At 34.9% G+C, this 70134-nt stretch overlaps 7 protein-coding genes and 1 long non-coding RNA gene across 13 annotated transcripts; 4 read left to right on the top strand and 4 right to left on the bottom strand.

Annotated features, from left to right (window-relative positions):
- Positions 1-6527: 6527 nt before the first annotated feature.
- On the bottom strand, positions 6528-8079 carry LOC129284475 (non-specific lipid transfer protein GPI-anchored 7-like). Its single transcript, XM_054919969.1, has 3 exons — positions 7555-8079; positions 7350-7388; positions 6528-6774 (listed from the first exon to the last, which is right to left on the bottom strand). Exons 1-3 carry the CDS (start codon positions 7877-7879, stop codon positions 6674-6676), a joined length of 465 nt encoding a protein of 154 aa, XP_054775944.1. The 5' UTR covers positions 7880-8079; the 3' UTR covers positions 6528-6673.
- A 7756-nt stretch (positions 8080-15835) lies between these two features.
- On the top strand, positions 15836-18649 carry LOC129284453 (uncharacterized). The gene is made up of 8 exons (XM_054919941.1): positions 15836-16044; positions 16142-16288; positions 16375-16472; positions 16910-16982; positions 17063-17123; positions 17230-17315; positions 17412-17501; positions 18343-18649. Exons 1-8 carry the CDS (start codon positions 15940-15942, stop codon positions 18403-18405), a joined length of 723 nt encoding a protein of 240 aa, XP_054775916.1. The 5' UTR covers positions 15836-15939; the 3' UTR covers positions 18406-18649.
- A 1999-nt stretch (positions 18650-20648) lies between these two features.
- LOC129284452 (legumain-like) lies at positions 20649-23964 on the top strand. Of its 2 annotated transcripts, none has more exons than XM_054919939.1 (9): positions 20649-20953; positions 21075-21239; positions 21958-22114; positions 22227-22312; positions 22446-22645; positions 22742-22790; positions 22873-23082; positions 23165-23371; positions 23463-23963. In XM_054919939.1, exons 1-9 carry the CDS (start codon positions 20741-20743, stop codon positions 23640-23642), a joined length of 1467 nt encoding a protein of 488 aa, XP_054775914.1. In that variant the 5' UTR covers positions 20649-20740; the 3' UTR covers positions 23643-23963. The 2 variants fall into 2 exon arrangements, with proteins under 2 accessions (XP_054775914.1, XP_054775915.1); XM_054919940.1 differs by having other exon boundaries at positions 20815-20953; positions 21027-21239; positions 23463-23964.
- Positions 23965-32482: 8518 nt separating this feature from the next.
- Positions 32483-36029, top strand: LOC129321789 (NAC domain-containing protein 7-like). 2 transcript variants are annotated; one of them, XM_054967680.1, is made up of 4 exons: positions 32483-32922; positions 34468-34656; positions 34772-35043; positions 35137-36029. In XM_054967680.1, exons 2-4 carry the CDS (start codon positions 34497-34499, stop codon positions 35761-35763), a joined length of 1059 nt encoding a protein of 352 aa, XP_054823655.1. In that variant the 5' UTR covers positions 32483-32922; positions 34468-34496; the 3' UTR covers positions 35764-36029. The 2 variants fall into 2 exon arrangements, with proteins under 2 accessions (XP_054823655.1, XP_054823654.1); XM_054967679.1 differs by having other exon boundaries at positions 34477-34656; positions 35137-36028.
- LOC129321790 (uncharacterized) lies at positions 35290-37436 on the bottom strand. The gene is made up of 4 exons (XR_008596101.1): positions 37300-37436; positions 36105-37112; positions 35522-35759; positions 35290-35429 (listed from the first exon to the last, which is right to left on the bottom strand). It is a non-coding gene; the product is annotated as an uncharacterized LOC129321790 (long non-coding RNA).
- A 7244-nt stretch (positions 37437-44680) lies between these two features.
- LOC129323203 (axial regulator YABBY 1-like) lies at positions 44681-47277 on the top strand. Its single transcript, XM_054969807.1, has 7 exons — positions 44681-44968; positions 45204-45365; positions 45503-45623; positions 46397-46445; positions 46596-46671; positions 46837-46911; positions 47057-47277. Exons 1-7 carry the CDS (start codon positions 44870-44872, stop codon positions 47123-47125), a joined length of 651 nt encoding a protein of 216 aa, XP_054825782.1. The 5' UTR covers positions 44681-44869; the 3' UTR covers positions 47126-47277.
- A 4861-nt stretch (positions 47278-52138) lies between these two features.
- On the bottom strand, positions 52139-57293 carry LOC129322966 (monocopper oxidase-like protein SKU5). 3 transcript variants are annotated; one of them, XM_054969446.1, is made up of 10 exons: positions 56831-57293; positions 56482-56591; positions 56132-56402; positions 55906-56044; positions 54492-54858; positions 53808-54173; positions 53629-53707; positions 52981-53180; positions 52745-52892; positions 52139-52292 (listed from the first exon to the last, which is right to left on the bottom strand). In XM_054969446.1, the coding sequence occupies exons 1-9, from the start codon at positions 56969-56971 to the stop codon at positions 52793-52795; spliced, it is 1773 nt and encodes a 590-aa protein (XP_054825421.1). In that variant the 5' UTR covers positions 56972-57293; the 3' UTR covers positions 52139-52292; positions 52745-52792. The 3 variants fall into 3 exon arrangements, with proteins under 3 accessions (XP_054825421.1, XP_054825420.1, XP_054825422.1); XM_054969445.1 differs by lacking the exon at positions 52139-52292 and having other exon boundaries at positions 52520-52892; positions 56831-57291; XM_054969447.1 differs by lacking the exon at positions 52139-52292 and having other exon boundaries at positions 52520-52892; positions 56482-56643; positions 56831-56969.
- Positions 57294-61143: 3850 nt separating this feature from the next.
- Positions 61144-65300, bottom strand: LOC129321245 (acid beta-fructofuranosidase-like). 2 transcript variants are annotated; one of them, XM_054966957.1, is made up of 6 exons: positions 64518-65300; positions 62683-63542; positions 62380-62541; positions 62037-62272; positions 61858-61945; positions 61144-61738 (listed from the first exon to the last, which is right to left on the bottom strand). In XM_054966957.1, exons 1-6 carry the CDS (start codon positions 64927-64929, stop codon positions 61535-61537), a joined length of 1962 nt encoding a protein of 653 aa, XP_054822932.1. In that variant the 5' UTR covers positions 64930-65300; the 3' UTR covers positions 61144-61534. The 2 variants fall into 2 exon arrangements, with proteins under 2 accessions (XP_054822932.1, XP_054822933.1); XM_054966958.1 differs by lacking the exon at positions 64518-65300 and adding an exon at positions 63902-64049.
- Positions 65301-70134: the final 4834 nt, after the last annotated feature.

The raw sequence follows: 70134 nt of genomic DNA, 5'->3' as shown, positions 1-70134 counted from the left end.
TAAACAGGCGCCTAATGCTTTCTAACCTTCAAAGAAGAACTCCTTCAGCTCTAAGCCGTACTGGAGCAATTAAGGAAGAAGAAGCCAGCTATGGCCCTGCACTTTCTTGTGAAGGAGATCATATCCAAGTCAAATCTTTTATAACCTCATGATTTGTTGATTTTTTTTGTGATGGATGGACCTCATGGTTCGCTGATTAAATATAATATTTTATTATACATGACTATTACAGTTGAGTCCGGTTTCAGTGCTTAGTGGCTTACTGAGCACCACAGTGCTCATCATAAAAAAGCATTTGGGCCATCCAAATTTTTCATATTTTTTAAATTTTAATTTTAATTTAATTTTATAAAAATAGATAAATATATTTATCATCAATCTAGATATATTTATCATCAATTTAAACAGTATTGATTAAATTTAAATGGTTCAATTTAATGTTGTAATTTTCATAAATTAATTATCTAGATATACTCTAAACAATCCAGATTTAAGATTAAATTTTTATCTACAAGGCCTAGATTTAAATTTTTTACTTATATTTTATATTTATTAAAATAAAAACTTATTAAAAAATTTAATATTAAATTTGTCTTGTTTAGAGTACATCTAAATAATTAGTTTATGAAAATTATAATATTAAATTAAACCACATAGATTCTCAAATTGAATTAGTACTGTCCAAATTGATAATGAATATATTTATCAAAAAATTATTAATTTTATTTTTATAAAATTAAAATTAAAAAATCTAAAAATATTTTTATAAAATTAAAATTAAAATTGAAATTAAAAAAATTTGGACCATCCAAATTAAAATCTAGATGGCCCTGATATTTTTTGTTGATGAGTACTATGGTGCTGAACACCGAAACCGGACGCCCTACAACTTAGGTTTTGAGCAGTTACCAAACCCAAAATTTTTGTCTAACTTGTACCTCTTGGTTTTTGTGGGTGTGGACCCTCGTTCCAATTACCCATTTCTATTTAAGCCTCATATTTCATTGCCTTGGTGTTATTATTATCGAAGAGGGCAAGCAAAGACTAAAAAGAATATTTCTTGTTATAACACATACTTAACTTACCTTAATTCACAAACATACGAGCACTACGTGTCCAAAATCATGTTGGAGTACTGAATTGGCTTGCAAGGCATCACATATCACAAATTTTCATACGTATCAATTCATCGGAAGTATAGAGGATTAGATTTAGGAACCACACAAACATACTTTGACCGTAGTCAGCCAACTTGGATATTTTATGTGATGAAGGCAACAAAAACCTCGTATTACAAGCTTCTGTATCGATACAATACGCACGATCGAGGCAGCAACCCAAGAGACAATATTGAGCTACACTAAAAGTGAGTTAGAGTTAGGTGAAAAGACGTAGAGTAACATGCAGCAATGATGTATAAGCTAATTCAAAGGGTGGCATTGCTTGCAAGGTTGGGGCTGTCGGCTTTAGAATCTGTATCCATTACTGTAGCAGTTGAGACTTCACTATCACCTCCGCGACCTTCGCCCAAACAGTAAATATCATTGAGTAGGGAGGCAAAATAAGCTACCTCTCTTTGATGATGATGATAATAATGATACCAAGATATCATATCCAAAAAGTCTGCTTCGATTACTTGATCAACATGATGTGTAAGGAGACAGAAGAAAAAGGATTAATTGTTCATTAGGGCAGGAACAAGAAAAATCATGAGCATACTTGATCACTCTCATAAGTGTACGAAATCACAGTAATAAATTATTCAAAATATTTCAGAAACTTGTGCTTTTGTTAATTTAAATAATTAATAGTTTGAGAAAAATAGATAAAATGAATAATTTGATGAAAATATAAATAATAAAAATAAATTAAGAAAATAATGATAAAAACACAATGATTTGAAACGTTAGGGTTTAAGATTCACTCTATAAGTTGTTAATTTTTAGCATTTGAGTTGACTCTAATTAATTATAATGATAACTATTTCTAAAGTGTTTTAATATTCTCCCAAATTATTGTTCCTTTTTAATTAGCTTTGAATTCATTCTCACAATGTCCAAACAACTAATTCAACCATGAAACTATAATTTAAATCGTCACAAATTTTTAGAATTATATCTAACCTAATTATTTATGTCTATTTCTTTATATCTAAGTTCGTCTAGTCATAAAATCAATATGAAAAATAAGAAAAATAATTATAATTGAAAAAAAATATTTATAAATATAAATACAAAGAGTCAAAATAAAGAAAATAGAAAACTAGCTTTTCAATTGAGATACATCCCTACCCCAACTGAATAATTTAAAAACACATAATAAAATTAAATAACATTAATTTAAAATTTTCAATCACAAAAAAAGATCACAAAAAAAATTAAAAAATAAAAAAAATAATTATAATTTGCAAAACTTCTCAAAGATCTCACTTTTAATCTTCAATATATTTCTACAAGTTTTAAATATTCCAAAAAAAATTCTTGAAATATTAAGATAAGTGACTGAATGTCTTTTTATTTTATTTTATGGAGGAGAGCATTTATAGTTAATATAGAGGCTCATCTTTTAATTCCTAATCAATGTAGGACTTTTATATATATATATATATATATATTTCTCTTTTCATTATTTCCTTTAATTTGATTTATTTTTTTATGCAAAATATAAAAAAAGATATGGGTAAGTTTTGTATTAAAATTTCTTTTTATTTTATAATTAAATAGATATAAAACTTTAATAAATATAATCAAATTTAAAATAAAATATATATCTATTTAATTATAAAATATACACTTGTCACACATCATTCTGCCACTCGTGATTGGATTATACTCATTATACATTATTAGTGTGGTATGAAACCGACGGATTACCAAGTAGAGAACAAACAAAGGCTTGTCGCTGTCTCCTTTGGTGGTGGAGGTTCAACGCTTAAGTAGTCGGTCCACACGTGCTAAGTTTCAAAGGGGAGGTCAGAATTCAGCCAGTGAGAAAAATGGGAAACAATAATCACAGCCAAAAACCAGTTTACAAGGGTAGTCAAAGACTATACACCATATAGAATAGGTGTCTTGTCGTCGGCAGCCGTGGCAATTCAAGGGAAGCCACGCCATTCTGAACGAAGATTTTCAAAGATGTAATACAGAACGAACCATTCTGCAGCAAGCAACAGTGACATTATGCTAATTAATTAATTTATATATTTGATGTCACATGCACTCAATAGCCATCAATTTGCTACATGTTAGAGTTGTGAAAATTTGACTGTTTAATCATAAGAATCGTTTAGTCCCCTCAATGATGAGTACAAGGAGGAACAAGGGTGCTTTCACAGTGGGTCATAATATATATTAATTAAAAGCACAGTCGGGGGTGGATTCAAGCTAACATTTTGATAATCAAAGAACAATGATTATTGATGCTAAGATATTGTGAAGCATGATTAAAATATAATAAACCAATTAACTCATTAAATAGAGAATGCATTAGCGCAATTAATGAGTAATGCAGTCGTCACTTGGACAAACATTACGCAATAACCACATGGAGTGATTGTAATGGAGGAATGAGAAGACTAATAAAACCAAAAGTTGAACTTTAAGTGCTCTTGGCTTTTAGAATGTTAGTGCAACCTTGTGTTGTCCTGTGCACGTTTGAAGATGGTCGTTCATCAACAAATAGAAAGAGCAGAGCATTCGATTAGAGTCGGGACTGCAAAGTCCAAAATTTCAACAGCGTAATCAGTGGTGTGGCGACACAGATCAGATATTGATGACACAACAAACATGTACATAAGTATAATCTAGTTGGGAAAATAATGAACTGGTAAGGAAATGAGATCGCAAACTGTATTCACGGTTCGTATCCGGTTATACTTAAGTTGACTGAGTCCCGTGGCAAACCAGATACGTAGAATTTGTTTTGTTTGTATTGTACACAAATTCAATCCCTTAGGTTGACGAGAAGTGCCTTGCATTTAATTTGGCAAACTTAAGTTGAAACCAATGGAGTTCCTTCTCGATCGCAGAATTTTCAACATCGCAATTTCTCGGTCTAGAGAAGATGTGAATGAAAAGTGACGACATTATCGGACTCGAGGAAAAAAAAGAGAGGGACGGCTTACCTAGAGATTCCAGTAGACTACGAGACAGAGATAAACTGGTGGTTCTTGTAAAATTCCATCCTACGCAAGCATCGGATGCCATTAATATGCAACGCCCAATAGTTGATGAATCATTTTCCCCGTAGAAGGGAAGCTTTTGAGTTTATACTTGAAAATGGGTACGGAGACGTACAGCTCCCACCTCTCTAAAGACTAGAGCAGAAAAATATTATACATTCCTTCCCCACTTAAAAAAATATAAATCATTTTTAATTAAATTATATATTTTAATAAATTATAATTAATTGTATTTAAATTGATCTCATTTATTATTTTTATTTTTATTTAATAAAGTATCTTATTTAAAGATAAAAAGTTGGGAAAATAACAATAAAATTCTTTTAAATCATATAAATGATAATATGATATTTCAAAATGCTATAAATCCATTGAAGAGACTTTTATATCAATAAATTTAAATGAAAAAATTATTTTTTATTGAAAAGTTATATTTTTTTGTTCAATTCTTACAATTCTCTAAGTGAAAGTCATCATTTCTTAAATAAAAGTTGTCATTGAGATTTATTATTTTAAGAATTTATTTTTTAATGATAAAAATTACACTTGATGAGTTATAATTTTTTATTAAATTTTTTTTATTCACATAATAAAAGTTATTATTTCTTAAGTAAAAATTATAATTGAGGCTTTTTTTAAAACAAAAATTACACTTGATAAGTTTTGATTTCTTGTTCAATTCTTGTAAATAAAATTTGCTATTTTTTATACAAATATTGTGATTGGGACTTGTTATTTTCAATAAGAGCAAAATAATTTTTTTACTTTAAAATTTATTAACATAGAAATCCCTTGGAACTTCAATGGAATTATGACATTTCAAATAATTAAATTATCATTTATATAATTCAAAAAGATTTTATTATTATTTTTTCTAAAAAGTTAAAATAATTTATTTAAGAATATTTTTTTAAAAAATTATTAATTATACAGTGAAAAATTAAAACATTTCTATGTTTTTTAACATCTAATATAAAAAAAATGTCTTATATTTTTTTAAACGAAGGGAGTATTCTAAATCAAAAAATTAATTACTCGTAAATCTGAATCACTTGTCAATACTAAATTTTGATTTGTAAATATTGATATTTGATCTATAAATACTAAATTTTAATTCTCCCTCTAGAATAAATCACTTGCAATTTTTTTAAAAAAATTATTGACTGATAATTTTTCTTCTAAATAAATATTTAATAGTTATTTTGCAACAGATGCTCTCCAAATCTGGGATGAGAAGACCTTCACGGCAAGGGAACCGAAACGAACCTTGTAAATATTAAATTTTGACATGTAAATAATTAAAAAATTAATTAATTTCTTTATTTATAACCTAGAAGTAATTCTTTCTTTTTGTAAAGGAACCAATATGTAACGTCAAAGGGGTGAAACCCTTGAAGTTGAGGGTGGAAGGCCTTGGATATGATTGCCCACGGAAAGTTTGAAAGAACACCCGATGGCCTTTTGACCAAATTGAAACCTGAGGCCCAGACCAATAATGAAGGGTCCATGGTTGTGGGCCCCAATTGTTAGTTTTCATGGGCTTGAAGCCTAATTATTTAGTTCCAATTCTCGGTTCTTTACCACGTCCAGCCTAAACTTATCTCTGTGTAACATTGGGCCGTGGGGGGTTTGATTCCTCACTCATGTGAATGTAAAACACTCTATGGCCAGCCGTTTGCCTCCTTGTAGGAGACCCCGCGGCGAAAGGATTAGTTACTGCTACCGGCGGTGGATATCTTGGGTAATAAAAAGAAAAAAACATTGGGCCGTGGGGGAACCGAGGGAAATCTCAAATTAAGCGCATGGCCATTCCATTCTAATGCCGTTCGAGCAAGGCCACCAAATTGATTCATTGTTTTTGCAATTGCAGGAGTCAAATTAAACCGAGGATTTGCAGAATGCTTCGCCAAGTCTCAGAAATGAGAGATTCTTCACGATTTACACCAAAGAGCGCACCAAGAGGGATGAAAGGAATTAAAGGTGCTTTACTTTCTTCAATTGCATTGTAAAATAAGAGTTTTGGATGTTGGTGAAAAATAAATTACCAGCAGAGCACTGGTAATGGGGCAGCCCTTTACATGTTCGAATATTTAATTCTTATATACAGCCAATCCCATCGTAACAGTACACCGGTTATCAATTTTGCGATGAGCTTACTCTGTTAGATGTGAATATTTATTTTGGCACATTGCAAGCCCGTGTTGAGTTGACCAAGCAGCGCATTGGCATTTAAGTTTCAAGCTTAGAATGATTGGGTTTTTTGTCATTGAAGTTCAGTTTCCATTCAAGAACAAAAAACAGAGAAACTGAGAGTATGACAAGGCAGAACACAAGGCGAGAAGGGGTGTAAACAAAAAGTCCCGCTGAGAGAGGCGTCTCAACAACTACAAGTAAAACGGAACAACAGAGTAGTAGCCAATATATGAAAATAGAGCAGTGATTATTAAACAAGCAGTTTCCAAAAATGGAAAATGTTTCTTTACTAAATCGTAATTAAAAATGAAACAGCATGGCGGCACCTAATAGGAGTAAGAAAGCGAGCCCAGTAGTGCATGACACCCTGCCTGCATCTCCACCGTCAGCCCCGGGCGTTGCTGAAAGGCCAAAATGAAAATGGGTAGTTAAAAAATTGCCACTGCTCATAGATATCGGTGCATGGTAAGAGTTTGTGATATGGATATTTATCTGCAGTTTGATTTCTCAACCAATTGCTGTTTTTTTCTTAATTTGCTTCCACTGCTCCTAAGAGTCATCTTTACGAGAAAATCTTTGTCCAGTGCACCACATTTTTCTAATAAAAAAATTCGGGATTTCATTGACTTGGTAAAACTCGGGCTACCGAAGGGACAACTGAACAGCTAGCCTCTTGAGTTTCAAATAAAGTTGCCAAAACTCTCAATGTCTCCAGCTGGAACGGAGTGATCGTTCTCACTTTTTTGACTTGGATTTCTAGCAAGATGCATGCATTCAAACTCGCCAAGCATTTTTCAATTTGTTGAAGCCAAACCCACATGATCAAGCAGGATAGCTATACCCTCCACTTTTTCTCTCCTTGTTGGCTGAAGGACTAAAATCAACCTTATAACGTACAAACTAAACCACTCCATTTTAACTGCTCAGAAAGAAGGTTTTGGAAACGTAGGAATAACGGGGTAAGAGTTGTCCGTACCTTGGGGTAATGTCGCTTCAGTTGGAGGCGGAACCGAAGCTGGAAGTTGGGTTCCAAAAATGTTCAAGACACGAAAAGATATAAGCTGTTAGTAGTTAATTCACACACAAAACCAGATGCGATGATATAGATGAGCATCATGGGTTGGTGTTGGTTTGAGTGAAAAGTAGATGATGAGGAGAAAACGAGGGAGGAATAAGAGTACCTTCACAGGAAGCGAAAGAGACGGTGAGACCGCAGCGGCGAATGAGGCGGAGAGCGATGGTGCGGTTGAGGCCTAAGCTCTGAAGAAAATCGGTGTCGGAATAAACGGAGCAGAGGCAAGAGAGATCGTTAATGACCATGTTTTGGATGGGGTTGCAGCAAACGAGGGAAGGATTTGCAGAGTCGACGAAGTCCAAGCATGGAGCTAGCTGCTGAGCGCAATTTGTGTCTACCTGTGCCTCTCCCGCCGCTGCCATCACCGCCGCCGCCGCCGCCACAACCAAGCTGGCCATCACCATCCCCTTGTTCCATCCTCCTCCGTTCATCTTCTTCTTCTCAGTTACTTTTTCTCAACTACTTTCTCCCGAAGTACGCTTCTTCAATTTCTTCCTTAATTTGATTTCAATGCCTTCCCCTCTCTATTCCCTTATATATGTGCGTGGATATGCCTCTCTCGTTGCCTTCCACCAACCAAACATGCGCGCCTCTCTATGGACAGTGCCTTCTCTCAATAATTGGCAACTTGGTTTCAGACAGCCCATCCAGTTGCTAATACCTTTGTCCACGTTTTCTTGCATAATAATTTATTGACACCAACTCGTTGCAAAAATTGTTTTTTCATCATAAAAAAAAATTTCAAATTATTATTCTCATAGGCTAAAGAAGTACGAAATTATTTGGTTGGGTGGAAATTTGGAGTTTGAGAAATAAAAGTGGACAGCTTGGTGTTTTGGTAAAAACACATGATTGATCATTTGACTTGTGCATTAATTAGCGTCGCTTGACTTTCCACGCAAACTTTTTCCTTGACTGTACTATATTCTTTATTATCTTGATTCGTGAATAAAATAAATTCTGCGAAACATTTGATGATATTTGCAAATAATTTTGCGAAATGACATGAAGAGTTCCTAAATCTAGCCTGGACTAGTTTTCTATATGAGGATGACGATTAATTATCTTGTGTTTCAATTAACTAGATGCACATATGGCTATAATTTACTAGTATGCTTGAAATTATATGGGAGGAAATCGTATGGAAAATAATAAAATGAGATTAAATCTAATAACTAACAGTTATATCTTATTTTACTACTTGAGAATTTAACCCAAACAGAGTCATGATATAATGGTAAAATTAAATAAATTATAAATTATTTTTTAAATATCTAGGGGCAAGTAGGGGCGCTTGGCTCCGCCCCACACATGGAGATATTCTTTGAGAAAACATTTTTAGAATATGTTTCTACCCACAAAATTTTAGCCCCCGCATAGTGTATTTTCTGGATCCGCCAGTACCCTTAGAAAATGAAACTGTATATGGGAATATATGATGTGGAAGCATATTAATATTTGAAACAATTATATATAGATCCCGTGGAGATAATTTATTTTTAAATAAATCTCACAAAATTTAAAAACAATAACTAAGTGCTTTAAAACTTGAGTGTGATTTAAAATTAAGATAAAAAGGTAATAATACTCCTATTAAACATATACTATACATTACATCAATCAAATAACTTACAACTACTTTATCAGTAATTTATAACTATAACTTTAACTTTTTATAATTGTAACTTCATACATTCAATAATTAAACTGATCAGTTTAATTATTGAATAAATAAAGTTATAGTTATAAAAAATTAAAGTTATAGTTGTAAATTACTGATGAAATAGTTGTAAATAATTAATATTAAACTTTGTTAATAATACATGATTGTTTAACTATTGAATATGTGAAATTATAGTTGTAAAAAGTTAAAATTATTGTTGTAAATTGATGATGAAGTAGTTGTAAATTAATTATTTAATTGATGTAATATATGTTTGATAGAAAAATTATTATCTTTGCAATCTAATTTTAAATTACACTCACGTTTCAAGAAACCTAGTTGTGGTTTTTGAATTTCATGAAATTTCTTGATAAATAAGTCTGCTTCACGAAACCTATTCATAATTTTTCCTTATTATTTTCAATAAAATTGTAATTGATTTCATTATAAATATCTTATTAATTTGGAAACATAATTTAAAAATTTTTGGGGAGTTAAGGTGCAGGGGGCAGACTATTTTAATTAAAAGGGTAAAGAACTTTAATTTAAACACATTTGCCTTCAAATATCCTCTTTTTTCCTTGTCATTATTCACCCAACATAACAGAAGAGAAATTATGCATACATTAAACCCATAAAAGGTTAAACCCACAGATACTCAAAGAAGATGTTTCTGAGTTATACATATAATTGGATTCATGTTATGGTTTGGGGAATATGTAAAAGTGGCATTTTCTTGTTCAATAGCAAAACGACAATCTCCTTGTGACGGGAATATAGCTCATTTAGCGGGATAATGAAACGCGGAATATTCCAAGCACTATAGCCTTTAATAAGTAATATTTCAAACGCGGCATTGTCATAGCATATACATTTTCTATTGCCTTTACACGCGCGCACATCTGCTTCGTAATAAAACATCGCACCAAAAAAATTAAGAAAAAATAACTTGCAGCACAATAATCGTCTTGTTTCCGTTGATTTGACTTTCCGAGCAATCCCGGATCCCCTGTACGAGCGGTTTTTCTCTTTTTTAAATAACTGGAAAATTGTCACCTTATTGAAAATGAGTTCTTACAAATAAATTTCAAACTATACTCAGTGTACTTTATAAATATATAAAATAGATTTAAAATTTTCTTGAGTTGTTTATATGTTTGGTTTGATTCGGTTTAGGATAAAACCTAAATCAAACCAATTGGTTCAAAAGCTAATTAATGTGGGAAAAAATTTAATTAATTCTTGTTCATTACAATAAAATTTTCAGACATGTCAGAGGTGCAGAATCTTAGTATAAACAAGAATTATTGGGCTTTTTTACCTCATTTTGTCCAGATGCCAAGATGTAATAGGTAATGAGAAGAAAGTAATTTTGATTAATGGCGTAAAGCTACAAAGTTACAGAATTACAAGAAAATTAAAAAGAGGAACTAAATCCTAACTATAAGGTAATACAAAAGATAATTAAGTAACAAGATGTCTAGATTGTGTTGTTGTTTGTTGCTTTTTCATTGTTGCCCCTCCTTTACTTATTGAAACTCAATTTATAATACTCATATGAGGTCATTGTGTTTTATTAAACTAGGAGTTTGGATGTTTTGTGTTGAAATATTTGCTCCCACTAGGCATGGGCTTATAAACTTCAAGGCATGTCTAAGTAATAACCCCACGCTCAAATAATGGTTCTCTTGGTATAGTCATTTCAAGTTTTGAAGGTCACATTTTCTCTATAACTTAGCACTTACTTAGTCAAAGAGGTTTTCTTTAGATGAAGAAAGCTCTGCTTATTGCATAATGATTGGCAAACCATTGGTAGAGCGATCCTTACTTACTGCATAATGACTAGCAAACTGGTTGACCTAGCACCATTGATTTTTGAATCTTTGAAAGCTTTGTATCCTGGGAAAGGAGAATACTTTAGTTTTCTCTTATTTGATTACGGGTATTCTCTTAGCTACTGAGGTATCTATTGAAGAATTTGAGCCTCAAATTTTACCCAAGGCTCCCATCAAGTATGACTCTTTTTTGCAATCCTAATACTCTTAAGGAGCATAATGAAGAGGCAAAGCCTAAACATGAGGAGGGTGAGCAATTCAATACTTGGGTTCGCTAGCAATTTGTACTTCTGCGTGAGCAAAACCAAACTACATGGGAGTAGTTGACATAGGTATATTGGCTTAGTAGCAATAAATTTTAGAGGCTCTCAAATACCTCCCTTTACAAGTCTTAGTTGATTCGACTTCTTCTCCTAGTTCAGACACTTAGTGGCTACTTGTGACTACTACACTCGACACCAAACATGACTATGTTTAGTTTATTTTTTTGCTCTCATTGTTTTTGTTTTTAAGATTTTTATATTTTTTGTTGAAACTATCCATGGTACTATATTTTAATTCCTATAACTACTTTCACATCTACAATTGTGTCTATAAATTCATATTGACTATCTTACCTTACTAACTTGAAATATTATGTGCAGTTAACTTTGAAAATTAACAACTTTTTTTATTGTTGTCCTATCACAGGTGCAATGTCTTCTCTTACCTAAGCTATGTTTGTCGTCTACTATCTCTCAATTTAAGTATCTATCAGCTTGAGTTGTCAAGGGAGTACTAGTATCCCTTCCTCTCATTATATTTCTATGTTTTACAAATTGGAGACAATATGTAATTTAAGTGTAGGGGAGGGAGTGATTGTGTTTACTTTTGTTGCATTGCTTGTCTTTGAATTTTATTTTGTTTTTATATTATGAGTTATAGTACATATTTGTGAATAGACTAAAAAAAAGAATTTATTTGGTCTTTTTGTTTGTCTTTGGTAAATATTGCTAAAGTTGAATTGATTTAGACTTAAAAGAATTAAGTTTGATTATGATTTGATCTTTCCTTCTAAGAAATTTAGTAAATAGGCAAGGAATTAAACTCAATACATTTATTATAATTCCATCTCTATAACTTGTTTTTAATCTTTACTGAGATTTATAATAACTATTGGCATATATAAAGATGATTTAAGCATTCATTTTCTTAGCTTGTTTGGCTAAATATCCATCCCATTTAATAAAATTATTTGTTTCATCTATTTGAACATTGGCCTTATTTTAAAATGAAAACAAAAGTCATAAGCCCTTTTGCTAAGCTTAATCCATTTGTCATCCATTTTTATTTTCACTTACTACTTTAATAAGTGTTAATTGTTGCTAAGCTTAAACCTTTCATTCCTTCTAAACATATAAGTTTCTAATAAAAGTCCTTTTTATTCGTGTATGCATTGGCATAATTAAGTGGAGATTGAGATGAGAAACAAGTCTATGGTATACAGTCTACAATAGATGGAATTAAGTGAAACACACCTATAAACACTTTGAGCGTAAAGTGTAAATATTTGACTAATGAGGAACAACTTGTTAAAAATTATCTTTACTTAACGAATTATCTTGAAACTTATATGTTTAGAAGGAATGAAAGGTTTCTAGTGAGACTAAGTTATTGAAAGTTTGGATTGTATTTGACTTTGCAATATTCACGAGTTCTTCACCCATTTTGTATAGTGATTATTTTTTTCACTTGGGGATAAGCTAATGTCCAAGTGTGGAGATTTAATAACTTTCAATATTTTAATGAAATTATTAAAGTTTTTAATGCAATTGAAAGTTATCTTGCGCAATTAATTAGTAAACATATGATTGAATAGATAATTATTTGTGAGAATGAAAGTGAATAAATTTTAAGATAATTGTATAAGTTATTAGATTAATTATGCCATTAAATATGGGTTTTATTCACATAGGATGGCCTAATTTATGAGCCCACAGCTGTAAATTTAAAATCCACATCAAATTTAAGTTCTGTCAAGTGATGTTACAACATCAAAGTGAATGTCGCAGCATCAAACTAAATTTTTGCAAAAATGCACAGCTTCACTTAATTTTGATTTTAAGAATTTATGAGGGTCATTTTTTATTTCAGTTCATCTTTTGATAGCAATTACACATGTCAGGAGCATTTTAAGCTAGATAAAGAGTTGGAGAAGTTTAGGGAATATTTAGGCCTTGTAATTTGTGATAGAAATCATTCTTCCCAGGCTTTCTTCTTCCTTTTCTCTATATTTTGATGCATCTTCTATTGAGTATTGCTTATTTGTGTTGGTTTAATGGTTGACTATACCTGATCTAGAGTAGTTATGAACTTGTTGGTAGATTAAAGCTTATTTTTACCTATTGAATATGCTTAATATTGATTTTGGTAGCTCAATCTTCCACTTCATTATCTATTTAATATTTGGCCATCATTAAATATGAATATAGGTGTAGGGGTTTTTTCTTAACCAAGGAGAATCTCATTTAGACATTTAGATTGAATAATATGAGATTATATTATTATCTAATTTGCAATTAGGATAGAAATATACCTAAGTGCCCTATATAATCAAATTAGAGTGAGTTAAAATTAAATTTGCTTTTTGGATAATTTTGTTAAAAATAACATAATTAATTTGAGAGAGAGCTATTTTAGGTTGAAAGGCCCTTGTATTAGAACATAAATAAAGTTTCATATCTAAAGATTAAAAAATAGATTATAAATATATAAACTTGAGAAATATCTAACCAAATGGCTTAAGCTATTTTGGTGGATTATATTATCCTTAAACATACCTAATATAAGAAATCTAATATGATATTATGAGCTATTTAATTGAGGACCCAAATAAAAAAATAAAAAAAGGAAAAAAAGAAAAAGAAAATGAAAGAATGTAAGATAAAAAAACAAGAGATTAAAAAAGGAGAAGGAGAAGAAGAAATTGAATAGATTTAGAGTTGAAAAACGGCTCGACCTATATGAGCTCAACCCTTAAGTTCGATTTTTTTAAAATACCTCATTTTTTTTAAAACCTGACTCTTATATAAAGGGTTCAGGGCCAGGCCCGTAAGCCCTTATTATTATTTTTTTATTTTTTAAAATTTTCAAAAATTAAATTTTTTAATAATAATATTTCACATATTTAAAAAAATAAATTATAATGTTTAAAAATTTAAAATAAATAATAAAAATTTTAATTTTAAAGTATAAACATATATTTTAAATTTTAAATTTAATTTAAAAATTTAAAATATTTTATTTTTTTAAAAAAATAAAAAAAGGTCTAAAAGGGCCGCTTGAGCCTCTTTTTTCAGGACCTATCAGGGCCGGACTTGAAAGCTCAATTTATTTAAAAAATGTCATTTAAGTGTGAGTTGCATAAATTAAAAAAGGGGATGAAATGAAGGGACAAAAGTGTAGAAATAATCCTAAGAGTTTCCAAAGACAAGAACTAAACCTAAGACATTTAAACGCCAAGTCCGAAGACAAATTAAGATACAACTCAACTAAAATAGTTAAATTAATTAAATATAGGACGATGTAAAGTGTGAATAATTTTCAACCTAAGACAAAATGAACTCGAACTAAATTCGAAATACAAACTAGAACTTCAGCTTTTAACCAAGAGGTTTGAAAGTTTTTGGACATTTCTACGGTATTAAAATTGAATCACAAAACTTCTATTTTTGCACCTTTACCGCAACTATCCCAAAATCACAAGTCCAAAGAATCCGAGTAATACTTAATAAAAATAACTTAAATAGGTAATCCTCCAAGCCCAACCTTTATTCTTGATTTTAAAAATATTTGAGACTTTTGAAATTAAAAAAAGTACATGCCCAAGCAAGAAGAAGAAGACAATAAAAAAATGAAGAAAAAATAGTAGAAAAAATATGAGAACATAAATAAAGTCTCACATCTAAAGATTATAAGATAGGTTATAGATATATAAGTTTAGAAAATACTTAACTAAATGACTTAAGCTATTTTGGTGGATTATATTATTCTTAAACATACTTAATATAAGAAATCTAACACTTTGTAGCTACCAATACTTTATATTAACAAAATTAGTATTAAAATTAATTAATTAGGTAAAAGTAAGATCTTTGAATCTAAAAAGGAATTAATGACTCTAGATTGCCTTGGACATACGTGATTGTTGGATTAAAATTCTTATTGCATTTTATTCATTTTCATTTTGATTGATCAATTTATTCTAATTAGTTTTACTTAATGTAAATAAAAGTGCAAATTCTATTGTCAAATTTGCTTTTTTGCTTGATTCTTTATGAAATCAACTTTGATGAACTAATATTTTATCTATTGACCAGTGCATTTATGAAGAAATATTTTGTGTGTGCATAAAGTAGTTAAGATATCCTATAATTATACTTTTTTGGTAAAAACTAAAAAGATACCTTTTATTAGTTATTACATTTTAAAGGTTAATTTTTATCCAATCATGCCTTAAATATGATTTGTCTCAGGAGATGCTCATGTTACTGATGTAATAACTTTATTAATGTATTAAATGATCTACATATATTTTTGCAAGCACTGTTCGCGTCACAGCATGAGTTTCAAGACCCGACTTGCTTCAAGCTTTTTTATTAAAAAAAGTTGATTTCCGTGGCCCCACAAAAGCTCACAGGTCAAAAGCCTTGACCCTGAGTAAGGAAACCACTTTCAGTTCTAAGTCTAACTCGGAGGTGTTTTAGGGTAATACTCGTCGGTTTTTTGTCTGAATGCAAATTGGATCAAGAGGCCAGCCCAATATGGCTCAATAACAGCATCAAAAGGGGCGGAAACCTGGATATGGAAAGCCCCATCCAGGCCATCGTCACTTGGCGCAATCCTCAAGTTGCAATTCTAAAGGATAAAGCCCCATGACTTTCCAATGCGAAATCTCTTTCCATAGCAAAATCTGCAAGGCTGGGACTCGCGGAGAGTAGAGGCAGTGGCGTCGATGGCTGCCTTTAGCATAGGCATCGCTCCAACGATTGTTGCTGCTGTTTCTGCTACGAGGCTGAACTACACTCGTTCCAGAACCAGAATTTCTTGCATTGGATGGGTACGCGCACCTCTTCGCTTTTCTCTCCCCTTGTCTGCCTCCTCCCTCCTAAAATACCTCTGGATCCATACTTGATTATTTCCTTTTGCGAAGAAAGGATCCCGAAGGCGTGCTTGGACCACCCCAAACCGGCCATCTTGCTAGACTTGAGTTTAAGAGACGGCTCGAGAGAGATGCTGAAGCACGCGAAGCCTTCGAGCTTCAAGTCCGCCAAGAGAAGGAGCGCCGTCAAGCTCTTCGTCAAGTAATTCTATCCCTGCTTACTCGCATTCTGCTACTTTATTCCTTCTTTTATGCCTTACTTGTACGGTTCCAGCTTTGGTTTTGCAGTCTCGGGTCGTCCCGGATACTCTCGAGGAGCTCGTTGAATACTTCCTTGACACTGAAGCCCAGGACATCGAATTCGAGATTGCAAGAATGAGGCCTAGGTAGACCCCTTTTATATTGCCTCCAAACACCATCCAATCCCTTTTTTTTTTCCTAGCTTGAAGATTGCAATTGCATATCTTTTGTCTAGTGTTTTGTTTTTATCCCAGCGAGGCAATGGTTTTGTTTGTTATATATCCTGTGCGCCAGTATTCCCAGATACATTTCCTCCATAATTTTTACCATGTTCCTCTGAGCAAGCTTCTATAGATCATCATTTTAATTCGGAATTCTCCCGTCTCTTAGCCCAACAAGAATCATCTTATCGAAGAAGTCAATTCCCTATCCGAGGGACCGGAGAATTTCGAGATTTCTTTGTTTTTCTTTGGTGATGAATCGAGAATTCAGTTTTCAATTTCACCAGAGTCGGCATGATTGATTCTACTTGTTATGCTACCTAAATGTTCGCCTTTGAGGCTCTAATAACTTGCTTTTGCAGCCTAAATGAGGAATTCTTTGAGCATCTGCAACTCGAGTTAGGAAAACTTCGCTTTGCTGTTTCGAAAACCCAGGTTCCTTTACATAAACTTTTTAGTTTTGGGTCATATATATTAGGCGGAATTTCATTGCACGAAAGGGATGGTTTCTATAGGACATGGAGGATAGATTGATTGAGCTGGAAGCTCTGCAGAAAGCCTTACAGGAAGGAACAGGTTTGTCAGACTCCACAAAAAAATGAATGAATGAATAAAACCACGTTTCAGGACTTGAGTCCCTGTTCAACTACTATTAGCTCATTCCTTCATTCTTCTACTGCAGAAGCCTATGATAAGATGCAGAATGAACTTATCACAGCCAGGGCTAGCCTAAGCAGGATATTGTCATCAAAAGATGTGAAAGCAACTGTACGGCCTGATCACTCATTCTTTGAAGGGCTCATTTCTATTATTTTTCGCAGCTTCACGTGTAATTTAATGGAGTCAAACTTATGATGAATGCAGTTACTAGAGATGGTCGAGCGCAATGAAATCAATAGATCCTTGTTGGCTCTTCTTGATGAAAACATAGCAAATGCACACGAGGGTAATCAGGTAATAGCAATTGGAAGTGTTTTATTCGTCTAATAGTGTAATTAATGACCGTGGCATTCAATTTTGGGCAGAATTATCCCATAATCACTCATTAATTACACAGTATCATTCTTTGCACCTTTTTTATGCCATATTATGACACTTAACTTCTCTGCACCTCTTCATGCATATGCTTAATGTCAAAGTAAGTATTGATGACTTGACTGCCAGATCTTGAGCCGATGCCTGCATGTTCTTCTATTTCTTTTATTTTCTGCTACAGCCAATTCTGTAACTAGTTCCATGCATGTCTGATTGACTGATTGTCTTTTACAATTCAAACTTTTCACCTTTCGGTTGTTGACGTATACACTATACAAGGGCGCACTGTACAAATCTTTTGAATTAGTGGAAATCATTTACTGAAATATGGTATTATTGTCACTTGTTATGAGAATAAGATGTCTAACAGGTCATTATCGAGTAGAAGTCTGTCCATCACAAAGTCCAGTAGGAACATATTATTGGAAAATTGCATTTGGGTCTCTCACAATACAGCTAAATACCAAAGTTCCATTGACAACTATTTGTTGTTGTTTTGCTATACTTAATTATCAATGAACCTTATAGTATTTAATCATGTTGCGGGAGACTTGGGTGTAATTCTCCTAAATGTTAGTAATTAGCTTAGGATCATTGCAAGTGACTAGCAGGAGATGATTGCATTAAAGCAAAGGAGAACTAGTTGAACCAAACACACAAACTTATAGCTCATTGACAATGTAGTAAATAGTAATTGTGAGGACCGTTGCTTATATTTTGCATTATGAAATGACATGTTTTCATATTACCTGAGCTGCAGAAACAAGCGGCAGAATTCATGGAGAAGCTCCGTGGGGCTGTTGTCAAGTACGTTACAATGTAGTGTAGTATGGTATCATTTACGTTTTCTTCTTCACCATAAAGATTTCTTTTTAACTTTCGAGGCAAACTATGCTGTTAAGAAGATAATAATTGTAAAATTTGTAGCCGCGAGCCTTTGGTGTAAATTTTACCATAGCATGGTATAACACGCGACCACAGAGGTTGGAATTGGAAATCAAACTATTTTGTAATGGGATACGGTATACACTTGACAGCTCGATGGAGATTGATTTTACTTTTACCAATATACTTTGTTAAATAATCATTTTGCTTGCTTTTACGCAAATAATCATGTTCAAGAAGCGAAAGTTGATGGATACTTAAATATATGATTAGTGGAAAAGAAAAATTAATCAAATTACTGGGGCCCAAGCCACGATCTAATTGTTGAAATCTGGAATGATGTCTCTGATTGCCTCCCTGTCTTTTAACGAAGGTCGCAAATATTTTGTCATTTCCAAATCAAAGCAGAAATGAGTTAGGTCAATGTTTATCCTTTTCTTTCTTTTTTCTTTTATTTTTTTGGCTTTATCTCGTGTTGTGCGTGGAGCGTGGAGGAGTGGGGGAGAGGGGAGTGGAGTTGAATTTTATCCTAATGAAACTGTAGTTGACTTTTGAAGTGTTCAATGGAAGTTTGTTCGACAATCGTCCGGAATCTCCCATCAATGAGTAGTAAATCGAGGCGATGAACTCGATCCCGGAGGAATGTTCATAACCTCTGACTCAAAGACTCAGATACACGAATTCATGGATGCACGGTCTTTTTATCAGCGCTTCATTAAAAAATTGGGGTAAAAAAAAAAAAAAAACTGTATTCGGAATGAGGTCAACTCTCGTTTCTCTCAAAAAGGCAATTCTTTCCTTCCTTTGCTTTATTTCAAATAATACTTCTCTTTCTTCTATGTATAATTTTTTTTGTTTTATTAAAATTAAGGAAGAGAATTTCAATAAAAACTCCTTATCACATTTATTTATATTTAAAACTTTTAAATTTTTAAAATTTTACTAAAGTTTAAAAATACTAATTTAATATTTAATTGCTATAATAAAATTATTTTTCATTTAAGTTAATATCATAATTGCCTTATCTCACTTGTTGATTTACTTATGAAATATTATTAATTATTCTATTTCACTAGTTTATTTTTTTGAAATAAAATTAAGTAAAAGTTTGACAATAAACAAGTTAAATAGAGCAATGAATAACAATTCATAAGTAAATGAATAATATATAGCATAAAAATTAATAAGTTGACTTAAGATAATTTAAACACCTAACATGAAAACAGGTTAAGTTGGGTGATTAACAACATTTTAAAAGTAAAGTAACAAGTGAAGTAGAACAATTAATAAGTAAAGTAAAAAAATTTAGATATTAATTTAAATGAGGAATAATTTTATCATTTCACTCAAAAATTTAATATCAAATCAGTACTCCTAAACTGCAGTGTATTTTTATAAATTTAGGGGTTTTGAATTTAAAAACGTGTGGTTAAAGGGTTTTTTATTAAAATTCTCCCAAATTAAGAAATATTTTAAAATTTGTTAACTTTAGTTTAAAATTTAATAAGTTTTTTAATTATGCTTCTATTAAATATATGTATTTTAATAATATACTTTCTATCTCCAATATTCATATATTAAAAATTTAATGAAATAATTTATAAAAAAAATAAAAAAAACTCTTTCCCCCTTATAAATAGAAGAGAGAATGATGAAGGGGTTTTAAAAGGATCAATTAATTTAACTTAGATTTCAAGTGTTAACTTACAAGAATTTATAAGTTTGACTCTTAATCTTATAATTTTGTTGTAATAAATTTATAACTTGTGTTTCAAATTTTAACAAGAAAAATAAATTTATTTATTTTTAAAACTATGCTAAAATTTAAAAAATAAATTATAAATTTATTTCAATGAAGTTGTAAAATTAAAAATTAAACTTATAAATTTTTTAAAATTAACACTTAAAATTTAAATTAAATTAATTAATCCTTTTAAAACTCATTTTTTCTATGTAGAAAGGGCACTTGAGATGTTTCACACAAGTGAGATTCCGTAAAGAAGAAACAGGAAAACCGAATACAAACAGAGAAAGGTCTGGTAGTAGCGAATTTAAACGAGACACGCACGCCCACCTGTTGATTGCTAAAGAGTGAAGGACCCCACAATTTCACTCGTGTCAATCTCTTGTTCTGCATGGCTTCTCCTACCATTTCTTCTTAAACCTCCCTCTCGCCACCTCTCCCCCATTGTCCACAGCCCAGCTCTCTCTTTTTGCTGCTCCTCTGTTACTATACCTCAACTTCTCATTCCTCGTCGCCCGGTTCAGCTGCCATGGCGGTTCATGGCTTCACTTTCAGCATCTCATGGACGCTGTTGATGTTGATTTTACTAGGAGCGCATGAAGCCACGAGGTTAGACAGTTGGCAGTCGGTGGTTCAATTGCCGACTGGGTCGGATGAACCGGTGGATGTTGACAGAGAAGTTGGCACTCGGTGGGCGGTTCTGGTGGCGGGTTCATCTGGCTATGGAAATTACAGGCATCAAGTGAGTTTGGTTTTCATTTCTAACTGAAGTAATCATTTCCTTTCCTTTATCCGTATGAAATAATCGACTTCAGGGGGAAAGAAGGGTTTAATGATTTGAAGACACGCCTGTGAAAGTGCAGGCAGATGTGTGCCACGCGTACCAGTTGCTTAGAAAGGGAGGGCTGAAGGAAGAGAACATAGTGGTGTTCATGTATGATGACATAGCTATGAACGCGTTGAATCCCAGGCCTGGAGTCATCATCAACAATCCTCAGGGGCCAGATGTATATGCTGGCGTCCCCAAGGTATTGTTTGCTTACATTCATTCCTACTTTATGTTGGCTCTAGCCTCTAAGTCCGCAGCTTACTAATATCACCGTCCCGGGACCAAGTTCTTTTATCACATTCCGTATGGTCTGCAGTATGCAGTATGCAAAAAAGAAGTCAACCTTTTTCCCCTGTTTTTTATGATCAGAAATTTACAACACACTTTGAGCCAAAATGGAGAGAAAATTCTACTTTGGAAACTGCAAAATTTCTATATATAGCTATATTTTGTTTAAAAAATGTACAGTAGGAAACTACTTGAAAGTTGACACTTGAAGTTTGAGGGAAGTTATCGACTTATCGTTCCAGCAAGTCTCTTGGTAAATATGACTTTTATGAGGAAACTTAATTAAATTGATGTTATTGATCTATAACAGAGGACATTATACTCCTCCTCTCCTCTCTTTCGTTTAATGATTTTGATGACCCTTTTAATAAGTCAGTGGACCATAGCAGTTTTTAATAATTCAGTGGAGCATAGCAGTAGGACTAAAGAGTACGAGTCCATGAATGGCTAGTTCAAAAGCATACCTCTGTGGTTCAGACAAGCTCGCTCGAAAGCTGAATAGACTAATAATCAAGGGGAAAATATTATAAAATATATATATATATATATAGACTAGCAGAAACTCGTTATGCTGCTTATTCATTGAATGGAACTGATGACATTGATATATTATATACACATGGTTGTAGGATTACACAGGAGAGAATGTGACAGCAGAGAACCTGTATGCAGTAATTCTTGGCGATAAGAGTAAAGTGAAGGGTGGAAATGGTAAGGTGATCAACAGTCAGCCCAATGACAGGATTTTCATCTATTACTCTGATCATGGAGGTCCCGGTGTTCTGGGTGAGCCCAACATATGATTTTTCTCCATTCATGTCCAAGCTGCAAGCATTAATTTTCATGCAGAAGCTACTAGAGTTATAGCTCATCAGTAATTATTGCTCTTCGATTACAGGGATGCCAAACCCGCCGTATATTTATGCTAAGGATTTCATTGATGTTTTGAAGAAGAAACATGCATCTGGTGGTTACAAGGAGATGGTGAGAATTGAGATGATGTGTGATTTGCCCACTATTTTTTTTTTGGGACAAGTGTGATTTGCCTATCAGAAAGGATGAAGCTGCTTCTTGGTAAATACTAATCAAAGATGCATGTCATGATTGGGTTTTGTAGGTTATATATGTGGAAGCTTGTGAAAGTGGGAGCTTATTTGAGGGTGTAATGCCCACAGATCTGAATGTGTATGTAACAACCGCATCGAACGCAGAAGAAAGTAGCTTCGGAACATACTGTCCTGGGATGGAACCTCATCCGCCTCCAGAATACATCACTTGCCTTGGGGATTTGTATAGCGTTGCTTGGATGGAGGACAGGTATTGATCATCTCACTCATTTTTGCCCTTCTCAAAGCTTCAGAGTCTTTAACGTTGACATTCATCTTCTAATTGCGGAAACTAACTTCGCTGCAGTGAGACTCACAATCTGAAGAGAGAAACTATAGAGCAACAATATGAGACGGTAAGATATTTGCAGTGTGACCTTACTGGAATTTTTGAGGAGAACGAAAATAATTAATGAACATGGTAATTTGGTTGTGCAGGTTAAGAGGCGGACTTCCAATTCTAACAACTTTGCGCTTGGTTCCCACGTGATGGAGTATGGGGACAGCAGGATCAAGCCTGAAAAGCTTTATATGTATCAAGGTTTTGATCCTGCGACCGTCAACTTCCCTCCCGGCAACGTCAGGTTAAGAGCGCAAATGGAAGTCGTTAACCAGAGAGACGCGGATATTTTCTTCATGTGGCAGATGGTCATCATCTCTCTCTTATAAAATTGAAACATGCATCACTCCGTGACCAATCACATTAATCAAAATTAGTTTGATCTTTCAGTATAAGAGAACCGGAAATGAAGCAGGAAAGAAGGCGATGATTCTGAAGCAGATTACAGAGACGGTGAAGCACAGAAAGCATTTAGATGGTAGTGTGGAATTGATCGGAACGTTTCTATTTGGACCGGCAAAAGGTTCCTCTGTTTTAAACTCAGTCAGACCATCCGGGTTGCCCCTGGTGGATGATTGGAAGTGCCTAAAATCAATGGTAAACAGAACTTCCCTAGCTTTCCAGGTATCGTGGAATTTAAAAGAACGCGTTGAATTGATGATGAAGCCGAACATGGGGTTGCATGCAGGTGCGGGTGTTCGAAACTCACTGTGGGTCGCTGGCTCAGTATGGCATGAAACACATGCGTGCGTTCGCCAATATTTGCAACAAAGGCGTTTCTGAGGCCTCCCTGGAGGAAGCTTGCATGGCGGCCTGCACTGGCCACGATAGGCTCTGGCCTCCATCCAATAGGGGTTACAGTGCTTGATCTTTTTGGCTCTTCTCAATTGCTGCCATCATCCTTGTTTTGTGGATTGTAGTCTTTATGAACAATTGTGTTTTGTTTCTCTGCAATTTCTAATTTGAGGTAGCTAAATAAATATCCTTCATAGTTTTATAGATAACACCAGGCAAACCAGTAGCCCTCAAATGTCAGATTTAGGGCATACAGTATTGTCGTTGACCTTAATGTGCATATATAGATGTGCTGCTATATATTTCACACTTGGAGGGAAATAATTTGTACCACGACAATTGATTTTAAATGACAAGAAGTAATGTCGAATGATAGCGAACTGGTGCAGTTCTACATTGTAATTTGTAACACTGATTTTGGTGATTAAAAGACTCAATCTCATCGCAAGCCAAAACCAAGGGTCCGGGACATGATAATAGAAGCAGGTTAACAGTGACCCTTTGTAGATTATGTAGTCAGCTTGTTTTTAGGTCTTTCTGCTGGAAAACTTGCTTTGTATAAACAAAATTTTTGCTAGTTGTAAACGGATAAAATGCTTACCCAATTTCAAGATGCCGGAAGACATGTTGTACGTAGTTGTCGATTGAGGCGCATTGTCGGAATTATGAAAGAGAATTTTCAACCGTGGCATGTTTTTATTGTAGAAAGAGTAATATAAACCAATAGTTTTGGAATGGCGGGTATTGATTGTTCTTTATGATCGTAGGAAAGGAAGGAATGACGGGAGATTATGTTGCATTATAAAAGGCCATTTAGTTTTATGGTGTTCTATGTCCGTTCATCATTAAGAGCTCCTTGCTCCTCTATAACATGCTTTCCCTATAATAATTCTCATTGAGTCCTGTCATGGGGAGAAGGTGTGGAGAGGGGAGGACAGGTATTTCTGTTTTTCATGTGAACAAAGAATTTATTTATTTTAAAAATATTTTCAATTTGGAAATACAAAAGTAACCAAATAAAGAACTTCTTGAGAATTCAATTTTTTTTTATAAAATATTTTACCCAAAAGAAATTATAAATTTACTTTTTGAGAAGTCTACTTCTGAGTAACTAAACTGAACCGCTCCTAAATTTCTCGTTCTTCTAGTTTTTTTTTTTAAGGGAAAAAGAAAAAGCGTTCTTTGGGTCGGAACATGGTGTGGTATTGGACTATTTGTTAGACTTTTGTAGCTCATTCGAGCCCGCCTGAGTATTCTTGGCCCTTTATTCTCACGCCTATAAGATCTCCCAGCTTGTAACAGAACCTGGAGCCTTCCCAGGTTTTTTTGACCAATCCTTGTTTGCAAGTGGCATTCTAGCAGTGAAAAAAAAAAAACAAAGAACGGAAATTTGTTTATATTAAGTCAAGATTAACGCCTCCCTATGGTGCACCTTTTTTTCAACCAAAAAAAAAAAATCTCCTTGCCAGGGAATCTCATCAGTCATCACAAAAGAAGAGAATCACACCCCGAATGCAAATTGAAAAAAAGAAAAAAAAAATGGGTGCGTCATTCCTATAAGTTAGTTTGAAGGCCAGTCAAGGTGTAAGTTTATCTTCAATAATCTTAAGAAAGCACCCTATGCAAATCAACTTTGTGCGTTTGAAATTAATCCTAATGTTTAGAAGCACGCCATGAATTAGTCAAAGTAGACAAAACCACATGCGCCTCCTTAACTAACATGAGTAGGCAGAGCCCAGGAAAAAAGAAATAAAAGTTCAAGTATAGGAGATTGTGGTTGTCACATGTTTAGTAAAATTTATCAACATGGCAAGGGATAAAATGGAGGAGGAGGGTGATGATTCCAACATCCACTGTCTCTAACCGTGTTTGTCTCTCATTACTTAATTCTCGTATTATTAATGCTATAATTGGCAACATGTATTATTGTTTTGAAGGGGACAAATAAACCAAAATGTTATGCCGTGCGTTGGCCAGATAGTTGCAAACTGAATGAGGCACGACGCATAATGAGAAGAGAAAGGCACTGAGACGGTCATGATATCACTCATCACGCATACAGACAACGGATCATGCATGATGCCAGTGCTGCATGTGTTTCCGTGCTGCAACAGTTGACCTACGAATAGTCATCCATTACTCACATATATTTACCCATTTTTAATTTACCATATACAGTCGTTTCGCATTATTATTATGTACGTTGGCTGTTATGATTGACCAGTGGTAGTGGATTGGGAGTAATTAAATCCAACGTATTCTTAAGAATTGCGAGCACTTATTACCTCCCATGAGTATAATATTCCCTTCGTCTTTTACCCGGCGGCATTTTCTGCTCTAATTCTGGTTAACTTCTGATACTTAATTCACCTAAACTTTTATAAACCAAACTTTTTAGTTAAAGAATGTGTCTTGATTCTAAATTATAGGACCTCAATCTTCTCTATTTCCCTTATTTAATATTTTTCACATTACCCTTATTAATTTCACTATTTTTCTCAATCTTTTTCTCTGGCATTTAATACCTTCATTTTAAAGAGGGGGTATTTTAGAAAAAGTGACACGCATTGTTTATACAGTACACAGAAAATAATCAACTTAACGATTTTTTTTTAATCTTCATGAATTAATTAATGGAGTCTTCTATATTCAAGACAGGAGGGAATATTTGTTGTTGTTAAACAACTTTTTTTCATCAGCATGGGAGGTTCGCCAGCTGACATGTTAGTAGCCAATTAATTAAGCCAGGTAATTTGTTTTTCCCCCTTGAGAAAAGCTCTTGATCGTATGGAATCATTGTGTGATACAGTCTTACTAGTCAGCGAACTCATCATCAGCGAAGAAGTTGGTGGGCGTTTATTTGCATTCGGGATAACTATAATGGCTATAATAAATAATAATCCAGGCATTTGGAATATCAAAGGCTTTAGAATCATTGCTTTATTCAGTACATTGTTATCCTTTATTAATTAATTGAGCGGTGCATTCATTAAAACCACGTACTGTTGTCTAAGGATTAACCGTGAATATTAAATTACTGGGATCCAAAAGAGCGGCGAGCGCAGCAACATGCCAGCCCTGTCCATAAGGTTTCAGCTAATTCCATTAATTCCAACTTTATTAGTAGCAAAGGAAGGGGTAAGAATCATCATTAGTGCAAATGGTGTCAGAAATGGGAGTCAACCAGAAAACACATAAGGGTCTCACGTTCAGCCTCAGGCCCATACCCAGTGGGAGTGAAAGTGAGAAAAGACAGGAAAATGCAGGTCTGCGCAGGTGAAGACAACAAAATGGAATGTGGAATATTAGATTTTCATCACGTGCGCCCATATACTTTCATATCCAGTGCCATCCCTCCATATATACGCTCGAAAAGCCTGAAATCTCTTTTGTTTCCGCCACCTTTAATTTCTATTATAATTGTCTGAATTTTACGAAAATGAACAGATTGGCGTGATAGGTATCCGGGCATGAGTAATTAATTAAGAAGAATTAGACAGTTAAAATTGAAGCAAATATAGTAAGCCATGAGCAACCTGAGGATGGCTTGGAGCTGGGGAAAAAGTCACTGCCTGCACTCCTCCTCTGGATTGTGTTTCTTGCTTTTCACACATAAATTTGCATACTTTTTAGGTCTACGTATGGCCTACTTGTTACTCATTTTGCCGAGTCTTTACTTCATACCCTCGACATTCAACGTCCCCAACAAGTTCGCACTATACGTGCCCAAAAAGAGTGTGATAGTCTTCCCGGCCCCATCTAAACACCAATTATTATTATAGTTATTGTTAATATATCTAAGAAATTAAGAAATAGTAGCAGTTTTCCTAAAAGTGAAAAAGTGATGAAGGGAAAACGGGAAGAGTGAAGCGCACAATATATCGCTTCACATTAAAATGTTTGTGGAGAGTGTGGAACCCAGACGAAGAATATGTGAGTGTCGATATCAGAAATCATTGCTAATTGATCCCACTTTCTCCCTCCCCTTCCATCTGCTTCCACTCACTATATCTCATCGTGCTCATTCATGTATGTTCAATCAACCTATCATACTATACTCTGATAGATGCCAAGTAATAATAGCAAAGTAATTTCACCAAAAATAATAAAGTAATTATACAAGTAATACTGAGAAGCTGATATGATGGACAAGATAATGTATGGATGTGGCTCTGCAGGACCAGATAAAAGTGTTGGCGTTACAACATTAGATTTGGCTTAACTTCGTCATTGAACAATGTAAAAAATGGAAGATGAAAGAGAGTAGAAGTGAGGAAGGAGAGATGAGAGATGGATAAGGCGTGAGACTTTAGCTTCACTACTCGCCCAAGGCCCAAAGGTTTAGTTACGAACGGAAAAGCGCAACAAAGGGGAGCCTTGGTGAGAGTGATAGGATACCCTTCTTGTGTGATTTTAAAATCAGCAAAAACAGCCAGACCTGCAGGCGGATCCGCGGACGAAGCGATCCGGAGGTGTGGCTTGACGTGCCGGCACCCACAATCACCAACCGCCTTCTACCACGTGTCGCTCTCCTTGTGGCTGGTCGGGTCCTCCTCCTCGTGACGTGACATGACTTAACCTCCAAACGAAACAAAAGGTCGGGGCCCACTTCCAAAATGGCGAGGCTAATGATGGTGGGGCAGCCACGCCCGCCTGACCAGTGGGTCCCGCGTCACTCCGGTTCAGGGCTTGCCCTTTGGCGCTTCGTCGCAGCGGCTGGCTGCTGGGGCGGGGTGTTATCACAAGTTTAAATTATAGTACAGTGTAATTTTAACGGGAGAGATTTTGCAGACCAACCAACCAGAGGCCGCGTGAGGAAGAATGACTGCATAATTTGTTGGATATATTTATACTCCCTTCGATCGGAAATGTATGTCATTTTCAACTGTATTTGACTCATAGTAAAATAATTATTTATTTTTAAGTTAATTTTATTTTTTATATTTACTTTTATTAAATACTTTATAATAAATATAAAATTATTTATTAATAAAGGTGTTTTTAAAAAAATAATAATTATACTTAAAAAAATTAAAAATATTTTATAATTTTAAACATATAATTTTTTAAAATATATTTTATTTTTTTAAATGAAAGGAGTATATTACTTCTTCCATTCAAAAATATATAATATTTTTAATTAAATTTTATTTTTAAATAAAATAGTTAATAGTTAATTATTTTTAAATTAACATTATTTTTTATTTATTTTTATTTAATAATAAAATATTTTATTTTAAAATAAATATAAAGTAATTTATTTTTTAAATTTTTTTAAAAAATATATTAATTACACCTTAAAAATTTAAAATATAATATATTTATATTTTTTAATATTTAATTTTTTAAAAAAATATGTTATATTTTTAAATAAAATGTGCATTTAATTTATCCAAAACCTTAAAATGAGAGAGCTTATTGATTAATATATTCAGAGGTCACACAGCCTTGCCGTTTTCCTTTTCGGCTTTTTTCATTTTTTGGATACTCGCGTGGGCTCCCATACATTCTCTGCGTCCACTTCCCCAGAGCAGCTCCGGCCTCTTGTCTGGCGTTGACCTACAATGCCGAGACCACCAGTAACAGCGGTGCCTCCAAGTTACTTTTTAACAGAGCTTTTTTTTTTTTTATTTTCTCCATCTTAAATTATAAAATATTTTTAAATAAAATTTTATATATTAATAAATTTTATTAAATATATTTAATAATTTATTTATACTCAAATTTTAAATTTAAAAGTTCAGATTCAACTCAATTTAATTAGCTTTAAAATAATTAAAAAAATATTTATGAAACCTTAATTATTAAGTCAAAATCATTCACACTCCACTCATAATGAGTGGCCATGATAAAGAAAGTGCTTTCTAAATTTAAAAAAATTGGAGATCATGAGGCTTGGACACTAAATCAAGATCATTTATAAATAGAGAAGCTTTCTATCAACAATCGAGATCAGAATCAACAACTTATCAATCTCAGATTTTGCATCTACTACTTTATTTTATTTTTTTCTTTTAGCATGTAAATTTAGTTTTTATTTTTCGTTGTATGACCGGCATAGCCCGCCACCTCTTTTTTTAATTAATGTATTTCTGCTTTCATGTATCTACATTAATTTTCTTTACTTTACATTCTCACATCTAAGTGAACTGTGGTAAGAGAGCTCAAGTTTCTCACATTTGATTAAAAGTTCAGTCTTTTCATCTTTTGAGACCCCGCATTTCAGGCACACCTCGTGACACCACACACACAATCTTATTTTTTCAAAACAAAAATGTAAAATTTTAAAAATATATATCATTTAATATATTGAAAAGAGAAGAGATGAAAATTAATTATAAAGATAAAGGGTACTATTAAAATCGATGCATTTAACAAAATCTTAATCTATCCAAAATATCTTATATTTTGAGACAAAAAACTCTTTCAAAAATATCATATAATTTGAAATGGAAAGAGTACCTTGTTTCAAAAATTTTGAACATCCCATGTTAACAAGTAAGGCATTATTTCCCTTAACATTTTTTTTTCTTGACCAACTCCTTAACATTTTTTTTTGAAGGAGTAAAAATTCCCTTTAGTTAACATATTATTAATAGAGGAAGATTTTTGTTACATCAGTTATTAGCATCGAATATCCAACACTTATTGATAGAAAATATAGAGAGAAAAATATACTTTAATCCAAATATTAACTCCTGACCTTGGAAGGCAAAAAAAAAAGTACTGATTTCTGTAAAAGTCAAACCTCTTTTTTAAAAAAATAATTAGGAAGTTGAAGCTTGTTAAACTTTACTCCTTCAGTTTTGTATATTAGTTACTTTCTAGAATCATAATTTGATTCATTTTATAAATTACTAGTTGATGGGATTGGTTTGTTTCAAATTAAAATCTCCAAATTACCTTGAAAAAGTTAGAGAGAGAAAGACAAAAAATATTATATTATTTGTTTGCCTTTTGTTTTTCACTTTAGAGTTATATTTGAAATTTAACTTACTTTTATTTCTTATACCTTTACTGTATTGATATTAATGAGATTAGCAGAAATGATTTATAAATAGAATCGAAAGGAGTATTTTTTAAATCACAATTAGATTGTGTCCTCTCAAAATTAAATTCATGGCCCTTGAATAATGTAATTTCACTTACTTGTTACGTACTTTTTCTTTACTTTTAACCATTTGGCTTGTACATGGTTCAATCACTTCTACAATTTGATTTTGAGTAATGCATATTTAGTAGCCTTTTTTTAGGTAAAATCTATAAATAATTTTGGGTAGCGAGCTTAAAACTTTAAATGTACATTATTATGTATTGGACACGAGGTAGCATTTTTTTTAAAAAAAACAAACGTTACCTCCCAGTATTAGATAATACTGGATCTTGAAGCATCTAATAAACATTATGAAAAAAAAGCACCACAAAAACTTTTTTTTAAGTCATGAACCCCCCTACCTGCATATGAAAAAACAACTGAAATAAACTGAATTAATTTATCGCTAATAATGGTTCAGTTAATTTTCTCAGCATAAAAGTTTATCATTTCACCACTCCTTGTTACTGTACGTTTTCATTGATGAATGATGATGCTATGAATCCAAAAATGTTAGTTTCTTCAGTTAATTAATATGAGTGATTTTTATATATTAATAAAAACACAATAATTTTTTATCCATTTTTAGATTTATTATTATTAATATTATACTTGTTAATGACACAAAAAATTATCAGTATTATATCGTTCAATTTATTGAACTTCTCTACGAAGTTGATATCTCAAGAATAAGTATATACTTCCCAAAAGGTTAACTTTTTTAAAATTTCATATGAAATTCTTTAAATAAGTTTTTAATTCTAAAGACACGATTATCCTTCTAATTGAATTTATTTGGTAATTTTAAGGGTGTGTTTGGTAATATACAATAAAGACGTGGAAAGCAAACTTACGTGAATTCTACTTACATAATAAGTAATTTTACGGGCTGTGAAGGAAGCGTAAGGCCTTTTAGCAAATCAAGTAAAGAAAATTTCGTTACTTTTCAAAAATGTTTAACTTCTCCTTCCTCTTTGCTCCCAAACAAGCGAGTCCACAGCAACAGGAAGCAAAGAAGGTAAGATTGGGATAGGGAAATGGTCGTTATAGTTAACTTTCTATATAGGACATCCCACGCTTTTTTAATTATAAACACACAGTTTCTAGTTTCTAAAAATATGCATAATGATGGAAGAACAGTGTTTGTTTGAAACATGAATATAGAGATGTCATCTTTCCAAAGAGACAGCCAAAAAATGTAGGAAAATCATGCGCAGCGGAGGGTGGTGATCGACCAATGGAAACATGTGAACGATTAACATCGAAGAATGCAGATATATATTGGAATTGGAGCAAGGTGCAACTTTTGGCGGGAGGAGGTATCATATGTTCCCACAATTCCAAAGTTCTAATCCATGAGGACCACGCCCGCCACTAAAAAATTATTCTTCATCAATATTGCCTAGCTATATCATTATATATCATCATGTATTTATGCACACAGTATATACAAAAATCAATTTCAATATTATATTTGTTAATTTTGTGTTCACAACGCCTCCAATCTTCCTGGCTCAAAGTTAATCTTTCCATTTCTTTCTCTGTTACTCGATCGGGCCATTTCCTCAGACACCCAGTGAACTATATTTTAATGTGTCTGCATCATCAGTTGGTGGTGGGTGGTGCTCGAAATTTAGGTCTCTCTCCATCTCTTTCTATCAATCTGGAGCCATTTTAGCGCCACCATTTTATGAAGTGAAAACTTTCGCAGCAATCTAGCTCCAACTCAGAAAGATAAGGAGAGAGAAATTATTGAGAGCGATGGTTTACTAGGGTTCTCGTGCTTTTTCTTCCTATTTAATCCTATCTCTTCCCCGTTCTCCCATTCCTGACTGCCTTCGCATCCATCAGCCTCCCTTCCCTCTCTTTTTCAGAAATTCTCGGGATCTAACTTCTCGCCCACCCTCCTTCTCCGAGTGTGCTATTGAATACTAGACACTCTTCCTGATCAGAGCAGATTGGTTAAAATAGTTTGGGCGAGGGGGGATTCATCGGTTCAATTCCCGAGGACCACTTTTAATATTGCTACTTTGGCTTTCTTCTTTGCTCTGTCCGTTTGTCTTTCCCTGCCTTTCTTTCCTCGGTCTTCTCTTTTCTCTGTCTGGTTCTTGAATTGGATCGATGACGTTGTAAAGGTCCATGAAGGCAGCTTCAAAAAGTTCCCTGCAAACGAGGCTGGTTTGATCAGATCTGCAAGTAAATTCTACTTGCAGTTCTCACCCTTTTGGGACGGAAGAGTCATCCATAATTATATATCAAGGTGCTTTCTCAATCGTGTGCTTTTCTATTATATCTGCTGCTTCCCCCTCTTTAAGTCTTTACTTTAACCAAATTATGAAAATGGAAGATGATCTATTCGATTTCGAGTCAAGTAACATTTTTCCGACCACAAACGAGAACTAAAAGGGACTGAAAAGAAGCCCTATAGTCAAATATACAAACGTCGCATAGGATATGCATGACTTTGATCACCAGTGTTTTGGTTGGAGTTAATAACTTAATATTTCATGAAAACAGACCTCTCTTAATTTTGCGCCCCCATAATATCCATCTGCTGCATAAAGAAATCCTAACCACTATTCGGCTGTATCTTTTTTTCTCATATATGTCTCATGAAAACAACTTTATTTGGTCCATCGGTCCATTGTCATACATGCTTATAAATGAGAAGTTATTGTTCCTTCGCCGTATCATTTTAATCTACATTATATTTCAGGGGCAAGGTACTTCTTCCTTCGTTTTCTGATTAAATATACTTGATAGGACAGTACGTTACATGCAAAACACATACACTTTGATTAGAAGAGCAGCTAAGGTATATAAACCAGTGCAAAGAAAACTGTCCACAAAAAGATGAAATTCTTCAAATGCGTATTCCAAAATATTTCAATATCTATTTCTGTGTTCCTTCTGAAAAAATCGTACCAGTTAATTAACTAGCCTTAGAGTGATCATTTGACGAGTGCGCGCTCACATATACATGTGGGCTTCTATTTTAATATCCTTCGGTGATTTTGTAATTGCACAAGTTGTTCATCATATAAAGACATGCAAGAGAGAAGGGTAATTTAAGCAAAATCTTCCATTAGGTGTGCAATCAGGATATCAATGAAAGTCGTTCACTGTTGCGAGGAAGCTAAGAAATATAGAAGAGGGACGCAAATTTTCATTAGATGTGTGTTAAAAAGTAGGGAGAAAGATAAAGACTAGCAGGGATAACACAATCTGATGTAGGTTTCAGTGTTTAACTTTAATAATATACAGCTATGGCATATAATTAAGGACCACGGCAATAATTTCGTTGTTTGAAATTATTAGATGTGGTATGGTTATTAACTGCGAGTAATCAGAGGAAAATTTGAGATTCAAACAACAGTTTGCCCTCTGTCTATGTACCAAAGCAAAATTCATAGACTCTTTGGTAGAATTATAATGCTTCCACCTTTGGTTGCCATTGCTTGGAGAATGTAGCAATGCCCTTTTGTTTGCAATATTGTAAACGTTTTTCTATCAAGCTTATTTGAGGTTCGTTTTTTTCTGGCCCATATTTGAGGCTCGTTAATGCACCGCAAAACTGCAGCTATCATGTTTACGTAATGTAAGGGACACCCCTTGTTCAATTTTCTTTCTTCAAATATTGTTATTATCGCAACTAATGTGACAGTATACATTTTCTAACATCATGGTAGCCATGGCATTAAATGTACAAAAAAATTTCAACTTCATGTTCTATTTTATCTATATACCAGTTACAAGAGAGGTCGTGAAACTGATTTTCTGGGTTTTCTATCAATTCTCTTCCAAGTAAATGCAGGTTCAAATATCTCTGCGAGTATGAATACGTTTTCACATGTTCCTCCAGGCTTTCGGTTCCACCCAACAGATGAAGAACTGGTTGATTATTACCTAAGAAAAAAGGTAGCCTCCAAAAGGATTGACCTAGATGTCATTAAAGATGTCGATCTCTATAAAATTGAGCCATGGGATCTTCAAGGTATCGCCTTAATTAAAGCCCCAGTAGGATCAGTAGTTCAACGAAAATATTAAATATACATAGATGATAGCATTACTGATTCATTAAAGTAAGTTGTTTGTTTGTTTGTCAAAAGAGCTATGCAAAATAGGAGTGGAAGAACAAAATGAGTGGTATTTCTTTAGCCACAAAGATAAGAAGTACCCAACTGGAACTCGCACGAATAGAGCCACAAAAGCAGGATTCTGGAAAGCCACGGGAAGAGACAAGGCTATCTACCGTAGGCATTGCCTCATTGGGATGAGAAAGACCCTTGTTTATTACAAGGGACGAGCCCCAAACGGGCAGAAGTCTGACTGGATCATGCATGAGTACCGACTTGAAACTAATGAAAATGGAACTCCTCAGGTATACTTTGATTTATTCTACAGTACATACGTGCATAGATCATGTTAAATCAAGGGATCACTTGAAATTAATGGTTAATTATATATACTGCAGGAAGAAGGGTGGGTTGTATGTCGAGTGTTCAAGAAGAAAATGACGAGCATCCGGAGAGTGGGGGAGTACGAGTCACCATGCTGGTTTGAGGACCAAGTCTCCGTGATGCAAGAGCTTGAATCTGCAAGACCAATTTCTCAACCTTATGCATCTAATTACAACCACCATCACTACTATGTACCTTGCAAGCAGGAACTTCAGTTGCAGTACAACATAACCCATCCCCATGAAGTTTTCCTTCAGCTTCCCCAACTTGAAAGCCCCAAAGTTCCTTACTCAGTGTCCAGTGTTAGCTGCAATTCAACGGTGCCTTATGCTTATGACAGCAACAATAATGGAAGTAGTTTGCAGTCACCTAATTCACTCACTCAGGAAGAGAACATACCTTGTGGAAACAATGATCAAGTGACTGATTGGCGACTTCTTGATAAATTTGTGGCTTCTCAGCTCAGCAGTCACCAGCAAGATGCTTCCAAGGAAGCCACCTGTCCTAATGCAGCACTGCTCCATGTGGATGGTCCTGTCACTATCCAGGCAAACGATCATCAAGCCAAAAGGCCAGAAATTGCGCAGCAGGAATATGCCTCCACGTCCACCTCCAGTTGCCAGATTGACCTGTGGAACTGAAAATTTAGATATTTTTAGATGATGCATACTAATTATAGAAATTAAAGTATTGCAGTTTAACGTTGTATAAGAAAAGCAAACTAAAGTAATGCTCCAAGTTGGTGTACATAATAATGCTTCATATTTCTCGTGCACTCGAAGTTTTTGGACGTCTGGTGCCCCATGTATGCATTAATACGAGGCAACTGGATAACACCAAATACGCCAATATATTGTATGGCCAAGGGCATGGTGGAACTGGTGTCTCTGAATGTTAAAAGTGATTTACCAGTTTCAGATTTTATAAAGTTATTTGAAATCTTCTGTGCAGATCACTTCCAAACGACCTTTGTTGGCCTTACCCTTTAACCAGGTAAGGATACACAACTTCCAGCTAAGTTGGCTACCAATATCCTGCCATTCTGTGCCAGCATCTTCAACTTCAAAAAGAAAAATATATAACTTTGGTTCATGGGTGCGTACGTAAGAAATTCAAATTTGCGACGTAAAATGAATAAAGTCATCTAACAAAATAGTAAAGTGGATATCTACCAAAAAAAAAAAAAAAAGTAAAGTGGATTACAGCATATGTCGTCTCATTCCTTACAGAGATTATGTGGAGAGAAAAAATATTGCCCCCATAGCTAGAGAACTGAACTTTGTAATCGTGAGGCTCACAGGAAATGTTTGGCAAATTTGTGAACATGTCAGTAAATGCCAATTTGACGTCTCAGCTAATTAGCGGGAGAGGGAGGCGGTCATGCAAAGTCATCGGAGTACTGTGGAAGCGAACATATATATATATGTGTGTGTGTGATAAAAGCTTTGGCTTTGATGGCATTGAGCAATGACTTCAGAACTTGGAGGAATTAATTAGTTTAAGTAGAAAAGTTTAGGCGTCAGTCTTTCAAAATGACGCTACAAAACCAACCAAAGTGAAGCTTGACATCCTGATATTGTGGCATCCCCTGCCTGGTTGAAGTTTATAATCGATTACAGGCGTGCGCAAACAAACAACAGGGCAAAAGGAATATATAGCTATGTATAGCCAGATGCTGTGGGGAAGAGCAATGCAATATTAATGATGACTAATACCAAATAATTAAAATGCAATAGCCACCAGGTACTTAGCCAAGAGAAATGCGGCCTGGCCTGACATTGGGCTGATACACGTGCATGCGTCAGCTCTTGTGCTTTCTGTTAGTTCATGGTGCAAGAGAGCATTTGAGCCATGGCAGATGCTGGGGGAAGAAAACTTACATGGAAGAATAAGTGAAGACTATGAAAGAAGACCCCCTCGAATACCAAGACGCAGGTATATCATACCAACTTCAAACCATTACGTTTCTTAAGAGCGTCCATCCTCGAGTCTGTGCATAAAGATATATATGAAAAGACACATATGAGACGACTTCTGCTCTAATCGCTACAAAAGGTGTCTTCCCGGTAAGGGTTAGCGCAGGGTGTGTGTGTGTGTGTGTGTGTGTGTGTGTGTGTGTAGCGAAATCACACATGTATACGGTGAGATATTTTGGGAAGAAACTTCTCCCTTTGAACCTGATGATCGAGCTAGGGCTACGCCTCACACACCCATGAGTTCTGCCATTGCATGAAGCGCATTTTCATGATATGTTGATGGTTTAAATTCCTCTGGTACGAACCAAAAGTTGAGGTGCATAATGATGGATACTGCTAAAGGACTTGGAGCAACAAGTAGTAGATTTTTGATAACAATGTGTGAATGAAATCTGGCGACAGATATTCTTGTTTGGAAGTCAAGAATTGAATTGAATCACTTTAAAGCAATATGCCGCGACATAATGATTAGGCGTGCTCCCCATCAACTAATCCTGAATGTTTCAGACTCTGCACACATGAAAACAAACAGGCATGCTTTCCGGAAGTATTCTCAATCCACACATTGAAAAGGAAAAACGGGCTTATTCAAGTAATTAACCGCTTCTTAATTTCTGGTTCTGACCATCTTTGACGCCGGAGCTCGATTCCCTCTCTAGCTAGGGTTCTTACCATTTTCCCCATTTGCGTCGTCTGCATTTTCTAGCACAGTACGCGATGAGAACTGAGAAGAGAGGGCCTTTATATTCTTAGATTGGATTCGGTAATCATAGGCGTTGATTGAATTCATATCAATGATTCGGATAAATTTATCTATTCATTAACCTCAAATATAGTATGAATTTAGAACAATGGGTCTGAATTTTAATAATTTAAATGATATAACTATTCAAAGCCTATACTCAAGTGCAACAAAACATGCAGATCGTGAGCGTGAATCTCGGGTGCTAATTAGTCCGCCTCAGATCTTATTTCTCCTATTCTTTTGAGTAGGTATGAAATAAAAAATAATGACGGGGCCTGATATGTGTTTAACGACACTATTTTATACCGGAAAAGAGAGAAGATAGAGATTGTATGTTATAATTATAATAAAAACTTATGATCCGTAAGTCATAGATAAAATAGTTTCGAAGCACAAGATCTACAATTTTTAGTTGCCTCTCGTGTATGATTCATTGACTATTCGTTGTATATCATTCTTTTTTTTAAAAAAAAAATTCCAAGTCAGGTCGAAATGTTTGTTTAGTTTGATACGAATAAGTAGTTCAGCTCGATCGTGTATAATATTTTAATTTAATCTAATTCCATGTAATCATCATCACTTCACTCATATTGTAAAATCCGTTGGTTATACTGTAGTTTAACAATTGCCTGAACATGGCTAAAAAAAAAAAGGTTGCCTGAACAATAATGTTTAATTTGCATGTGTTGTTAATTATCCTGCGGAATTTTGTAGTGGTGGAAAATATAGAAGAAACTCGTGACGTCGCAAAACTTGATAGTTCTGGAATTTGTGGATTTTTCCGAGCCCTATTTTCTAGGCTCAACGTGAAATGTGAATTTAGTGGGGTGGGTTTAGTGCATGGTAACGTGTTATTGGAGTATTTCAAATTAGTTGGGCATGTACTATAATATATATATATATATATATATATTGGTAAACACACATACACTTGATTTTGAATTGGAATCGTTATGTGAAGTTCTTTTTTTTTTTTTTCGCCAACGAAATTCTTTGATAACCAAACACTATTTTTGCATTTCATTTCTCTTTATTCTTATTTATTTTTTATGAGTGATTTATAGATTAATACTCTTTTTTTAAAACATTACTATTTCCTTTCTAAAATTTTTTTTAGAGTTCACCCATCTCCTTTTTCCATTATGAGAATACTGAAGCGAAATGAAGTTTTACATAGAAGTTTGGAAAGATTAATTTTTCTTTTATTATATTAACATCCCTTGCATGGCACTAGAAGTAATTCCTTATTATATATTGAACATTCAATTTTAAAAGAATTAATCTTTCTAATATTGTTTGCATTAAAATCTTTTTCTTGATCAACACACTAAACAATAAAAGAGCTTGGATTTCAGTTATTGGACTTTACCAATTTCACAACCTATCTTAGTTATGCTATTCACTTTTATTTGAACGACATCACGGTGAGAAATAACTAATGAAAACATTAAAAAAAATGAAGCCACTCAATGATTTTCACCATATTAAGAACAACAAAACGCATCTAAAGATAATGAAAAACAAATAATCTATGTTGTTATTATACCCACCAAAGACGACGTGAATTTATCCATGTTAAATCCATATTGATAATTATCCCATAAATCACACGGGCCAAAAACTAGTGTTAGCCTATACTTTGAATTGAGAAATTAACATTCTTATCTAAATACATGCAAGTTTTTTGAGATCGATGTCACGACTTTCTTTTATAGTTTATTATATTTTTCTATTATTTTAAACTCTATAATCTACACCCCACCCCTATTATACTTTTTAAAGAAAATTTACTTTTAATCTATCCTATGAAAGGAGTTAGATACACACTCACACTTATCCATTCACAGTGGCCCTTCTTGAGGGACATTTTGATGCTACTTGCTGGGCCGTAGACCCTCCACAAAAAATTTTAAAAAGCATGAAATACTAGTATCATAGCTTAAATTGATACCGGTAACCATGCTTGATCCCAAAATAAAAAATAAATTTAAAAAAAAAAGAAAAGAAAAGAAAACCAAAAGGATAGTGGGGAGCCATGCATGTGAGGATAAACAGGGGCAACAAGTAGTTTGATCATTTGGTGTGCTGAGAAAGGAGTGAATGAATAACGAAGAGAAGACTTTGCGGCGACGAAAGCAAGATGAGAGAGGGTACCTTTTTCTGATTCCAATGTCCATCAGTCTTCCCTTCAGGGGACACCCGTTTCCCCTCTTTCTAATTCTTGTCTCTCTTTCGGATCCTCCGTTTTCATAACGGATCCTCTCTGTTCTACCCGCCCCATTCTCTGTTTTTTTTAGGCATTTCCTCACTTCCTTCTCTCGTCATTGGCTATGGGGTCAGACCATTTTCCTGATTTTTGAGCGCATCGGCATCAAAATCCCTAATTTAATCCACCTCTGAATTCAACTGCCAAATAGTACCGGACCCATAAATATATATATATAGAGCCATCTAACTTTTGGGAGAACACAAAGCAGCCCCTAGATCTTCCAAATTAATTCATTATTAATTGATAAAGCAAAATGGAGAGGATGATTGCGGTGCATTCTGAAGGCTCTCCATTCAGCACCATGATGAAGTTTCGAGTAATTAAGGAATAAGGTGATTCGTCCGGGACATGATAATTCGGTTAATATCTAATTATATCTGTACTATTGAATTAACGAGAATGACGGTTTTTGGCTGCGCCCTGCTGGATTTAATCGTCATTAGCATCTTATCAGAGAATATTCTATCCCATAACATCACAATATTGTATTGCAACCAGTCATCAATTTATCAATGTGTGTGTGTGTGTAACAAATGCCATTAGTCATGTGTTCTAAAACAAAAAAAAAAAAAATAACATGGTTTTTCTTTTAAACTCTGCGATACACAAAAGGTAAAAAATGTCTATTTTGTTTAAGTATATTTTAATAAAATTTATAAACATAAAATAATGTTCATATATCACACGCCATAAATAGTGCCACCCATTTTAAATTTGGTATAAATGCAATTCTGACACGGTTTATGTATATGATCATACAAAATAGAACGATGAAGGAAGAGAATGGTTCAGGGGATGGGAGGGGGCAAAATGGGCCTGATATTGTTGAAATAGGCTGTGGCTGGTTGGTACCTGAGCCCAAAGATGGACAAGGTGCAAACTAGGCCCTTTGGAAAGAACACAAATAAGCGCGCGAATATTTTTTATTCCTTTCAAATTTACACATCCTCTTGTGTGTTTGCGTGTGTGTGTGTGTAAAATACACCTCCTCGACCATTAGGTGGACTTCAAAAGATAAAAATAAAACACACTATCGGTAGTTTGTAAAAAGTATGATTTATTAGACATTATCTATTTGATATTGATGTTAATTAATATTGATAATGTATCGTCACAGATGGGAGGCGTCTGGATATTGCTTCAAGTTTTGCTGCACACTTGGAAGAAAATAGGATGAAACTCTGCATCTTCAGTTGTCAGAGCAGCTATTTTATGTTTAAATAAACATAGCCGAGATCATTGTTTGTATGATGAATACCAAACGTTATTTGTATTAGCATGAGTCTCACGACAAACAAAAGAGATTTCACAAAAGGACACAAGTGATATGAAAACGCATACGATCAGGTCCTATAATGTAAGTAATTTTGTACTAGTTATATGTTATTAGAACGAAGAAGAAATACAAAGAAGTTTAAGAAACCAACGTGCCTGAGATGGAATCAAAGGCACCCAAATATTGAAAGTAGATGGATGAATGGGGGGAGAGCGAAGAGGGCACACATAGAAATAGATAGGGTGGTGGCGTTTGGAGGCTATATGTATGTACACCGCCCTCGTTTCAAGGTGCTATGTGTACTTTACCTACTTCCCTCTCCACCACCTCTTCCATCCCTCTATCAATCACTAACTAATTATAATATATATATATATATATATGTATATATAATATCGAATCACACCCATCCCATTGAATTTCCACTTTATCGGTCTCTGAGATTTGATAGATCCTCATATCCCCACAACACAGCAACAAATAGCTCCTTGCAGGCTTTTTACAGACACTCCCTTTTCCCTTATTCGTACACCCATTTCATTGCCATTTATTCTTTGTTTCTCTTCTCATGCCCCATCCTATCTTTTCTTCAATATTTAATATTTAATGCTTCCACCTTCTATTTACCCTCTACCCGTGTATTTGTTATGTACTCAGCATCGCATGTATGCATATGGGAAATTCATCTAAACACCATATTTGTTTATTATTTTTTTAAGCAACACAATTGCATTCATCACACTAGCTCCTCGTCCAAGCAGTCAGAACTCAGTACACTGCACTCGTAGCATTCATAGATGAAATCATATCGATGGACTGAGCTGCTGACAATTTCCATATATATGCCCCAAGGACCCAAACATTAATTAGTAGCCTTGCGTAAACAAACTCTGCAGGAGACTGCCATTTATTTTCCAACACACCTGAACTCGCGCGCGCGCTTCTTTAATTTATACAAGTTGAATGTAAACGAAGTAAGCATCCTTTTCAATTGCACAAGTGGGATTACGATCAAAGTAAAGCATACTATTGATCGGCGAGTGAAATGAAGTGGCTACATGGGAAGCTCGAGCCGCGTGCTTTAGGGGTTGTGCAACGTGCACTAACTGAGAACCTGATGATGCTGCTCTATTCTATTTGGACCTAATAACCTCTCTCTCTCTCTCTCTCTCGCGATCGCTAGCAATGTGGTCAATGTCTAAATCTCTTTATTACTGTACTTGGATTTAAGCCCTAATATGCCTGTCAGTCTAGCGAACTAGTTCGTTCTAGCTTTACTATTAGTGCATTTTTTTGTCACTATCCCTCTCTCGACAACCACGTCACTGGACGCTTCTCTTCTACGATTCACGTCTCTATCTCCAATCTACACAGAACGAATCTGAAGGATTTTCTCTTATCCTGTTCGTTGATATATATCTTCCGTTTGTTCCCCGCAGTTCATTGCTATAAAGTAAAGAATCGGGTGCATGCATTCTATTTCTATATTAAAAGTGGTAATAATATCCTTCAAACATCTTTTGATGTTACGTTTAAGGGTAGATTGCCCAATAGAAGAAAATTCTTTTCAACTTCTTCGGATTAACAGTTTTACGTACCGAAGAACTTTTTTTTTTTTTTGCTGCACGCCTTATTTTCATAATCTAAATCATTTTATTGAAAATAATGGCAAGGTTTAATCGCATGAATTTGAAACTCGATGAGATAAATTTCACAGTTGTGATAAGAAATATATAAAATATGCTAAAAATTCTTAGTCTGCGCAATTACCGTGAGATATATAATATATATATTCATTAAAAAAAACGCACATGAAGACAAATTGCACTTCCAAGTATATGGTTAAGTTGACAAATTATTTATCATTCTTCTTGTGGCCAAAATGATATTACGCCAGCACTGTTAACGGAAAGAAGTGGTGACACAGTATTCTGGTTGATTTAGAATTAGTTCAGATTTAAATTTGCTTGTTCTGGTTCAGAAAGCATGATTCAATAGATTACCCCTATGACTCTATCGGTTATATATAGAATTATGCCAATAATGGATTTGCATAAGTTCTACGTGTTTACAAAGTTCTCCATGTAGACATATGGTGTTCAAATCCCTTTACTCACACCGCGTGTCTCACATACATTCACAGCATTGGGTTGAGGATGCAACTTTCCCCGATGTGCTAGCTAACTCATTTAATAATTCTGTATTGAAGTTGGAGTCCACCCCATCTCCACTTGCGGATGAATGATGACAGGATTGTCTTTTTGGGGAAGAGGGAATCACAAAGGTTATATGGGCCTGGAGGGTGATAGTTCTGATCTCTCTCTCATATAAATAAATATCATGAAACGGGAATAGGAAGCCATCAATTTCACTGAACACACTGGGTAGTTTGCAAGATTTCAAACGGAGACTTCAGAGAGTTAGGGAGGAGAAGGAGGGATGGGAAAAGATTCTAACCAGACCAGCTAGCAGAGGCCAAAAAGAAAATAAAAATTTGGTAAAGGACAAAGGTGGTAAGCATCAAGAGGCAAGGCTTCTGTTCACCGAGATGTTTTTATACTGACTTAAATACGTATCAGTCTGTGTAAGGTCAGCAAGCAAGATGGAGTAGTCAAATCACCAAAAGTTAAATTTTGAAAAAGAAAACATATATAAATTAAAGTCCGAAGGTGCATGCTGGCTGTTACTCGTGAGCTTGTTTGGTTTAATTGAGGCTCTTTGGGTGTGGCCGGAGAAGAGCCAAGAGAGCGAGGGCGGGGAAAGAGTAGAAATTAGAATAATGTTATTTATTGAAATTTGGCTTTGTTGTGTTGGAGAATTGAGGACAAGTAAATGAAGAGAAAGAAAAGGGGAAGGGTGTTGTGTTTGGGAGCACACACCAGAGGACAACACTCTCTTTAACTACTGAAAACAACAGGTGAGTGTTTGAAAGCTATATCACCCCATGCACACGTCCCTTTCTGGCTCCTCTCCCCCACATCTGCCGCCTCTTTCTCTCTCACTCACATCGGGAATGCCAACCACACATGTTTCCATGAAAAATTAAATTCCTAACATATATTCATTTTCAAGATCGATTCACCTTTGTGAGATATATCATGTATGTGCATATACATGACATACAGTATCCCTTGATGTATGCCTTTCATACATGTGAAAAACCCTAGCTAGCTATATACAAGGGCAATAAGCAGAGGAAGAGAAGGGTTGTGTTGTGCTTGTGTGTGCCTTTTCTCTATCTTTCCCTTTCTCTTTCCTTCGCTTATTTGCTAGACCAAACAGTTCATCCTCTCTCTCTCTCTCTCTCTCTCTCTCTCTCTCTCTCTCTCTCTCTCTGCACCTTACTTTCATAACTCATAATCAAAAAAAGCATATCCAAGGTCGTGGTGGTTAAGCTGTCAATCTATCAATCAATCAAGAGACCAATCATCATCAAATCAAAAAAAAAAAATTCAGCTGAGGGAAAAAGGGACTAACCAAGATGTCATCATCCTCTTCCACTGCCTTATCGCTGGACCACCTCCCTCCTTCCGAGCAGCTTTGTTATGTCCACTGCAACATTTGTGACACTGTCCTCGCTGTATGACCTTGAACTATCACTTCCTTGCCATAGCATATCATATCCTTTTATTCTTTTGCATTTCTACGGTTTTTCTTTTTTCTCACCGAATATCCTCGCTCTCACCTTATGCAAGCCCTTATCTTTTCAATGTTCCTTGCTTGTCTCGATGTTTTGGGATGTATATACATATATGTTACTGATTAAAATTTAATTTCTCTGTTGATTTTACTGGTTTTCTCATTTGACATTTCAGGTAAGTGTTCCTTGCACCAGCTTGTTCAAGACGGTGACTGTGCGATGCGGCCACTGCACCAACCTCCTGCCAGTTAACGTTAACATGCGTGGATTGCTTCTTCCTCCACCAAACCAATTTCACTTGAGTCACTCTTTCTACTCTCCATCTCACAATCTTCTGGTATATACGTGTTTTTCCCCCTCTTCTTTGCCCTTGCCTAGCTATATTTGTGGAAGATATGATAGATATACCTTGTTGCTGCACGGTCTCTTGCTCCTCAGAAATATTTTGTTTATTTATGGCCGATTACTGTGCAGGAGGAGATACCAAACCCAACCCCAAATTTTTTAATCAACCAGACCACCTCTTCCAATGACTTGTCTGTGCCTTCCAGGATTACAGCTGATGAGCTACCACGCCCACCCCTCATCAATAGACGTGAGATTTCTGTCGCTATTCTAGTTTTGCTCTTTCTTTTCTAATCTTGGCGGACAGTTTTTCTTTATCTTTTATTCATGTTTTCTCTCTCTCAAAATCTCGTTTTCCTTTCTTGTTCAGTCCATATTGTTTTTGGTTCTGCAATAACATGAGAAAAGCTTGGTTTCCTTTTGCTTTGCTAGCTATTTACACACATTCTAGGTGTATCACTATATATCCACTTCCATATCAGTAGATGACGAAGTGGCTTTAGGGCTTAGCATGCCATGCCACCGTCATCTGCTTCTAGTCTAGTTTATGCCTTTAATGGAAATCAGCATCCTAACAATTATAGTAACAGGAATATTTATATTTTCGAGCCAACGAATTGAAGCTTGCCACGGAGTCTAACTATATCCAAGAGCCGGTTTTGTGTGTGGGTTTTTATTACGAGACTGTTTTCCTTTGTTTTAATTTTGTTCATGTTTTGGTCAATCACTTTAGTAGAAACTTGAATTGATGTTGACCACTTATAAGTGTCATGGGAGAAAGAGAAGGGAATAGGGAGATGATCTCAGAGAAAGGATATGCAGTTATGCACATGGTTTCTCCCCCGGAATCATAGTTGCTTGAAAATTAGAACTCAGTACCAGAAGGCAATAATGATATGATGCCATGAAACATATAAACAACCAAACATACACAGAAGTTTCAGCTATAAGTCAAAGGAATTGATTTTGATCCATCTGTCTTGTGTTTGGATATTTTGTATAAGTCGTGTGTTCCATGTCCAGCTCCTGAGAAAAGACAGAGAGTCCCCTCCGCCTACAACCGATTCATTAAGTGAGTACTTTACTATTTTAAGAATTAAAATGCCATTTTTATAATTTCCATATCCTAATTAAGATCTTTAATTTAAAATTGTTTTTGTCCTGTACTGCTGCAAAAATTTGAACAAATTTAATTGGGCGGTCCATTCATGCATATTTGCAGGGAGGAGATCCAACGCATCAAGTCTATCAATCCCGATATAACCCACAGAGAAGCCTTCAGCGCAGCTGCCAAGAACGTATGATCTTATCATCCTGAACCCCCAGAAAGAAAAACCAGGGTTCCTGCTTTACCAAATTAGGGTTTCAATATTAAAGTCAAATTAGCAGTAGATAGGGTTGTGTAGGTGATTCGGAGGCTATAGGTGTGAGTGTGACGTATTTATTTTTGATGTGTGTTTCAGTGGGCCCACTTCCCTCACATTCACTTTGGCCTCATGCCTGATCAGACCATGAAGAAGACAAACGTGCGCCAGCAGGTAATGTGATCCACTGATCGTATCCATTCATATATGCACCCTCTTGGCCTTCCGTAATATGTTGCAGGCACAATAATACATAGATATTCTTTTTGACCTTTAATTTCTGAGGTGGTGAATGTCCATTTGTTTCTATTCTGTCCAGGAAGGAGAGGACGTCCACATGAAAGATGGTTTTTTTGCTTCGGCAAATGTTGGTGTGTCTCCGTACTAGCTTTGTCTGTCCATCGGCTCTGAAGCTTGGGGGCGACTATATATGATTACTTGACTACTTATATATTCGTCTGTCGATGGAGGTCGTTTCGTTTATCGTTGATGATTAAGGATACTTATTATGAAATGGTGCATGTACTTTTCTTCTTCCAAGACGGTACCTTAATCTTTATGTTCTTCCAACTACCCTACTATTGCATCTATTCAACTATATATTTAGTCAATAACTGCGTGCCTAGCTATTTCATTTTACTGAGTCTGCTATATATATGTATAATACGGTCGCTTATTAACATATTATTAATGTTTAATAATATATTGAATCAGCATTTGGGTCATCAATCAGTAGCACTGTTTCACATTAGCAAATGGTTAACAAGCGAAAAATTACCAGAATGCATAGCTTGTTACTGATTGTACTGAACATATAATTCGCATCCATGCATGCCATTTTCTTGTGAGCCATAAATACAGACAGATAAGAACCCTATGATTAAAGGATCGTAAGTTTGAAACCTGGTTTATGAGTAAAAATATTTTCACTTAGTCCGATTTTGTATATACTTCTTTCGACCCTTATTGTAGAATAATTTTAACTATTTTACGTATCTTAAAAAAAGTTATTTTTTTTATATTATAAAAAAGTGAGATGTATTTTCATTTTTATCCTTGATTTTAAATAATAATACAATTATATTAAATACCTTTAGGCTAATTAATAAAAAATAAAATTAAAAAATGGTTTAATTATTATAACATATCTTATATTTTAAATAAAAAATTACTTTTAAAAGGTGTCTTATAAATAGGATCAAAAGGAGTAGATAGTTATTTGTGTGCATGCCTATTACACATATTGTTTATATTTGGACAAATTGTTTACATAGCTATCTTTTGCATGCCTATTACAGTTTAATTACAACTTTGCACTCTAAAATATGCCCGGCTAAACATTTTATAGTATAAAACTGTCTCAATTTGATCCTTTCAGAACAGCTAGTTTGTGTTTTCATGACAAGACATTCTTTTTGAAGATCAATATTTTATGGGATTAAAATAAAACCAAACTCCTAATTAAGCACTATAAAAAAAACCTCTCAAAAAACTTTATCTCATTAGCTTGCACGAGTAGGTTCAATGCCCAATCCGATCCTTCCCAACTCAATTTGAATTAGTTGGAGTCCAATAATATGGCCGGATATCGATCAATGGTTTGATTAAAAAAATATGTTTAGAATTGGTGCAGATTTCAGCCTGCAGCTTTTTTTTTTTTTTCCAAGTGAAATTCTATAAAAGGTAATTACAACAGTAGTTTGTGTTTAGTAAGATTATTTGATAGGTATTTTTATTAATATTATTCTATTTCACAAATTATTAAAAGAAAGTACATTGTAGTATAGATTACGAGAGAGAAATTAAGTGGCAAAAAATGTGCGGGAAAATGATTTGAAGGGTGATATTTTAAGGTTTACCTGCTTTTTTCAGGAAGCTCCAGTTTTCTACCTCATTTTTTAAAATATAATATAGTTTCGACCAAACACTTCAGTTTTCAATTATCAAAGTAATTATCAAGAAAAAAACCACTTTGCTCCCTCAAAAGCAAGAAAAATAGCCTTCTATACTACTGTAATCGTGCAATATATTAGTGCAATCCTGCCTTCTCTAGTACTTCCCCCGTTTTTATAACATATCACTTTTTACTTTTCTTTATATATAAGCAGAATTACCAATTTTAATAAGTATTTATTATACATTTCATAAATCACCTTTCATAATTTACATTAACAAAAAATAATTAATGCATACTAATGTTAGATTAACATAGGGCATTTTGGTCCATTTTTTTTAATTTTTAAATATAATTATTATAATTAACTAACTTTCTTAAATTGTGTAATATATTTTCTTCTTATCTATAGAATTGGAGGGAGTAGTTCACAAGGATTTTTCGCTTTCCATGTAGCTCTTTTTATCAGGAATAAGATTTAGGTACTTATAATTTAATATAACTTGTTTTCAATCAAATTAGTATAAGTGGATTTTTTTAAAAAAAAGGTTAAAATATCATTAAAAATGTCAGTTAAAAGGTAAATCATGAATAAAAAATGCACATAACTTGATTTGATTATTGAAAATATATCCCATAATTTTGTCATGCGAAAGAACAAGTCAAAAAAAAAAAATCTGCGTAAGGATTGATATTTGATTACATATGAATGCATGCTAGTAAGAACCTTAAAAATATGTAAAAATAATTGCTTATTTTGCAAATCTTTACAACCTTCCTCGCTAATTTTTTAAGGATCTCATGTCTTGCAATTTGTAAACTTCAAGAAAATATGAAATAAAACATGGCCTGTTTTGCAAGTCTCGCTAATTTTCAAGAATCTTCTTCCACCTGGTCTTGGAAAGAAAGTATCGCTTGCATGGCCATAAACCAAGTCAATCAGACCATGTTTCTCCGTTTTTTAAACCCACTTGTGAGGTAAACAAATCTACCTTAAAACAAACATTTGAGCCAAAATTAAGCAGCCATGAACTTACTCATCTGTTATACTAAGGAGCCAAGCCAACATTTTGTTAAATTGGTCTCCGAACACAAATATTGCAAAAAAATGAAAGTGGGGATATAGAATCGGAAGCTCAAAGGTGGGGTGCCAAGCAGAGGTATTTAAGAGACAAGCGTGAGATGGAAAAAAGAGAGGAAGGAGGGCATCGGATGCTGGCAGGCATAAGCAAGAAAGGGTGTTGAATGGGAGCACTTAAAACTTTAGAATGAAAGAGCAGAGCCCCACAAATTGCACAAAACAGTATTAGGTGCTGCTGCTGTACTCTGCACTTTTGTCTTTGAAAACAAAAGCAGCACAGTACTACACAGAGGAGAGTGTGTATCCTGTAAGGCATTCCTGGCCTCCAACACGCTCTCTTCCGCATCCTCTGCCTTTTTTGGATTAAAGCCTTCTCCCTCTCTGTCAAAAGAAGAGACCACCTCCTCCACTATACACCTCTCTTTATTTACTTCTCTCTCCTCACTTTCTGCCCCCATAATCTCCCTATATACTGCCCTTGTTCTCAAACAAATTCATGGTCTTTGATACACAAGCCACTTTTTATCGTCTTGTGTAACATTTAACGAGTTATTCCATAAATACCCTCCTAATCACATTCCAATGTAATAAGAAGGCATTTAATGATACTGTTTATGGGGGCAAAAATGGAATGTGCTTCGATTTAAAGACAACTTTACTGTTTAAACTAATTTCTCTTAGTTTTAATGAGTTAGAAACTACTTATATATAGGATCAGAAAAAGTACACGTGGTTTTTTTTTTTTTTTGAGATCATCCAATAAAATTGGAACGATATAAAGAATACCAGCATCCTTTCTATAACAAAGAGAGAGAGTATCCGTGACTGTCAAATTTTTCAGCATATCGGTCTGAGGTTTGGTTGACTTGAAGCGAAGCTGGGTGTAAGAAATTGCTTTTGTCTTTTTCTTTATTACTCTTCAAGGCAGAGCCTCTGCCTCTGGCATGGACACTTCTAATGTCTTAAATTCCACAGCCCGCCATGAGAAGACGGTGGTTCCTCCAATGGACTGATTCCTCTGATATAAATATTCCTATATTAATGTTGGATTGCATCTACGTTCTCACGTGTTCATTTTCAATTGATGTAGGTAGCTAATTCTGATTTTCAGAAATCAAATCTCTGTACTTTGCTGCTTGCTCCGTGCCTCTTCGTTTGTCAGGCTTAGGATCCTCAAATGTGGTGTTTTTTTTTTTTTGTGGGGGGGGGGGGGGTGTGGGGACGCCGCCAGTGAGATTAATTAGATTACCATGTTTCTTGTAGTTTGTTTCTTCCGGAGCAGTAATGCATTTGTAATTCTTAAATGTGTGGGATGATAATTGTTTGTGTGTTAACAACAAATATCAAACATGCTAAAGACGTTGAGCCTTAAATGATAATAAAAAAGTCTCAAACTCTCTCCCTTACTACAATTCATTCAGATATAAAAGATATACAAGATTTGGTAGAATGAGTATTTTGATTTTTACTGAAATATAAAAAAGTTACAAGTCTAGATTAAAAGTAAAAACTATTTGATAAAATTAAAAGTTAAAAGTATAGAATGTGAGTCTTTAATTAAGTGTTGATTGCCTTTTTTTCTATATCTTCATATTTTATTTATAATGTCAAAGTGGTAGTAGTCGTTCCTTTGAGGCCTAAAACATTTTGTCAAAAAATTAGAAATCCTGCGAGATTTATGGCACAGTTTTTATTCTGTTTTTTTCATTCTTGATAATCAGCCCATTTCATTAAAATATTTGGGCATGATGCTCGTAGATTCTGAAATTATTTAGAATTGTGTTTTTATGTGCCAAAAGTCTAATGTTTGTAATTAGCGAAATTTCGACATGTTCATTTCATCATGGCCTTTTATTGAACTCAGGGTTGGCCCCTTTGTTCAAATTGAGTTTGACTATTCAGTTATTTAATTTAAATAACTTTGTGACCTCTTTAAGCGATATTTTATATTTTAATCCCAGCAATGATATTAATATAAAAGGGGACATGAGTTTAGCTTAGCTTCACCGTCAATTCAACACAAACCATATTGGGTGCTACAGCTGTCTGTGATATGGAAATGCTATGACAAAATACATACTCCTCCTGTCGGCGATACTATAAGATACCGGTAATTATTTCATTGTAGTTTTAAAAAAAAAATTGAAATCTTAATCTTTTAAAAGTTATATATCTTTTCAATCATCCCCGTTAAATATTCTAGATAAATATCTTAAATGACAAATGAAATTTTAATGAATTATTTTTTTCAAAGAATAATAAATGAAGTGAAAATATTGTTGAAAAAACAGGTATAAAAACTATTCAATAACTCGTATTTTGAACCATGCAAAGCTTTGAGAATCGTCTTATACATTAACTGGAGGGAGTGTATATATAATATAATATAATATAACACACGAATTGAGCAAGAACGAAGCTGAAAGAGTAGTAGAGGAAAAAATGGTTTCAATTTCTTCATTTTCATGGAAAAATGGACAGGTGTCCAGACAAGTTTCCCGTTAACGTATGCATCGTTGGTGGATCCAAGCACTTACCAGCTGCTGCTAGCTTGCCACTCAAACTACATTGAAGGCCTCGCTGACAGAATTACAGAGTGTCAATTTGTCCATTAGACATTTTAGGACAGGAATAGAATATAACATATTGACAATCAACTGAAACGTCGTCTCTTTTATATACTGCTGGGAGAAGCATCTTCTGCTAGGCCTAAAGGTTCTTATCCTTAAGCAACTGTCTAGATGCTTAATGCAAAGTCTTTAGAACAAAATTACACAAGTCGGCAAGTAAATCTTCAAAAGTTCGCGCGCTTGGAATCAAGTTCACAACTTTGCATGTATCATCCAATTCATTGTCATCCATGTACATAAATTATAGCCACTAAAAGAATCAAGAAGTCCCGATCAAATTTGAAAAGAAACCCAAGAGCATAAACAAAGAATAGAAAAAAAAGAACAAGTAAAAATCACCGGAAGATTGATATAAACAGTGCCAGGCTTACAATTCTGGAAGAAAAAAACTCAACCACAAACCTTGCTCACTCCACGAAGCAACATAGAGGATTCCCCCACAATGTAATTCTACTGGAAAAGGGGGGAGAAGGTGCATACGATCATCAGGAAACAGAACAGGCTGAGTCTACCCCCCACATGTGACGGAGCTGAAGAGATATCTTGTGGCCTAAAGAATAAACAAATAGCATCAGAATCAGAATTGAGCCACACTCAGAAATTGATTGTAATCGGTCGAGAAGAATCATATAACATACTTTTGCATTTTACTAAGGGCGCCACAGAATAGGGCATTGTCTGGAATGGGCAGCTCGGTCTTGTTAGTGGCCTCTGGATTGACAACCCTGATATACGTTTCTTGACCAAGATACCATGAATCAAGGTTCTCTGTTCTCAGGTTCCAAACTCCAACATTGTCAAGAGATACCAAAATTGCTGTCCATGCCCCAGGATAAACCTAGATGAAGGTAAAAGCAGTAAAGAGAGACATTATGATGACCCGGCATAAAGAAGATACAAAATAACCCAAAAGTCAAGGGATTCATTAAAGAATAAAATACTGCCCTCAATTTCTAAACTGAAATCCAAACTGTCAAGTTTGAAACACTTCATGGATGGAAATCCAGCTAAAGCTTTGGGGCATATGGGGAAGATCAACATTCATGGATTAATGATCTTACAAGAAAAAGACTACATTAATGGACCAGCGTTCACTTCTAGATCTTTTATCTAAAATCTCTGGACAAGGCCGGCATGTCAGTCAGCAATATGAAAGATACGAATATGAAATGAGGCTTTAAATTGCAGTCACATTCAACTTGAGTTGAGTCACAGTAAGATGGGATTTTGAACATCACACAAATTGCTTGTGAAGCATATGACAGTTTCAAGTGAAAAAAATGCACCTGAGTAGTAGTGCGAGCAATTCCATCCCACTTATTATATGTACCCCTACTGCTGTCAGACCACTCACCATAATCCATCCTGTAGTCAGTCAATCATCATATTTTAGTCTCATCACCATAAAAGTAGCATAGAATGAACCCATGCAAAAACAATTAAAAGAGAGGATATTTGTCACTACCCTACAACAAAAAATGCATATCCATCCAAGTGGTAGGTATGCATCTTGGTGTCATTGTTCTGCAATATGATTTCCATGAATCCTCTAAATGTTCCATTGATTACTGAGGTTTCTGCCCGAGGCGGTCCTGTTAGAGGCTTGGCAGGAAAATCAAGTTTGTATGTTCCCTTCACTTTGAACCAGTCAGCAAGTCTGATTGGAGTGGAAGGGTTGACAAAAGAGATCCCATTGAGTGTAGCTCGTCTCTTCCCCTTAATCTTCTCCGGAGGCTTATTTCTCAATACATAAATATCAGTCACATTGATGGAACCATATCTGAAAGATCCCTGTGGGTTAGGGCGAGCACCACTGGCTGATACATTCCATCTGCACAGTTTACCACGCAATTTTGAGGGCGTGAGTAGTACATTTAGAATTTATTCTCTAATTTCATATATAAGCAATTAATGAATTGTGCTTTTATAATATTTCATATTTTATATTCACCACAGATTGGGTAAACCAATGTCCCATGTAGTTTCTAAGATTAGACATCCAAACAGACCTGGGGACATTATTCACTTTATGCACTTAGAGTTTGGTGCTGTATAAAATATCCCCAAAATCAAGTATCCAGAAATTTCTTCTTCAAATTCTTGAATGTCCCCTAACCTCCCGAAACATAAAGTTACAGAATAAATATACCTGATGGATCGTGCCTGATTCATTGAGAAGGTCTTGTCATATTGGTCATCTGGAGCGTCTGGAAGAGGACCAGCAGCCTTCCCCTTGGAATTTGTATAATGCAAGATGGCAACTCCAGTAACTCTTTGCCAAAGTGACTCATTCACAAACCTAGCACTCGCTACAATATAGTAATCTGAACTTGCATTCTGATCCATGGTTACCAGAAACGTGTAAGATTGACCAACATGAATATCTAAGCTGGTGTAGTTCTGTTGCACTGTATAGGATCCTTCAGTCTCAGCTAAAAGTAGGTTATGGTTCTGAATCCTGAAATTCAGACTTGTTGAAACACCAACATTGTGTACACGAAGCCGATAAGTTTTTCCTGTTCAACATTATACCATTATCATTTAGAAAGCGTAAGGATTATACGAACATCAAGGTTTTAACATGACCGAGTCTACGGTACTGATGCAATAGTTGTTAAAATTCAAGTAGCATTGCAGTTGCAATCAGCAGGTTATCATCTGTACGAGTTTAGGTTCAAGCAGAATTGCATCTAGCAAATTATCATGGATGCTGATTTATCACAAAGTAGCATTGCTATTAACAAAATGTCATGCATGCTAGAAAGTGCAATGAAGTTCTACTTATTTGCTTCTTAGCTACTTCCTCAGGTCCTATTCATAGAACCAAAAGAGATTTTTTTTTTGATCTTATTTATAAATCACATCATTAAATTTTCATTATAAATTTTCTCTTTTACCCTCTATTGAATGTTAGAGAGAGAATATGTTGTTAAAATGTGTATATTTAATAAGGACAAAATTGTTTGACCAAAAAAATAGAGACAAAAAAATTTTTCAAATTTTTATACAGAGTTAATAGGTTTTAAAATTTTCCTTAATTATACTAAAATATGTTGAAAGTGATTCATAAATAGAATTAAAGGAGTATATACATTACATCTTGCACTCTTTAACACTGGAATAAAACTCCAAGAACAATTCTAGAGGACACAAAATTCACCAGCATGTGTTAGTATAAATGATATACTTCGGCCCGGCCATGGGCTTAGCAGTTTAGTATCGAGTTGGTCTAGCTAGCTACATATTCGGTCGTACTACTTCAGTTTAACTCAATGAAATCTAATAAGTTGTACCAGATTCTAGATTCTGACAGCATCCATTCGTCTCATTCTCGTAATCCTTATTTTTCTATGCCACAGGTCCCAATGTTAAAAAATCATACAATAAAATGTTCAAATTTCCCACTATGGCCATAGGAGAGAACAAACAAAGTACTCGTAATAAGCTTCCCTAGGACATGTATTGGTCAGATGATCCAACAAGACTTAGTATTACCAACTCAATTAAGAACACTGGCCCCAATATAAATACGATATTCAAGTAAATATTTTCCAAGAACGCACCAGGGTGGACCTCAATTGTTTCGTATTCAATTCCATCGGCAACAAGCGTATCGTTATATCTATAAGGGCCTTTCCCATTGATGAGAACACCATCTGGCATCCCAAGGTCTTTTCCTGCATCAAGTGCCTTCCGCAAATCCTACATTCCAAAGCAGAACCAGTCACAAACAAATAGGAAGTGTATACAGAATTAGCAAGAGTATACAATTATTCAATCAACACTAACCGTATGATTCCGCGTGTACCAATCACCAATAAAAATTTCAATGTCCCCATAAGGAGTATCAAAAGGAATAGGAATAATGGGACGGTTGTTTATGACGAAACCTCCAAATCCACCAGCTGCTCTCTGGAAATTAAGAGACGGAAAGTAGAAAAAGTTTCCGATTTGATCCTTCACCTGAAATTTGTAAGTCCAGTTCCACTTGGGAGGAATGGGACAATTTGTGCCAAGAACTCCGTCCTGCCATGAGCTTCGCCGTTGCTGAACCCCAGACCTGTCCAATACCATGAATTTAGCTTCCGGAGCTAAATATCGTCGTGAGAATCAACAGAAGCTAAAATTCAGTACCCTACCAGTGAATGAGGAGATTCTCGTCCAATTTGTTCCGAACATTGACGACGACATTGTTATTTGTGGTTGAGTTAATTGTAGGACCCGGGAACAAATTGTTTATAGCAATAACCTGCGTGATAGCAGACATATCGAAGGCTCAGCCAAAGTCCTCTAGCTAATGCCTAATATGAACAACAACATTGAAAAAGAGAGTTTAAGGATAGGGTGTCATTGTGCAGAAATGCAGTGAAAGCTCGAAACCTGAGGAGATTGAAAGCCAATCCGACATCACATGCGCGAAGGAAGAACTCCGCATGGACAAAATAGGAGGAGAAGCGACGGGGAGGGAAAGAAAGATATAAGACCAACCTGTTGAGGGACTCCAAGAGGAGAGGCAGTGACGTAAGAGACCTCGAAGTTATAGAAAACAGTCGGATCTTCCGCAGAAGATAAGCTCGCAAGCAAACAAATGTTGAGGAGACTCAGGAACAGAGCACGGGAGGCAGGCATCGCGAGGAGCAGGAAGAAGCGTGAAATTTCAGAGCCAGGATGCACTGACCAGCTTTAACTTGTTTTTTTAAAAAAAAAAAATTCCGGGTACTATGCCATACTTCTTACATGATCAGAAAGGGGAGGAGAAAGGGAAGGAATGCGGCGCGAGGGCGGTACGCTTGAGAGTTTGAGATATGAGAAGCAGGGTAGTTAATGGAGGGTAAGTCCGGCTCGAGTGGGGAGCAGAAATGGTAAGGTGCGTGTGAGGGAGAGAGAGGGACAGATAGGTTGAGCTGGCTTTATGAGGAAATTGGGGTGTGGATGGCAAGCTTTTGTCGGTGACCAGTCATCATTTGGGTCAGCCCAGCAGGAGGGGAGACATGAAGGAGGGGTAGAAAGAGACAGAGAGATGACAGCAAGTAGCCAGTTCACAATGCCATAGTGGGAAGGCGCGTAGAGCGTGGCTTTTCACGGAGTACGGAATAGTAGTTACTAAATAACGAGTAATTGGCCCATGTCCCTCGCAACGGTCGGATCCCCCTGAGAGTGCCACATGCTCGCCAGCCGTGAGCCTTTTTCCACAAGCAGTGGGGCCCCCCTCCCTGCCCTTTTAGATGCGCACCCGACGCCTACCATACGGACGTATCCTCACGACCCAAAAAAACAAGAAAAGTAAAGAGCCAACGTGTAGTAACAGGATCAATCGGATCGCCTCGGCCACGAGTATTAGGGAACACTGACTGTATTTAATAATTAGGGACACTACGTCTACGGACGAGTATAATAGCTCTCCTGCATCGAACGAAAGATTAAGTGGGCAGTCGATAATAATGATGATGATGAGGAGGATGGTGTAACTTTGGGTGGGGAGAACCGGAAGCCAGCTGACACGGTGACTCCTTTGAGAATGGCCTTCTTCCTTTGGTGTCGGCCTAGTTGGAGCGTGAACGCAAGGAAAGAAGCTGAAGTAGCCCACAAGACTACACTACCCATTTGAGTAAGATCATATATGAAGAGGACATGTGCCAACCAATTCACGCTCTCCGCGTTTGAAAACAGAAAATGGAAGAGACGCATTTAATAATTTAGCGAGGGTGGTTTTTGGTTTGACGAAAATGATTTGGCTGCTTCTAGTATGTTGCGCTTGCACTGAACATCGATGGCGTGTAATTAGTGTGGCTAGGTAAATAAATCACGGCTTTGATGAATCATCGTCAGCAGTGAGCAGACACCATGTGCGTCGTATTATTTTATCTATGCCTCCATCCCACACAATTATAACTGTTCAAAACTGCGGTTGCTGAAACAGCTCGATCGGGAATTGATTAATTCATTTCTTGTCCAATAAACTAATTCCGTATTTTATACATTCATTCTTAAACTGTTTATTCTTGATAGAAATAGTTGTTGCCGGAGAATCATGGACGCTGTTTAAAGGATCGTTTGTGTTAAATGAAAAAAAATTAAAAGAATTACGAAAGAGGGATGAATTGGATGTGTTCGGTTCGGACCGAAGGCGAAAGGCGGTCAGGATAGCGAGAGAGGAAGGCATTTGAGAATGCCAAAAACTGCTGCTTCTTTTTTTCTCTGGCGAGGGACCAAAAAATATTACAATTATGCAAATTCCCTAGACAAAGAAACCTCCAGAAATCATGAAAGCCAATGGCTCTTGTGTGACCGATTTCACGAGATGTTAAAATAATACTATTTCTGAATCTATTTATAAGATTATCACTTCATGACCATCTGTTTATTGTAGTTAGGCTCGGAATTAATTAAAAAAAAATAAGGGTAGTCAGGGGTGAAAGGTGAAAATATATTTGAACTTGAAAAAAATTAATCAGTCCTTAAATCTAAACAATTTCTTGTTAATTAAATAAAATATAAAACATGTTAAGGAGGGGAGGAATTGGAAGTGGGAACATGAGATGCCATGCCGACGGGTGATTGGATGACCCACCAACGCGCTTGGACCTTCATTTAGGCCGTAACTGGTTCCCCTACTTCACCTTTTTATTTCTCCAAAATCCTATTTATTAATAATTCATTGCTTAAAAATTAAGCAGTTAAATATATTTTACTATCGATTTGCTAAAATTACAGAGATTTTTTATTTGTCTTTAAAATTTATGCTTTAATATAATTTTTAACATCATTAGGAATGTTCCATTAAATTTTTTTAAAATATTTAATTTTTTATTTATAATTATGTTAAAAAATTTTCAATTATTCATTCGCCCTTATGATCTAATTATCTACTCTCTCTCCGCATTTAAAAAAATTAAATAACTGATTATTTCAATATTTAATTAAATAATTTAAAAATATTTTGTTAACATCAATGAGATTTAGAGGAAAAATATAAATTGTATTGAATATTTTATTATATTAAATCCTTATTTCATTAAATTATTTTAACGACATGTTTGATTACTATTTTAGACAATTGATTTGTTTAAATTCTTTTAAAAAAATATTGCATCAATGTGCTTACGTAACTAAAAATATTTAAATACAAATAAAAACAAAAAAAATATAAGCATTAATTTTTTTGTGTAATTTGAATGGATTTTAGACAACATTTATATATAAAGAGGAGTATTTTAATTCAATATATGTGACTTAACGGTTAATTAATAATTGAGCAGATGAAAATGAAGATTTTAAAAGTAGAGGTTGATTGTGTTTCGTAATTATTCGCACTGGGAGTGATTTGTATGTATTTTAAAAATATAAAAAAAATGTTTTTGTAATGAGTGTAAAATAGAACGGAGATCAGAATATTTTACTCAAAATTAAAATATTCATTAAGGTCGTTCTTCCTCTCGGCGTGATTCCCGCTACTTTAGTGCACAGCCCCAATGATGTCCTTCTTCATTGGTGTTTAAGTAATTGATTATTTTCCAGCCAAAAAAGGAACGAGTAATTGATTGTGCATGCTCATGCTGATATTAATTTCACAGCTTTTAGTTGGGCTATCCTCCGCAGACAATAGCATTGCCCAACCTTACAGTTCACTGCCTCTTTCTTCCCACGCCATACAAATCCAAAACCTATGCGAAACTTAAAGATAACCCCATACATTGTCGAAAATGGCAAAACGTACTGTTTCAATTTTTCAAACCACCAGCTTCGTCTCATGGTTTTATGTACATGCCAATCCCCCACTCCCTCTTCCGTTCAAGTTTTCCTTTCCTCTTATGTGCATGTGATGCCGCATGGACTCGTTCTCACTTCCTCTCTGTTTCTTGATGAGTGGCGTGTCTTCTTGTGAGGAAGCCGCCCACTTCTGCAAATTGATTTTCGGCCGATCATCTGCTTCACTCAGATCCTGTTATACAACTATTAACTTAATAAATGTTTATTCTGTTCATATAGAATAAGCCCAGCACATGCTAAAATTGGGTTTATTGCCTGAATTTGCAACACGTTCTAAGCTCTGACATCAGCCCCGTTCTCTAAGTTTATTGGGTTTTTGTTCCGTCTCTTTGCCCTGACTCGGGTTCTGATTATTACTGGGCCCATCAAAGAAGCCCAAGAACTCTGTTGTTGACCTTTAACTTTAGTTCAGGCTGAAACACGACATCAATAAATCATGAAAGGAAGCCTTTTTAATGTAAGAACAAAAAGATTGTTATTTGGTTTTGGTTTGATCACTAGAAAGAATAAAAATGAGATGATTTAAATCACTATTTTCCTTTATAACAAACATGATAAAATTTAATGTTATTTGTCACAAATGTAAAAATTATTATACCCTATAAAAGCCTCATAAATTATAATTCTCAATTTCATGAGTTAAATTACTCTTCTTTATTATAAATTGAAGAGAACCTTTAGAAAACCTAAAGGAGGCTGGCTAATAAAATTCGGCAACAAGAAGGAAGGCATCTGATATAGTAAAAGAGTATAAACAACTTGCAATAATAATTCGTCAAGTAGACTAGCTTTTTTTGAGAGTCGTGGCACAATTTGACAGTTTGATATATTAATCTTTGAAAAAGGTTTGGTAAAAAAGTTGATTTAATTGGATTAAACTGGATTTACCCAGCCATCCTTAGGAGAAGAAAGGGCAGGTTTAGGCATGAAACTGATATTTATTTGTTTCTGCCAATGCATTTACATCTAATTTGCATGTTTACCATTAATTGGGTGAATTGGAAGGACAAGATGGTAGGAGGGAAGTGGCATCGCGTGAACAGATTATTCGACGATTTATATTTGTTATATTTGAAACTGAAAGGAAGCAGCAATAACTATACTCTTAAAAAAAAAAATACAAACGAGAACCATTCCAGAACTTATGGCTAACTGATTCCCAAAAAATAAAACAAAAATTGTACAAGATGAACCTTAGACTGATCCCTCCTACAAACTAATATCAATACACTACCCAACATCATCTTACTCCGAGGGAGTTGTGACCTATCACCCCATCAGAATGTTGCATTCTTTCTCGGTGAGACCAGATTCCCCCAGGGATATCCAAATTCGAACCTTGAGAAGTCGGATATATTGAGATGATGGCCTTTCTATGTACAACATTTCCCTGCATTTTTTATCTCACATCTTTCCCTGCATTTAACTGCTCTGGTTGGGGTGGTATGGCCGTATGAATGCAGAGTTCATCTGCCAAACTTTCACTGAGGCAGTGACAGTAGCCTCTGTGGCATAATTGAACAAGAACAAGCGAGCTGCTCCATAGATTGCTCTTGTTGGGTAAACCCTAGATGTCACGACAGTCCTTCCTCCTTGTGCAAAGCTTTCAACTATAGAATGGTCCACCTGCAAGTCATGACAAGGAACCACCCCTATATTCATCACATCAACTTTGACTTTCAAGTAAATTGAAACATGAGTCTTCGTAAAACAAAATTGTGAAGACTACAAAAGCCTTAACTCACCAGTATCCTTACAGATAACTTCTCATCGTTCAATACTGGAACGAAACTCCCATAAATATGTTTATGAACATCGTTTGCCAAGGAAGACCTGCCCAGACAAGCAATCGTGGAATTCAATATAATGAATGTTTTCATTCTCAAAAGTCAGAAATTAACTTGTGGCTAAAATAAAATCATACCTGGTCTGATCAGAGCAGAATGAAGTCTTGAGATTTCCGTCACTTCCTTTAGTGACATAAAAGTAGACTGGAGTGTATTCAGAAAGGTCCGCATCTGCTAGGACCATAAGACCGAAAGGTCCCAAAGCACCACGTTTGGAAACTCCACCACTAGTGCTGCAGATGTACGACAAGTTGGAGTAAGCTGCCTTCTCAAAAGCTTCTTTGTCCATCTCAAACTCGGCAACAATGTCCAACTGTTTCATTCATGGTACATGGTTTCATATAGGTTATGCATTTGGTCTATCAAAAACAGAGTAGTGAATGGCACTTCTTGACAATTTTGACAAGGCCTGAAACAAACCTGATTGGCTGCTTCTATGTCTAATGGCACCACAGACCCTGGCTCAGCCTTTATATTTTTGAACTCATTGCTCCTCAATCTCAGTTTCTCCACCTCCTCAACAGGCCATTGAAGTAAATTGCTGCCTGTCTTCCTATCAAGCACCACGGTTCTTGGAATACTCTGTTGAAAAAAACAAATCCACAAGATGGGAAAAATATTAGTGGGATCCATATATAATAATAATAATGATAATAATTTCTTCTCATTTCTTTTTCTAATGACAACACACGTTATATGTAATCTTTAATCTGATATAAATACCTGAACCGAAGCCCATCCCTTGGCAATATCAGCAACTTCGCTGTCCGACTCACCAATCCAGCCCCACAATACTCTCCTCTCGGTGTTCTGATCATAAAAAGTTTTGGATGCATAGAATATGCCATAGTCATACCTAAGTCCAATACCAACATCATTCTTGGAATCATCAGCTGTGAACTTAACCTTCTTTTCATCATAAGACCCAATTGCATAGTAATCATGCCTATCGTCATCCAGGCTAACTTTGACCACATGCTTCACATCTGCCCCCTTCGCAGAGGCATCTAACCCATTATCAGATTTTGTGCAGACAGGGTAAAAGTCCACACATTCCCACATACCGGTGCCCGGCACAGCATGCATTACTCCTTCTATACGCTCAAAAGTCTTGAAGTCCTTAGTGTCGTAAACTAAGGAGATGCCTGTCTTGTTAACTTTCGACCCGATACTGATACGCCACTTGCCTTCTGATGTAAGCCAGGCAGTGGTTGGATCACGAAAGTCTTTAAAGCCAATGCCGGGTGGCGGTAAAAGAACTGGATTGCCAGGGTGTTTGACCCAATTGATGAGGAGTGGGTCAGATGGGTCAGCAGGATAGGCTAGGTTTTGAACCTGGACTGATTGGTTAGTGGAACCAGTGTACAACATGATGACTTGCCCATCAGGTAAGATGGTGGCAGAACCGGTCCATACACCCCTTGTGTCATACCATTGGTCATTAACCATTGCTAAGGGTAGGTGAAGCCAGTGGATGAGGTCTTTCGACACTGCATGTCCCCAAACAATAATGTTACCCCAAACCGCACCATAAGGATTGTATTGGTAGAAGAAGTGGTACCATCCCTTGAAGTACATAGGACCTGGAGTCATTCACGCCAGCCGTACATGTCAATAACTTGTGTATCTTTCCCATAGTAATGGAAATTAGTCAAGCAATTAGATTTTCTGTTTTCAACTTCTACGTTAAGGGTAAAATTCCCCCTAAGCTTTACTAATTGGTGACTGCACATGTGTAGCTTCATTGGCTTAGGAGTTTTGTGAATTATTGCCAGTTCACTTAAGATTTTGTGATGTTAATTGAGCTTTGTTGTAGACCCTGTTCGGACCACGACTATGTCCTTCTCATACTATTTGCATATTATGATGAAGTGAATAGTGTATTCAACCACAGTAATTTTTGAAGTTGAAAACAAATAAGAAAGGTAATTACTGTTCTTACCATTGGGATCTGAAGCAAGGCAAGAACAATTCCCCATCAGAGCGTGGAATGATAATTCATATGAAAAAAAAAAGGGAGAAAAGTCAAAGACAAATCATTGAAAGTCAAATCACATAGTATTCCTTAAATACGAATCATTGGAATAAAAAAATAGTTGTTATTCGGACTATAGTGCTATGCAAATGATATGACCCTCTATTAAATGTGAAGGTTTAAAATTAAATCAAATTATTTGTTTATTTCCTAAATCTTTTATTTTTCAATATATTGGATAAATTGCATCCATTACATTTTGTTTATTTTCCATCCTTTTCTACCTCTTTTAGGGATCCTTCTATCACTGTTCCATTCGGAGGATGATAGTAGCCATGTAAAACTTTCTTACTGTTTATAATCGTATGGCAAGAAAATCTATGCATTTACATGGATTAAGGAAGTTAAAGAAGTTGTATCCCATGCATTTTTTCCAGAGAAAAAAATAAGCTGTATCCCGTGCCTCCGGAGGAGAGTTAAAGAAGTTCAATTGCCAGATACAAGCTTCGCTGTATTTCAATTGTTTAACGTAAAAACAGAGCAAATTAAACAAAAGAAGATCAAGGATTAAGGAATAAATTACCGTTCATCCAGTTCTTCTCGGGCTGGAAATGAAAAGCCGTTCTCTGCCAGGAGAGCATGCTATTGTTCCATGGAAAAGATTCGGTAATGGAAGAGCCAAACAACCTGTTATTACTCTTCTCGGACACCCCTGCCGATACACCTCGGGAAACGGGCTCCCATTTGGTGGAAGGGACGACCGTTGTGGTAAGTTCAGGTTGAGATTTGGGCAATGTAGAATTGGGAGGATGAGCATTATAGGATGCCTCGTAACACTGAAAGGCGACGAGGAAAGCCACCAGTAAGAACCCAAAAAACACCCCCCAAATCTGCTTCTTCCAAGGTTTGGGAGACGGATTTTCCAGGGCCTTGGGTCCATCCGGAAGAGCAGCGTAGGAATATGGGAGGCTTTGAGCGTCCCTCGATTTGCCCATTTTTTGTTGCCACAGGATTCACAGTGGAACTAACAACAACAATATATGATTAATCCACAGAAGCCGGAAAAGATGGCGTTTCTTCCCTTTTTTTTTTTTCCCTGAAACTTGATTAAGCCGCCGGGAATTTACCAGACGCCCCAGCAGCTAATGAAAACGGGGAAAAGACGGCGGATAATATGCAAGGTGTAATGGAGTGACTGAACGAGACAACTATGAGATGCAGAAACAACATTGGCATTTATATATATATACACAACAGGGTTGGGGTTGGGGGTTTCGGAGCACCCATGAAGGTTGGCAGTGTTGCTTGCTCCTCACCGTTGGGCATTTGTGGCAGCGCATGTTAGTTTAATCAATAATTGATGGTGTGGGCTCTCACATTTGCCGACGTGAATTGCGAATGAATTGGTTTCTGACTCTCCATTGTTTGGTATTTTCAATTATAATTATTTCTATATTTGCTTCCAAATTTCTATAAGCCATTTGTTTTGTTGGTGAAAATTCATTGCTGCCAATTCCCTCTGGGTTTCTGATTTTCTCGGCAGCCATTGAAATTTCAGCTTAAATTTAGCTGTACCGCCTATTTTTTTCCTTTTTTTCCTCCACCCTTTGTTATTTATTGGTAAAAAAACATAATATTTGGTTCCTATAATTTTATTAAATTTTACTTTTAATCCTTGTAGTTTTTTTTTTCAATATTTTCAATCTCTATAGAGATATAAACTATTGAAAAATAAAAATTATAGAGATTTGGAAAATAAAAGTCACTCGGCCTTTCTAAAACTATAAAAAATAAAAACACAGAAAAAAATTATAAGGATTAAAAAAATTTTATAAAATTATAAGAACCAAATATTATATTTTTCCTTTATTATTTATATATTTCTCTTGTCTTAATTATAAAAACTTTAAAATTCATTAATTCATTTTAAAGTTTACTAAGTTCTTCATTTCACTTCTATTATTTATTTTCTCTGTTTAAAAATATAAAATATTTTTAATCGAATCTCATCTCTCAATAAAACAATTATCTAGTTTTCAACTAACCCTATTTTTTTATATTTATCCCTATTAAATACCTGATAATAAATATAAAGTCATTATCAATAGAGATACTTTTAAAAAAAGGCAATGATTACATCTCAAAAAATTAAAAATACCTTATATTTTTAAACATTCAACTCTTTAAAAAATACTTTATATTTTTTAACAAAAGGAGTATATATATATATTAACAATGTATTTTCCCTTTTTAACTTTTAATGAAAAGTAAAAGGAAAAATATATGTTAAAAATTTAATAAGGTGATTTATAAATAAAATAAAAAATTTTCAATATATACCTTATAAATAAGATTGAAGGAGTATGTTAGATAAATAAAACGACGTCAATAGGTTACTATTTTTGCATAATTGGGCCAATATATTAAAAATAATAATTATTCTGAGAGGGTATGGCAATCTCCGGAATTAATATTTGTCCAATAATGCTTCAAATAATTCATCGAACCACGAAGACGGCTTAAATGGCTAGAATAGTAACCCAACCAAACAGACAAAATAATGACACTATTAGACTACACACATTATTGCACATGGCCACATTGGCTTCTTTCTTTCTTTATTTAATTTTCTTCTTAGAGAGAGAACGTATTAGAGTACTCACCTCGATCGGTTCTATGCGCCTGATATTGAAATTTACTTCTCGTACCTGCAACTCTCGTGAGCTCGACGATCTGATTTGGATGGAGACTCTTCGAACGAATTCTGTATGTGAATATGTTTTTCACGGAAAAGTGGTCCGATCCGTCTTAAAAAGGGTTATGGGGGATCAGAGATGACAATCCTATCTTATTTTCTAGTTACTTGTTGTTTCAATAAGTGTTTTTTAAACAAATAGTATGAATTTAAATTATCTGATCAGCCTAACGGAAAATATAAACCCATCTAAATTATATTATGAAATCTTTATGAAAATAAAAAGAATTAGATTTAAGATAATTAATATAAGTGCCATAAGTTTATTTAACACGGTTTATTTTCACACAAAAAAACGTTAGGATAATTCATAAGCAAAAATTGAATTGTGATAAGTTATTTTAAAATAAACAATTAGATGAAAAAATTATACTTTATTTATTTATTTAGATAATGACCATTAGTCGCCGAGGGAAACACCTGAACGTTTAGTTCATCCAATGAATTCACCTACCCGCGTAACGATTGTGAACTTTATTTGGATCAAACAAATATATTATCCAAAATTTAAAGTGGCCATGTTATCTCCTTTGTGTTGAATACCGTCAGTATCTTAATGGCATTCGTTGATCAGTCAATCCAAACAAATAGGACCGTGTTTTTTTACCAGTGAAATAGAGGACCATATTTATTATTTTGCGACTTGTATGCATGGTAAATATGGAATAATATTTAAAAATAATATTAATTATTAAATTGATAAATTGTCACAAGCGAAAGTATATCGGCATTCCTTGAATTCAAATACACGACAGTCACTTTTTTTTTTTATTTGTTACGTCAAAATATAGGGTGATCCATTTACAACATTGCAAATTACAATACACGCTTCACGCAGCATGAAATGAAATTTGAAATAACACGTTATTCGTGACTTAGAAATAAAACGATTTGTCATGTGTTTCAGAGTGATCATACAACTAACAGTCATTCGATGTTAAACCGTTCACCAATGTTAACAAATAAAATGGTTCGATTGGAAGGTTGAAATTTGAAAACGTTGATCAAACTATAGTAAATAAAGAAGAGCAGGAAGAGGCATGTACAAATGCTATTAACCCAATAAAAGTTTCGAAAGTTAAAAATATATTGTGAGGATAAAAAAGTGATGGGACCTTGTTGTTGATGTGAAAATTTTGTTGAGAAGCAATTTAAAAAAAAAAAAAGATGATGAAAGCTTGAGGCGATGTGAGATTTGGGTGGATGCCCGTGAATTGCAGGGGGACCTAAAAATTGTGAGGTGAAGCGAAAGACCCGTGGCGATGGAGGTTTATAATGATTATTAGCAATAATTGTAATTTAGAGTCAAGCATATGATGGAAACTAATAAAAAGCAAAATGAAGCAAGAAGGAGAAAAGAAGTAAACTGGGGAATGATGCGAAGAATGCAATAATGCAGGGCGTAAGCAGGGTAACGTGGAGCAATGGAATTGAAAGCCGGGATATAAATAAGGCGATATTCAATTTAAGATTACAACACCTCGGAGCCTTTGGAAACGGAAATTGGAAAGTCATGCTCCATTGGATTGGGCGACCGAGGCGCCCCAGCGGGCGGGGCGGGCGAAAAAGAATCATCCCGAGATCCTCCATGACTGGGGCGTCGAGTTGAAGTCCAAGGTTTAGAATTTACTTGGTTGATTAATAAGAATAAACATGTTTCAATTATACTTAGCCAAGGCCTGTCAGAACTTTCCAGATTAATTTAAGCACATGCATTGGATATTAAATTAATTAACTAGAGTGTCTTGTGTGTATCGGCAGTCAATTTTTTTTAAAAAAAAAAAACTACTGGATTATATATGACCACCAGCCTCATCAAACCATGTACGGCAAACGATATTAAATAATTGAGTTAATACATAATTTGAATTTTAAATTATAAATTTAAAGACAATTTAAACCCCATCTTCATAATTAACACATTTTAAATTTTAAACAATCAAAATTGATGCATCCTTGCCCTTACTATTAATTTGAGACTAATTGCTGTTACTTTTTAAATATATGATAGATATAGAGAATGCGACTATGAAAATACATGCAGGGGGATTGAACCATGCTTACTTGAAGTACAAACAACGTAACATAATGTAAAAAACAGTAAAGTAAATGATTCCGAATGAATAAATATAATGCAAAGGGATTTAAGATCCCCTTTAATAAGATCCTCTTTAAAGTAAATTGTTCTTAAGAGTAATAATTGGCATTTGCAATGATAGTTGATCGTCATCCTTGACGACGTCCATAAACGAGTCCTAAATGTTGACACATACCATCTCCTCGGAATCCTGTCCAGCTATGGCTTCTTGCTCACATTACGCATGCACACTCAGTGTTTTTTTCCACTAACTTAACCATTCGTGCACCTAGTGGTTCGATCAGATGCAATCTTTGCATCTCAAATTAACCAGTGGTTTGACGCTTCAAAGGCACGAGTCTGATGTGTCATCTTCGCTGGCTCTGAACACCTCTTCTCTTATAGGGCCTATCTGACGGGTATTATTGCTCTTTTTTTTTTTCAAACAAGAAGAATAATAATTTAGTGATGGATAATAGTTGGAGGGATCGTCATGATGGAGGAGAGTGGATAGAATTGAAAATTGAGACGGCGGACAGAGGAGGCGAGGGGAGGTGGCATCTGGAAGATGGAATAATAGAAGGGAGACAAGTCAGAATGGCGTGGCATTTGTTTGTAGCACAAGTCAGTTTGTCCGTTGTTGGCCACATGTAAATGATGAGTCAGGCTCCTTCGGACAACAAAAAAAAAAAAAAAAGTGATGAGTCAGGCTTGTCGACCAATCATGCTGCGGCTGTCATCCAATCCAAACCTGCCAGTTTTGAGGCTGTGGTTGAGTTTTGTGATTGAGAATGCAAGGTTTGTCATGGTGCATGATCGGTACCTTTTGAGGTCACATACGTCCCCACACGACTCGGTCCGTATATATTTGCACATGTTGGGGTGGGTCCCTCTCTCGCCCTCCACGTGCCCCTTCATTCTCCAATACGACCCCGGTTCCCTGCATTCTTCTTAAATCATTATTCACGCGCTGTCCATTGAATCCCCCGTCGCTGGCATCCCCCGTTACGTAATTACTCTACCCTCTTCATTTTTTAAGTTCTCCATCCCTCATCTGTCAGACTGTCATCGTATTCCTCAAATTTTGATCCCCTGCCATTTTTATTTCAAATTATAAAATATTTTTAAATAAAATTTTATATATCAATAAATATCATTAAAAATACTTAACAATTTTATCTTTTTAATATAAAAACATAAATTTTTAAAATACTTACCATTTAATATATTAAAAAGAGAAGTGATAGAAATTAATTATAGAGAGAGAAAATATAATATTAAAATTGATGTATTTAATAAAATATTAATCTACTCAAAGTGTCTTATATTTTAAAATAAAAAATTCTTTCAAAAATACTCTATAATTTA

This window comes from Prosopis cineraria, unplaced genomic scaffold (assembly GCF_029017545.1).
Source record: "Prosopis cineraria cultivar Desert tree isolate PC_DT_omini unplaced genomic scaffold, ASM2901754v1 PC10, whole genome shotgun sequence".
NCBI lineage: Eukaryota > Viridiplantae > Streptophyta > Magnoliopsida > Fabales > Fabaceae > Prosopis > Prosopis cineraria.
The sequence above is the reverse complement of the archived record's forward strand: the minus strand, read 5'-3'. Positions and strand labels throughout refer to the sequence as shown.

Coding starts and splice junctions, on each gene's coding strand:
- LOC129284475 (XM_054919969.1), bottom strand. CDS start 7,879: ATGAACGGAGGAGGATGGAACAAGGGGATGGTGATGGCCAGCTTGGTT. Junction 7,389..7,554: donor CTCTTTCGCTTCCTGTGAAG/GTACTCTTATTC, acceptor CCCAACTTCCAG/CTTCGGTTCCGCCTCCAACT. Junction 6,775..7,349: donor TGAAGCGACATTACCCCAAG/GTACGGACAACT, acceptor TTGGCCTTTCAG/CAACGCCCGGGGCTGACGGT.
- LOC129284453 (XM_054919941.1), top strand. CDS start 15,940: ATGGCTGCCTTTAGCATAGGCATCGCTCCAACGATTGTTGCTGCTGTT. Junction 16,473..16,909: donor ATTGCAAGAATGAGGCCTAG/GTAGACCCCTTT, acceptor TTGCTTTTGCAG/CCTAAATGAGGAATTCTTTG. Junction 16,983..17,062: donor TTGCTGTTTCGAAAACCCAG/GTTCCTTTACAT, acceptor TGGTTTCTATAG/GACATGGAGGATAGATTGAT.
- LOC129284452 (XM_054919939.1), top strand. CDS start 20,741: ATGGCGGTTCATGGCTTCACTTTCAGCATCTCATGGACGCTGTTGATG. Junction 20,954..21,074: donor ATGGAAATTACAGGCATCAA/GTGAGTTTGGTT, acceptor GTGAAAGTGCAG/GCAGATGTGTGCCACGCGTA. Junction 23,372..23,462: donor GGAAGTGCCTAAAATCAATG/GTAAACAGAACT, acceptor GGTTGCATGCAG/GTGCGGGTGTTCGAAACTCA.
- LOC129321789 (XM_054967680.1), top strand. CDS start 34,497: ATGAATACGTTTTCACATGTTCCTCCAGGCTTTCGGTTCCACCCAACA. Junction 34,657..34,771: donor TGAGCCATGGGATCTTCAAG/GTATCGCCTTAA, acceptor GTTTGTCAAAAG/AGCTATGCAAAATAGGAGTG. Junction 35,044..35,136: donor ATGAAAATGGAACTCCTCAG/GTATACTTTGAT, acceptor TATATACTGCAG/GAAGAAGGGTGGGTTGTATG.
- LOC129323203 (XM_054969807.1), top strand. CDS start 44,870: ATGTCATCATCCTCTTCCACTGCCTTATCGCTGGACCACCTCCCTCCT. Junction 44,969..45,203: donor TTTGTGACACTGTCCTCGCT/GTATGACCTTGA, acceptor TTGACATTTCAG/GTAAGTGTTCCTTGCACCAG. Junction 45,624..46,396: donor CCCACCCCTCATCAATAGAC/GTGAGATTTCTG, acceptor TTCCATGTCCAG/CTCCTGAGAAAAGACAGAGA.
- LOC129322966 (XM_054969446.1), bottom strand. CDS start 56,971: ATGCCTGCCTCCCGTGCTCTGTTCCTGAGTCTCCTCAACATTTGTTTG. Junction 56,592..56,830: donor CTCTTGGAGTCCCTCAACAG/GTTGGTCTTATA, acceptor GCTATCACGCAG/GTTATTGCTATAAACAATTT. Junction 52,893..52,980: donor GCCCTTAGTAAAATGCAAAA/GTATGTTATATG, acceptor TTTATTCTTTAG/GCCACAAGATATCTCTTCAG.
- LOC129321245 (XM_054966957.1), bottom strand. CDS start 64,929: ATGGGCAAATCGAGGGACGCTCAAAGCCTCCCATATTCCTACGCTGCT. Junction 63,543..64,517: donor CGAGAAGAACTGGATGAACG/GTAATTTATTCC, acceptor GAATGACTCCAG/GTCCTATGTACTTCAAGGGA. Junction 62,273..62,379: donor ACATAGAAGCAGCCAATCAG/GTTTGTTTCAGG, acceptor TGAATGAAACAG/TTGGACATTGTTGCCGAGTT.